The sequence below is a fragment of the Diceros bicornis genome, chromosome 6 (assembly GCF_020826845.1).
Source record: "Diceros bicornis minor isolate mBicDic1 chromosome 6, mDicBic1.mat.cur, whole genome shotgun sequence".
NCBI lineage: Eukaryota > Metazoa > Chordata > Mammalia > Perissodactyla > Rhinocerotidae > Diceros > Diceros bicornis.
Genome location: NC_080745.1, coordinates 60,244,823 through 60,313,941, shown reverse-complemented (window position 1 = coordinate 60,313,941; position 69,119 = coordinate 60,244,823). Strand labels below are relative to the sequence as shown.

At 36.3% G+C, this 69,119-nt stretch overlaps 1 protein-coding gene and 1 pseudogene across 1 annotated transcript; both read right to left on the bottom strand.

Annotated features, from left to right (window-relative positions):
- Positions 1–19,490: 19,490 nt before the first annotated feature.
- LOC131407277 (cytochrome P450 2C19-like) lies at positions 19,491–50,176 on the bottom strand. Its single transcript, XM_058543583.1, has 9 exons — positions 49,582–50,176; positions 48,219–48,381; positions 47,901–48,050; positions 42,296–42,455; positions 40,926–41,103; positions 30,252–30,393; positions 27,499–27,686; positions 21,695–21,836; positions 19,491–19,991 (listed from the first exon to the last, which is right to left on the bottom strand). Exons 1-9 carry the CDS (start codon positions 49,747–49,749, stop codon positions 19,810–19,812), a joined length of 1,473 nt encoding a protein of 490 aa, XP_058399566.1. The 5' UTR covers positions 49,750–50,176; the 3' UTR covers positions 19,491–19,809.
- A 17,818-nt stretch (positions 50,177–67,994) lies between these two features.
- The window catches only part of LOC131407610 (cytochrome P450 2C21-like), a 16,900-nt pseudogene continuing 15,775 nt past the window's right edge, over positions 67,995–69,119 (bottom strand).

The following is a 69,119-nucleotide window of genomic DNA, read 5'->3' as shown; positions in this document are numbered from 1 at the left end:
TATATACTTGGGTCTTGTTTTGGTTTGTTTGTTTGTTTGTTTGTTTGTTTTTAATCCATCTAGGCACTCTGTGCCTTTTGATTCTCTAATTCAATCCATTTACCTTTAGAGTAATTATAGATATGTAGGGGCTTACTAGCGCCATCTTATTAATTGCTTTCCTGTTGTTTTGTACTTCCCTTGTTCTTTTTTGACTCTCTTGCTGCCTTCATTTCTGAAGTGGTGATTTTCCATAGTGGTATGCTCTGATTCCCTTGTCTTTATCTTTTATAAATCTACTATAGGTTTTGCTTAGTGGTTACCAGGAAACGTACATAAAACTTCTTATTGATGTAACTGTTTTTTATGCTGATAACAACTTTACTTTAATTGCATAGTAAAAGTCTACCCTTTTACTCCCCTCTCACTACTTACCATTTTTATATTGTGTATTCATTAATAAATTATAGTAGCTATAGTTATTTTTGATACTCTTGCCCTTTAATCTTTATATTATAGTTAAGTGGTCAACACACTACCATTTTACAGTATTAGAGTTTTCTGAATTTGATTATATATTTGGCTTTATCAGTGCTTTATCAGAAAAAGATTTTTCGTATGCTTTTATGTTACTAGTTAGCATCCTTTCATTTCAGCTTAAAGAACTCTTTTCAGTATTTCTTGTAAGGCAGATCTAGTGATGATGAGTAGTCTCAGCTGTGATTTGTCTGGAAAAGTCTTTATTTCTCCTTCATTTCTGAAAGATAACTTTGCCGAATAGAGCATTCTTGGTGGCAATTTTTTCTCTCAGCACTGTGAAAATATCATCACACTGTCTCCTGGCCTGTAAAATTTCTGCTGAGAAATTTGCTGATAGCCTAATGGAGGTTCTTTGTAGATTATAATGTTCTCTTCTCTTGCTGATTTTAGGATTTCCTCTTTGACTTGATTTGTGCCAGTTATATTATATTTTGTCTGGGTAAGATTTTTTTGGACTGAAAAAATGGGGTGATTTGCTAGACTCATGATCATGGATGTCCAAATCTCTCCCCAGTTTTGGGAGGTTTTCAGCCATTATTTGTTTAAGTAAGCTTTCTGTCCTCTTCTCTCTCTCTTTTTCTTTTGGAACTCTAAAGATACAGATTTTTGTTTGTTTGTTTGTTTGTTCCATGATGTCCCATAGATCATGCAGGGTTTCTTCACTCTTTTTCATTCTTTTTTTTCCCTCCTCTGACTGGATTATTTCAATGTTCCTATCCTCTATTGCAATTTTTTTCTGTTTGTCTATGCTGCTGTTGATACTCTCTATTGAATTTTTCATTTCATTCATTGAATTTTTCAGCTCCAAAATTTCTGTTTGCTTTTTAAAAATGATTTTTCTCTCTTCAGTCAATTTCTCATTTTGATTCTGTACGGCTTTCCTGATGTTGTTGAGTTGTCTTTCTGTGTTTTATTTTAGCTCACTGAGTTTCCTTAAAACAGCTATTTTGAATTTTTATTGGGTAAATCGTAGCTCTCCATGTCTTTGGGTTTGGTTACTGGAAGATTACTGTTATTTTGGTGATAGCATGTTTCCCTGATTTTTCATGCTCCTTGGAGTTTTGTATTGCTGCTTTTACATTTGAAATACCATTTACCTCCTCTAATTTTTACTAACTGCCGTCAGGGTGGGAATACCTCTTGTTAGTCTTGCTAAGATTCTGAGGCTTTCTCCGACCTTGTATGGGTATACCTTCTCTGTGCTTGTTGCTCTTTCTTGTGGCAGAATTCTCAAGCTTATATGTCTTCGCTCAATCCTAAAATGTACCAGGCTGACTGCTGTTAGCAGCTCTTTTGTTTTCCTGAAGGTGGCAATAGAACTCAAGTTTGTGGTTTCTCCTTTGCCCACAGACACTGGCCTCATTTCTGCACATGCTATTGAGCCTTCTACAAAATCTGACTCTCATTGACACCCTGGGGAGAATGAACAGGGAGCCAGCCACAGAGTGCAGAAGGTATGGGTTTGGTAGGCAGCATACTAGAGGTGCCCACGGGCCAGTTGGGAGGATCTGTCAGAGACATTTCCCCAGGCTCATGTACAAGCTTCCTGATGGAGTTCAGAATGCAATCAGCAGGGACTGCATCCCTTTAATGCCTTCTGGGAATCTTATATGCCCTATCCACCCCCTCCTCCTAGTGATGGAGCTCCCAAATAATACTCCACGATGAAACTTGTTGAGGGTGTTGTATTTTGCTACAGCTGATGCTGAATTGCTACTGGCAAGTTCCTTGTCTCCCTGTAGAGAAAGCCTTTGTTTGACTGCCTGAAAAATTCTGTCTGAAAGCAAGAGCTAAGAACACTTGAACTATCAATGCACCCTCCACCACCTCCCACTGATATCTAGGGACAGAGAGACAGTGTCTCATTGGTGGATACTGTAATGAAATTTTTAAGCATTTCCACAAGATTGCCAAAGTAAAGACCCCTGGAAGGAAGAAATGTTTCCATAGTGGCCCCTGCAGCCCCTGTGTTCAGTTTGTCTACCTCAGAACACAGCGATCACTGGGCTAACTCCCACCAGGAACTAAACCTGTTACAGGCAACTGGAGAAGACCATGGAACATGTACTGTGGTGGAGGAAAATAAGCAATACATAATAAACACCATAAGAGTTAGTAACAAAATGGTTAGCAACATCTACCTTCCAGTCAGATTGCCCTGGTTCATCTCCTGGGTTTGCCGCTTAAATCTGTGTGACCTAGAACAAGAAACAAGATACATAGCAGAGGATCACCTCAGTAGTTTGGTGATAAAATGAGTATAATAATGGTGTGGTAGGATGAATCAATACCTCACTCCCTCCAACAAAGATGTCTACAGCCTAATCCTTGGAAGCTCTGAATATGTTACTTTACATAATAAAATAGACACTACAGATGTGATTACAATAAGAATTATGACATGGGTAGATTATCCTGCATTATCCAGGTGGGCCCAATATAATTACGATGGTCCTTATAGGAGAGAGATAAGAGGATAAGAGTCAATAGTCAGAGACGTGATAACCGAAACAAAAGGATGGAGTGATGCAAAGAAGAAGCCATCAACCAAGGAATGCTGGCAGCATCTAGAAGCTGAAAAAGGTAGAGAAATGAATTCTCTCCTAGAAGCTCCAGAAGGAACTAGCCCTACTGACAACTTGGTTCTAGTCCAGTGAAACTGATATTGGACTTTTGATCTCCAGTACTGCAAGATAATAAATTTGTGTTGTTTTAAACCAATAATTTTGTGGTAATTTGTTATAGCAGTAATGCGCATTAATACAAATACTATCCACCTCATAGATTTACGAGAAAGTTTAAGTAACATAAAACATTCAAAATGCCAAAATCAATATAAACAGAATCAGCAGTTGAACATTGGGGAAGGCAGTGATGGAGGAGAGATTATAAATTTCAGGTAGGCTTCATTGAGAAGATGACATTATATCAATGTACAAGACTGTGTGTTTGCCCAGACCTTTACCAAGACCTAATTAACGTATTTTCATTTGCCAATCAAGACGGTTTAAAATGTATGCAATGTAGTTTTAATTTGCATTTTTTGTTTTTAATGGTTCCATATGTTTAACAGCCATTTCCATTTCCTCTTCTGTAAGCTGTCCATTGAACCATATGCCAAAGTTTCTATTATCTTGGAGGTTTTCCTGGCATATTGTTTAGAAGAAAAACAGCCAGTTGTAGAATAACATGTGTTACATGAGCCCAATTTCATAAAGAACCACATTTAATCCCTTATGTATGTGTGTGTTGATAATATATATTATTTATGAATATATACTTATGCACACGTATATGAATAGATACATATTAACATTTATACACATATATTTTATCTTAAATATGCATGTCAAAATGTAATTGGCTTCCTCTGGGAGGTGACCTTGGACAAACTCAATGGGCAATATTACTGCTCATTTCATACACCTCAAGACAAAAGGAAAGGAAAAGATGACTATAGTTTGAAATGTATAAGATATTTAGTTGTCTGTGCTTTGAAGGTGACTTGAGGCTAATGATTTCAGGACCATAGAATCAAGTTACCATTGCACTTATGTTAACTAGAAAGCAATGTACGGTAAACTAGAAAAGGCATAAAATCTGGTAATGCCTTGCAGAAATTTTGCTCTTGTTCGGGGAAACAAATAACACTCAGAATGTATGATTAGCACTAAGAAAAATGTATATTATATGTAAACCCAAGTTGGTAATATGAAATAATAGGGAAATGTGGAGATGTTGGTCAAAGGATACAAAGTTGCAGTTATGCAGAATGAATAAATTCTAGATATCTAATGTACAGTATGATGACAATAGTTAATAATAATGTGTTATATACTGGAAATTTGCTAAGGGAGTAGATTTCAGGTGTTCTCACAATACACACGCAAAAATGATACAATGTGAGGAGATGGACATGGTAACCACCATGACTGTAGTAATCATTTCACTATGTGTATTTGTATAAAAACATAGACCTTCAATATGTACAAATTTAATTTTTAAAAATTTAAAGAATGGGGCCGTCCCCATGGCTTAGTGGTTAAGTGCGCATGCTCAGCTACTGGCGGCCTGGGTTCAGATCCCGGGCGCGCACCGACGCACTGCTTCTCCAGCCATGCTGAGGCCACATCTCACATACAGCAACTAGAAGGATATGCAACTATGACATACAACTATCTACTGGAGCTTTGGGGGAAAAAAAATAAAGGAGGAGGATTGGCAATATATGTTAGCTCAGAGCCAGTCTTCCTCAGCAAAAAGGGGAGGATTAGCATGGATGTTAACTCAGGGCTGATCTTCCTCACAAAAAAATAAGTAAATAAATAAAACTGCTTAAAAAAATTTAAAGAATGAAAAATAAATCAAATAATATTTCAATTTTTTTGTTGCTGTTTTCTTGGTAACACCAAAGCCTTGCCATGATTTCTAACACTTAATGTTCATTCCTTGCAATCTCTGATCTCATTTGCCTACAGATTGGAATTACAACTGTACACAATTTCTCTCATTTTCACATCCAAGCCATGAGTAACCCTATGTGATGTTCAACTAAGAAAGGCTTTCTGCCCTCATCCTTTTTGTCCCTTTTCTGTGCTTATCTATGTGATGACCAGCATGACCTCTTTGGTTTCTATGTCTGTTAATTTTTTAACCTGCATTATATACAAAAGAGGAAGGTCCCAGAGCTAACCAAGAAAATAATAACACTTTTTCTTTAGAACATGCATAGGAGGAATGACTGTGAATTGGCATATAGTAATAAAATTATGAGGAGTGATATCAGTAAGATGATGGAATAAGAGGTCCCCTGTTTGTATCCACCCTCGGCAACAATAATTTAGCAGCCATCCACAAATAAAAGTGCATTTCTGTGAAGTTTGGGATCCAGGTAGGAGATTGTGAAACAATGGTGGAAACCAAGATTGAGGAGAACCATTTTGAGAAGCCAATTCCACATTCAGGAGGCCAACTCCCTGACTATGGTCACAGCTCCAGACCCATAAACAGCTCCATACCTCAAGGACATGGCTCCAGCCCTATTTGGCCTAGATCCTGTCACCAGCACCCTATGCCAAAGGACTTGGCAACAGTCATGCCTACCCATGCCTTATGTGATAGGCACACATCCCTGGCCCTGGCTGTCAACACTGAAGTGGCCCATGAAGAAACTTTAGCCCACCTTTGCTCCAAAGAGGAAAACCCTGGAGTTAAGCCCATCAAACTCTGTATGACTGTAGATTATGAAAAGGCCTCATAAATGGGCTCTGGCCCCTCCCAGACTAGTCCTTCCACCAAAGGGGTCCAGCAGAAAAAACTTACCTGTGCCCACAGAGATCTTGAAAGGGCCTTACACTCAGCTCCAGTACCACCAGGTAAGGTAAGAGAGCAGTCCAACCTGCCCAGGGACCCAGCAGGAGATACTCCCATTTGCTCCCCCCCACCCTGAGTTCCTAAAAGGGCTCTATAGTAGCCTTCAGTGGCTCCAGCCATGGTAAAGGAGCAGTCCAACTTAGCCAGGGAGCTGGAGGGAGACATGCTCCTCTATAACTCCAGAACCACATCTGCACACCTCGTTCTTGTCTGTAGACGCTAGAGCAGCCCTGAGACTCAGTTCCAGCCTCTCTCCGCCACATTCCAAGGCTAGTCCTCCCCACCCAAGAACAACCCAGTGACCCTCCCAGGGACTTAGCAGAACCCTTCCCAGTGACTTGGCAGGACCAACACCCAACCATCCACTTAGCAAAAAGCCTGCTGTCATAGGACTTGATTGCGGACCCTGAAACAGACCGTTGTTCCATTACCACAATACTGAACAATGTCCTGGACGTGGTCCCATCCACCTGGGGACCAGACAGATTCCATGCCTGCCTGAGCCCCTGGTAATAGCCCACCAACCACAGAACTCACTACAGACCCAGAAACACCCCAGACAACTGTGATTCCAGAGGTAATCCCATAAGCCCGAGGAATGAATAGCAGAAGGTAATTACCTGCTGACACCAGACTGTAAAGACTGGCATTGAAAAATGCAATACAGAGCTTCAACAGCAGACTCAATCGTGCAGAAGAAAGAATCAATGAACATGAAGACAAGTTATTTGAAGTTAGAGAATTAGAGAAGCAGAAAGAAAACTGAATGAAAAAGAGTGTAAAAATCCTAGAGGAATCACAGGACAACATTAAAGGAACTAATATAAGTACAACGGGAGTCTCAGAAAGAGAAGAGAGAGACAAAGAGGCAGAAAGTTTATTTAAAGAAATAATGCCTGTAAACTTCCCAAATCATGGGAGAAATATGGACATCCAGGGATGGAAGTTCAAAGCACCCCAGGCAAGATCATCCCAAGGAAGATTACCCTGAGATGCATTATAATCAAAATGCTAAAAGTCAGAGATGGAGAAAGTATTTTGAAAGAAGCAGGGGAAAAATGACTTACCACATACAAAGTGCTATCAGTGGATTTCTCTGCAGAAACATATGGGCCAGGAGGGAGTAGGATGATATATTCAATGTGCTTAGAGAAAGAAAAACTGCCAACCAAGAATACTATACTCAGCAAAACTATCCTGCACAATGAAGGAGAGATAAAGATATTTCCACACAAACAAAAGCTAAGGGATTTAATCAGAACTAGACCTGCCTTACAAGAAATGCTAAAGGGAATTCTTCAAGTGGAAGTGAAACCATGCTATGAAACAACATGAAAACATATAAAAGTATGAATCTCACTGGTAAAGATAAATATATAGTTAAATTCAAAATACCCTAATACAGTTGGTGATGTGTAAATCATTTTTATCTCTAATATAAAATTTTAAAGACATTAATATTAAAAATAACTATAGCTACAATAATTTACAAATGAACGCACAATATAAAAAGATGTACTGTGTGACATCAGTAGCATAAAGTGTGGGGAGAGAAGAAGTAAACATGTAACGCTTTTGTATTCCACTGAAGGTAAGTTCCTATCAGCTTAAAATAGACTATTATAACGAAGAGATGTTTTATGTAAGCCTCATGGTAACCACAAAGAATAAAAAAACTATGGTACATACACAAAAGAGAAAGAGAAAGGAATGATAGCATTGAAAACATATCAAGTATTTCCCATGACCACAATGCTATGAAATTAGAAATCAGTAACCAGAGAGAAGCAGGAAAATTCTCAAACTGTGGAAATTAAACAACACTTTCATGAACAACTAGTAGGTCAAGGAAGAAATCAAAAGGGAAATCATAAAATTTCTCAAGAAATTGAAAACAAAAATACAACATAGCAAAACTTGTGGGATGTAGCAGATGCACTCCTAACAGAGAAGTTTACACTAAGAAAAAAGAGGGGAGAGAAGTCAAGATGGTGGCATAGGTGGACTCTGAACTCACCTTCACCCACAGACATAGCAGACTTACAACTAATCTTGGAACAATTATCCCTGAGAGAGAACTGAAAACTGGATAAGAGGAATCCTTGTAACAAATGAAAATCCTGACAGAGGTGGAAGAGGCATAAATTCCCTTCTGGAGAGAAAAAATGCCACCTTCACAACCCATAGCGCTTCACAGCCACCCAGGAGCAATCCAAAGGTACACAGCTTTCCCTGAAGGAGTGGGGGAGCTGAGCCAGGGAGCATTGTCGCTATAAGAATTTTTTGCAGCTAGCACAACCGAGATGAGTGTCATAATAGCTGGCTTTGCTGGCTACTAAGAACAATGGGGAATAACGTAGAAAAGCTGGGGCATAAAGAAATTAAATTCCAGCTTTTAAAGGGCACACACAAATTTGCCCATTTCAGAAAGCTACTTAAAATCACCAGAAAGAAAGTTGCATAGTCCTTTGGTGAAAAGAGACTCACTTGACAGGCTCTGGGTGCATCTTGGTGAGAGGTGAGACCTCTCCAGGGACTGAGACATTGGCAGCAGCCATTGTTGTGACCTGGTGTGGACGTGCAGACACAGATGCTGGCAGATGCCATTGGAGTTCTCCCCGTGGCCTGCTAGCCCAGGGTCTGCCCCACCCACTAGAGCACTGATTTAATCCAGCTCAGCCAGGGCAGGCAGCCCACCCTAGAGACTGGCCACACCCAACAAAAAGGCCTCTGGCAACTTGTGTGCCTGCATAGGTTATGTGCCTTGACTCTCCACAGTGTGGCGAGTGGGTCCAGCTCTGTGTGGCAGGGCATACATGAGGAGCAGGTGGATTGTGTGGGGCATTCGTGTAGTGCATGTGGCCTCTGCCATGGGGTGACTGGGTCCACCTCAGAGGGTCAGGGCGTGTGCACTGGGCAGGACTGTGTTGACTGTGTGTGTGGCCTTGTGGGTGGTGGGGCTTGTCAACTGCAGAAGACTTGTGCTTCTCAAACAGCCACAGAGGGGTTAGGCCCCACGTTCCAAAGCCTGAAACAACTGTGTGCTCCTGTGTTTGGGACCAGCCCCACCCAGCTGCAATCCTCAGAGGGAGGAGAAGAGACTTATAGGCCAGCAACTGTAAGCCCCTGAACCTAACAACCAGCCATGCTAGGGGCCTACTCACCTAGTAGAAAAGCTGCAACAGGAAGGTGCTATTAGACCTTGAAGCCAACTGTGCTGGTGCTCCCCACACCTGATAAAGAGACTGAAGGGTCCACAACAATGACACACAGCTTACCATTACAAGCAGCCAGCCAGAGGGACAGCTCAGACTCCCTGGGCACCTATGGAAAGAGCAACTCTGCCACAACAGAAGGGCATATGTAGCCCACAAGGGGGTCACTCCTGGAATGTTTGGAGCTGGTGGCAAGAGGGAAGCACACTGCTGGGCCTCATAAGGCATCACTTACATAAGGCCACCTCTCCAAGATCAGGGGACATAGCTAACCTACCTAATACATACATACAAGCACAGAGAAAGAGGTAAAATGAGGAGGCAAAGGAATATGTTCCTAGTAAGGGAACAGGACAAAACCTCAGAAAAGGAACTAAATGAAACAGAAATGAGCAATCTACCTGACAGAGAGTTCAAACAAAGAGTTATAAAGATGCTTACTGATCTTGGGAAAAGAATGGGTGAACTCAGTGAGAATGTCAAAAAAGAAATGGAAGATATAAAAAAGAACCAATCAGAAATGAAGAATACAATACTAGAAATGAAGAATACAATGTTAGAAATGAAAAATTCACTAGAGGGACTCGAAAGCAGAGTAGAGGAAACAGAAGAATGGATCAATGAGCTGGACAAAGGACTAGAGGAAATCATCAAGCTAAACAGATAAAAGAAAAAAGAATTAAAAAGAGTGAGGGCAATCAAAGGGACCTCTGGGAGAACATCAAGCACACCAACATCCATGTTATAGGTGTCCCAGAAGGAGAAGAGAGAGACAAAGGGGCAGAGAATCTATATGAAGAAATAATTGCTGAAAACTTCTCTAACTTAAGGAAGAAAACAGACATCCAGGTACAGGAAGCACAGAGAGCACCAGAAAATATAAACCCAAAGAGGCACACGCTAAAACACATCATAATTAACATGTTCAGAATTAAAGATAAAGTGAGAATCCTAAAAGTGGCAAGAGTAAAACAACAAGTTACATACAAAGGCAACCTAATAAGGCTACCAGCTGACTTCTCAGCAGAAACTTTACAGGCTAAAAGAGAGTGGCACAATATATTTAAAGTGCTAAAAGGAAAACGTACAGCCAAGAATACTCTACCTGGCAAGGTTATCATTCAGAATGGAAAGAGAGATAAAGAGCTTGCCCAGATAAGCAAAAATTAAAGGAGTTTCTCACCAAGAAGCCATTCCTACAAGAAATGCTAAAGGGACTTATTTAAGGGGGAAAGAGAAGACCTCAAATAGGAAAAAATTAACTATTTCCATAAGAGGGTAAAGGATAAAAACGCACAAAAAAGAGGTTAGATATGATATTAAAAACATAAAATGTGGGAGGAGGGGAGTAAAAGAGTAGAGCTTTTAGAAAGAGGTCAAAATAAAGAGACCATCAACTTAATATAGATTGCTATAGACATAGGTTATTATATATGAACCACATGGCAATCACAAACCAGAAACCTATAATAAATGCACAAAAAAATTAAGAGAAAGGAGCCCAAACATAATACTAAAGAAAGCCATCAAACCACAAAGGAAGAGAGCAAGAGAAGAAGAAAGGAACAGAAAATAACTACTAAAACACCCAGAAAAAAAAGTAAAAACATGGCAGTAAGTAAATAGTTATCAATAGCTACTTTAAATGTCAATGGACTAAATATTCTAATCAAAAACATAGGGTGGCTGATTGGATAAAACAACAAGACTCATATATATTCTGCATACAAGAGACACACTTCATACCTAAAGACACTCAAAAACTGAGAGTGAAGGGATGGAAAAAGATGCTCCATGCAAATGGCAATGAAAAGAAAGCTAGGGTAGCAATAGTCATATCAGACAAAATAGACTTTAAAACAAAAACTGTAACAAGAGATAAAGAGGGGCACTACATAATGATCAAAGGGACAATCCAACAAGAGGATATAACACTCTTAAATATATATGCACCCAATGTAGGAGCATCTAAATATATAAAGCAATTGTTAACAGACATAAAAGAGAAATAGACAGTAACACAATAATAGTAGGGGACTTTAACACTCCACTTACACCAGTGGATATATCATCCAAACAGAAGATCAATAAGGAAACAGTGGTCTTAAATGACACAATAGATCAGATGGACTTAGTAGATATATACAGAACATTCCATCCAAAAACCAAAGAACACTCATTTTTTTCAAATGCGCATGGAACATTCTCCAGAATTGATCACATATTAGGCCACAAAATAAGTCTCCATAAATTTAAGAAGATTGAAATAACACCAAGCATCTCTTCTGATCACAATGGCATGAAAATAGAAATCAACTATAGGAAGAAAGTCAGAAAAACCACAAATATGTGGAGATTAAACAAAATTCTACTGAACAACAATTGGGCAAATGAAGAAATCAAAGGAGAAATCAAAAAATACCTGGAGACAAAGGAAAATGAAAAAACGACATGTCAGAATTTATGGGATACAGCAAAAGCAGTTCTAAGAGGGAAGTTTATGGCAATACAGGCCTATCTCAACAAACAAGAAAAATTTCAAATAAACAATCTAACAGTGCACCTAAAGGAATGGGAAAAAGAAGAACAAACAAAACCCAAAATCAGTAAAAGGAGAGAAATAATAAAAATCAGAGCAGAAATAAATGAAACAGAGACTAAAAAAAATCAATGAAACCAAGAGGTGTTTCCTTGAAAAGATAAACAAAATTGACAAACCTTTAGCTAGACTCACCAAGAAAACTAAAGAGAAGGCTCAAATAAGTAAAATCAGAAATGAAAGAGGATAAATTACAATGGACACCTCAGAAATAAAAAAGTTTATAGGAGAATATTATGAAAAGCTATATACGAACAAATTGGATAATCTAGAAGAAATGGATAACTTCTTAGAAGCATATGACCTTCTAAAACTGAATCAAGAAGAAATAGAGAGTTTGAACAGGCGAATCACCAGTAAGGAGATTGAAACAGTAATCAAGAACATCCCAAAAAATAAAAGTCGAGGACCAAATGGCTTACCTGGTCAATTCTACCAAACATTCAAAGAAGACCTAATACCTATACCTCTTCCAAAAATCTGAAGAGGAAGGGAAGCTTCCCAACTCTTTCTACGAAGCCAACATTAGCCTGATACCAAAACCAAAGACAACACAAGAAAAGAAACTTACAGACCTATATCACTGATCAACATAGATGCAAAAATCCTAAACAAAACACTAGCAAATCGAATACAACAATATATTAAAAAGATCATACACCACGATCAAGTGGGATTTATTCCAGGGATGCAGAGTTGGTTCAACATTCGCAAATCAATCAACGTGATATACCACATCAACAAAATGAAGAATAAAAATCACATGATCCTCTCAATAGATGCAGAGAAAGCATTTGACAAGATACAGCATCCATTCATAATAAAAATTCTGAATAAATTGGGTATAGAAGGAAACTACCTCAACATAATAAAGGCCATATATGAAAAACCCACAGCTAATGTAATCCTCAATGGTGAAAAACTGAAAGCTATCCCTTTAAGAACAGGAACCAGATAAGGGTGCCCACTTTCACCACTCCTATTTAACACAGTATTGGAAGTCCTAGCCAGAACAAACAGGCAAGAAAAAGAAAAAAAAGGGATCCAATTTTAAAGGAAGAAGTGAAATTGTCACTATTTGCAGATTACATGATTTTATTTATAGAAAGCCCTAAAGAATCTTCCAAAAAACTTTTAGAACTGATAAATTAATATGGTAAAGTTGCAGGATACAAAATCAACACACAAAAATCAGTTGCATTTCTATACACTAACAACGAAGTAGCAGAAAGAGAAATTAAGAATACAATCCCATTTGCAATTGCAATAAAAGGGACAAAATACCTAGGAATAAACTTAACCAAAGAGGCAAAAAACCTGTACACTAAAAACTATAAAATGTTGAAAGAAATTAAAGAAGACACAAAGAAATGGAAAGTTATTCCGTGCTCTGGGATTGGAAGAACAAACATAGTTAAAATGTCCATACTTCCTAAAGCAATCTATAGATTCAATGCAATCTCTATCAAAGTCCCAATAACGTTTTTCACAGAAATAGAATAAAGAATCCTAAAATTTATATGGAACAACAAAAGACCCTGAATAGCCAAAGGAATCCTGAAAAAAAAGAACAAAGCTGGAGGTATCACACTCCCTCATTTCAAAATATACTACAAAGCTGTAGTAACCAAAACAGCATGGTACAGGCACAAAAACAGACACATCAATCAATGGAACAGAATCAAGAGCCCAGAAATAAACCCACACATCTATGGACACCTAATTTTCAACAAGGGAGCCAAGAACATACAATGGAGAAAGGAAATTCTCTTCAATAAATGGTGTCGGAAAACTGGACAGCCACTTGCAAAGAAGTGAAAGTAGACCATTACCTTACACCATACACAAAAATTACCTCCAAATGGATTAAAGACTTGAATGTAAGACCTGAAACCATGAAACTTCTAGAAGAATACATAGGCAGTATGCTCTTTGTCATTGGTCTTAGCAACATATTTTCAAGCACCTTGTCCGACCAGGCAAGGGAAAGAAGAGAAAAAATAAACAAATGGGACTACATCAAACTAAAAAGCTTCTGCACAGCAAAGGACACCATCAACAAAATGAAAAGACAACCTAACAATTAGGAGAAGATATTTGCAAACCATGTATAGGATAAGGGGTTAATCGCCAAAATATATAAAGAACCCATACATTTCAACAACAACAAAACTAACAAACCAATTAAAAAATGAGCAAAAGATATGAACAGACATTTCTCCAAACAAGACATACAGATGGTCAACAGGCACATGAAAAGATGTTCAACATCACTATCAGGGAAATGCAAATCAAAACTACAATGAGATATCACCTCAAACCCATCAGAATGGCTATAAGTAACAAGACAGACAACAAAACAAGTTGGAGAGGATGTGGAGAGAAGGGAACTCTCATACAGTGCTGGTGGGAATGCAAACGGTGCAGCCACAATGAAAAACAACATGGAGATTCCTCAAAAAATTAACAATAGAACTACCATACAATCCAGCTATTCTACTGCTGGGTATTTATCCATAGAACATGAAAACACAAATGCAGGAAGATACCTGCACGCCTGTGTTAACTGTAGCTTTATTCACAATAGCCAAGACTTGGAAGCAACATAAGTGCCCATCAAGGGATGAATGGATAAAGAAGATGTGGTATATATACACAATGGAACACTACTCAGCCATAAGAAACAATGAAATCCAACTATTTGTGACAACATGGATGAACCTTGATGGTATTATGTTAAGTGAAATAAGTCAGAGGAAGAAAGCCAAACACTGTCTGAACTCACTCATAAGAAGAAGATAAAAACAACAAAAAACAAACACATAGAGACAGAGATTGGATTGGTTGTTACCAGATGGGAAGGGGTGAGGGAGGAGTGTGAAAGGGATGATTAGGCACATGTGTGTGGTGATGGATTGTAATTAGTCTTTGGGCGGTGAACATGATGTAATGTATGCAGAAATAGAAGTATAAGGATGTACACCTGAAATTTATATAATGTTATAAACCAATGTTATTGCAATAAAAAAAGGAAGCAATAAACGTTGACTTTACAATGCCAAAAAAAATGAAAAGAAACATCTGAAATAAATACTAAATAATATATGAGGTAATTTTATACCTCAAGGAACTAGAAAAAATAAGAATAAACTGAGCCCAAAGTTGGTAGAAGGATGGTAATAAAACAGTTTGAGCATAAATAAATGGAGACCAGAAAAACAATAGAAAAAAATCAATTAAACTAAAAATTGGTTTTTGGAAAAAATAAGAAAAATTGATAAACTTTTAGATCGACTAACCACGAAAAAAGGAGATAGGACTCAAGCGTACCAGACGTAAAGAGAGGCATTACACTGATACTACAGAAATACAATGGATCATAAGAGACTAGTCAGAATAACTACGTGCCAACAGAGTGGATAACCTAGAAGAAATGGATAAATTCCTAGTAACACATAACATAGCAAGACTGAATCATGAAGGAATAGAAAATCTGAACAGATCAATAACAACTGAGGAGATTGAAGTAATAAACAAAACTTACCAACAACAACATAAAAGCCCCAGACCAGATAGTTTCACTTGTGAATTCTAGCAAAACATAAAGAGAGACTTAACACCAATACTTCTCAAAATCTTCCAAATGATTGAAAAGGAAGAAACACTCCCAAACTTATTTTTCAATGACAACATTACCCTGGTACCAAAGACAGATAAGGACACCACAAGAAAAGAAAACTACAGGCCATTATCTCTGGTGAATATAGATGCAAAAATTCTCAACAAAATATTAGCAAACTGAATTTGACAGCACATTAAAAGGATCATATGCCAACCATGATCAAGTGGGATTTATCCCTGGGCTGCAAGGATAGGCACAAATCAAGAAATGTGATAACACCACATTAACAGAAATAAGGATAAAAATTATATGAGCCTCTTAAAAGATGCAGAAAAAGCATTTGACAAAATTCAACACCCTTTCATGATAAATACTCTCAACAAATCCGATATAGAAGGATTATATCTCAACATAATGAAGACTGTATGTGACAAACACACAGCTAACATCATACTCAATAGTGAAAGATCAGGAACAAGACAAGAGTGCCAACTCTCACCACTTGTATTCAAAATAATAGTGGAGTCCTAGCCAGAGCAATTTGGCAAGAAAAAGAAATAGAAGGCATCCAAATCAGAAATGAGGAAGTAAAATTTTCTCTGTAGATGACATGATCTTATTTACAGAAAACCCTAAAGACTCCAGAAGGAAACTGTTAGACCTAATTGATGAATTCAGTGAAGTTGCAGGATACAAAATCAACATACAGAAATCAATTTCACTTCTAACTACTAACAATGAAACATCTGAAAGAGAAATAAAGAAAACAATCCCATTTACAATAGCATCAAAAACAACGAAATACTTAGGAGTAAATTTAACCAAGGAGGTGAAAGATCTGTATACAGAAAATAATAAGACAGTGATTAAAGAAATTGAAGATGACATGAATAAATGGAAAGATATCTCATGTTCATAGATTGGAAGAATTAATATTGTTAAAATGTCCATACTATCCAAAGCAATCTACAGATTCAATGCAATCCTTACCAACATTCCAATGGCATTTTCACAGAAAAAAAATCATAAATTTGCTGGGAACCACAAAAGACCCTGGATATCAAAGATATCTTGAGAAAGAAGAAGAAAATTGGAGGCCTCACACTTCCTGATTTCAAACTATATTACAAATCTATACTAATCAAAACATTACGGTACTGGCATAAAAACAGATCCAAAGACACAGGGAACAGAATTGAAAGCCCGGAAATAAACCCACACATATACAATTATTAGTTGATAAGAGAGTCACGAATACTCAATAGGAAAAGGATAAATCTAAATTTTCAATAAATGATGCTGGAAAAACTAGGTATTCACATACAAAAGAATGAAATTTTATACCACTCACAAAAATTAATTAAAAATGGATTAAAGACTTAAATGTAAGACCTGAAACCATAAAACTCCTAGAAGAAAACACAGGGGAAAAACTCCTTGACATTGGTCTTGGCAATGACTTTTGGATATGACACCAAAACGCAAGAAACAAAAGCAAAAATAAACAGGTGAGACTTGTTGGTACACAACCTGCCTAGAAGATTCCTGGATGTATCTGAAAGTGGCCTCTGTACATGGAGGGCAAGGAGAGACCAAAGCAAATAGCAGACCACTCCAGATTGATAGGTGGCAGGTTTAATAAGCAAGGGAATTTACTTATGAGGCTTGTTTTGGGTGGTCACAAGACAAGTAAGTTTCTGCACCCGCCCTCCAAATCTTAAAAGTTTATATAGAGAGGCCTTAACTGAGTTCAGTCATGTACCCAGTCCGGATGGTCTCAACACCACACTACTATCACACTACTCTGTGTCCTTGGGCAGCTGCTAGCGCAGGGAGGGCAAACAAAGGACCCATTCCAAGGACAGGGGAGAGGAGAGGAGCCTCCAATCACCTGGGTCCCACTACTACTCCTGGTAGTCATGTCTGCTTGATGACCTTTCTAACAGTACTAAGTCAAACTAAAAAGATTCTGCACAGCAAAGGAAACTATTCACAAAATGAAAAGGCAACCTATGAAATAGGAGAAAATGTTTGCAAACCATAAATCTGTTAAGAGGTAAATATCCAAAATACATAAAGAAGTCCTACAACTCAATAGCAATGGAACAAATATAGTCCCTCCTCATCCATGGTTTCACTTTTGCGGTTTCAGTTACCTGCGAACAATTGTGCTCCAAAAATATTAAATAGAAAATTCCAGAAATAAATAATGGGTAAATTTTAATTCTGCAGTGTTCTGAATAGCATGATGAAGTCTTGTGCCATCTTGCTCCATCTCGCCTGGCATATAAATCATCACTTTGTCCAGTGTAACCACTCTGTATACACAACCTGTCCATTATTCAATTAACAGCTGTCTTGGTTATCAGATTGATTGTTGTGGTATCGCAGTGCTTGTGATCAAATAAGACTTATTTTAGTAAATAATGGCCCCAAAGCACAAGATCAGTGATGCTGGCAATTCAAATATGCCAAAGAGAAGTTGTAAAGTGTTTCTTTTAAGTGAAAAGGTAAAAGTTCTTAATTTAAGGAAAGAAAAAAAAATCATACACTGAGGTTGCTAAGACCTATGGTAAGAATGAATCTTCTATCCATCAAATTTTGAAGCAGGTAAAAGAAATTCATCACAGTTTTGCTGTCACACCTCAAGATGCAAAAGTTACTGCCACAGTGTGATAGTGATTAGTTCAGATGAAAAAGGCATTAAATTTGTACAATAAGGTATTTTGAGATGGAGACCATATTCACATAACTTTTATTACAGTATATTGTTATAATTGTTCTATTTTATTATTAGTTACTGTTGTTAACCTCTTACTGTGCCTAATTTATAAATTAAACTTTATCATAGGTGTGAATACAAAAAAAACGTAGTATATATAGGGTGTGGTACTATATACGGTTTCAAGCACCCACTGAGGGTCTTGGAAAATATCTCTTGTGGATAAGAGGGAACTACTGTAGTCTGATTAAAAATGGGCAAAGGACCTGAATAGACATTTTGCTAATGAAGACATACAAACGGACAACAGGTATATGAAGAGGTGCTCAGTATCACTAATTAACAGGGAAATGCAAGTCAAATTCACAATGAAATATCGCCTCATATCTGTAAGCGTGGCTGTTATCAAAAATTGAAGAGATATCAGGGCCGGCCCCGTGGCTTAGCAGTTAAATGTGTGCGCTCCACTGCTGGTGGCCCGGGGTTCGGATCCCAGGCGCGCACCGACACACTGCTTCTCCGGCCATGCTGAGGCTGCGTCCCACATACAGCAACTAGAAGGATGTGCAGCTATGACATACAACTATCTACTGGGGCTTTGGGGGGAAAATAAATAAAATATATAAAGAGATATAAAATGTTGGCAAGGTTGTGGAGAAAAAGAACCCTTGTGGACTGTTGGTGGGAATGTAAGTTGGTACAGCCACCTCAGAAAACAGAATGGAGGGTCCTCAAAAAAATAAAAATAGAACAACTATAAGATCTAGCAATTTCACCTCTGGGAATATATCCAAAGGAAGTTAAATCACTATCTGGAAGAGATATCTGCACTCTAATGTCATTGCTGTATTATTCACAATAGTCAAGATATGGAAGCAACTAAGAACATCATTCATTGATGTCCATCGACGGATGAATGGATAAAGGAAATGTGGTGTATACATATACATTGGAATACTATTCAGCCATAAAAGAGAAGGAAATCCTGTCATTTGCAACCACATGGATGAACCCTGAGAGCATTATGCTAAGTTACATAAGTCAGACAGAGAAAGATAAATCCTATATGTTCACACTTAAATGTGGAATCTAAAAAAAGCCAAATTCACAGAAACAGAGAATTGACTGGTGGTTGCCAGGGATTAGAGGTGGTGGAAATGGGGAGATGTTGTTCAAAGGGTGCAAACTTCAAGTTATAAGATGCATAACTTCCAGGGTTCTAATCTATAGCGGAGTAACTATAGTTAACAATAACGTATTGTATACTTGAAAGTTGCTGATGGTAGATCTTAAACATTCTCACCACAAAAAAAGTATGTGAGGTGACAGATATGTTAACCAACCTTATTGTGATAAACTATTTGCAATATACACATATATCAAATCATCACATTGTACACCTTAAACTTACACAATGTTGTATGTCAAATAAATCTCCATGAAGCTGGCTAAAATTGTTTTGCTGTTTAATATTGATAACATAGTAATAACTCATAAGTATTAATGTATGTGGTGGCCAAGACAAGTATTACACAGTATGAAGAATAGGAGGCATATGTTTATGTTGTGAAAATGAGGAAATTCTCCACAATGGAGGTTGGATGTTCACTGAATGTTGAGGGAATGGAGTAATGGAGAGAGGACAGGATAGAGAAGGCATTCCTGGGAAAGGAATGAAATGGGAAGGAGGTGAACAACATCCCAAAGAAGGGGGAATTGCAGATGACAGCACACCAGCAGCCAGATGGTCTGCGCTTCTTCAGACAGGAATGAAGCAGAGCTGATAAGAAGGTGGCAGAGAAGCAAACCCTCTGACAACTGGAGCGGTGTCGACGTCCTTTGGGTCAACCACAGATTTCAGGGTAAATTTCTGTAAAATGGTGGCCAGGAATAAAAACAGCTCCATGCGGGCCAGGCCTTCTCCCACACAAATCCGTTTTCCTGAAAATAACAAACACAGAATGTAGATACTCCTTGCACAGTATGTGTCTGACTGGCACAAAAAGAATAGAGAATACACAGTAACTATTTGAGGAATGATTGATTGGATAGATGGATGGATGGATGGATGCATGGATGCATGGATGGCAGGACGGATGCAATGATGGTTAGATAGAGGGAGGGACAAAAGATGGACTGACATGTTATCCACCTTAACACCTCTTTTAACAGGCACCCTTCACGCAACAAATTTTTACTGAGTATCAGCTCTATGCCAAGCATTTCATTAAGTATTCCCACTTTATAACTGTTATTTTGGCATTTCTGGTTTCCACCAATCTTTTCCTAGAAACTCACACATGCTGCTTGTGTTCCCTGTTCCCAGTCTGATGTTCCATGATTCCTTGCATTCTTCTCACTTTTTACTCTCAGTTCTAGCAACGCCTACACTTCATTAATATTCAACATACAATACAGTTTCAAGATGTATCTGATGTTGTTCCTTTTGGCTAAGATGCACTTTACTTATAATTCTCTTAGAAACTAGGTCAAATTTCATTTCCTTCTTACAATCTTTGTGATCTGTTCAGGCAGTAGATTCTCACTCTCTCTGGGTTTCTCAGCATTATATTCCTGCTTCCAAAGAAGCATAGATCACCATGAATCATAATTCGCTATTTTTCTAGCCTGATAAAATATGAGTTCTTGAAAGGAGGTCTCAGTCATTGTCATTTTAGTATTTACAATGCTAGATCCAAAAGCAGGCATAAAAAGCCAAAGAATGAATGAAGGTAAGACTACAGCCAGAAACTCAGCACACAGTTCATGTGCAGAGGCCCCAGTACCCAAATGAGAGAGGTTGATTGTAGGAAGATCAAGGTGCTCTGGAATCATTACAGGGTAATCTGTCACACTCTCAAGGTTTCCCTGACCCACAGTTACTGGCAGGAGGCTCTGACATCCTTAAACTAGAACAAATACCCTGTTCTTCTGGTCCACTACCTCTGTCAAAATGTCCTGCCTCTCTTCTCTCCTTTTTACATGCCTTTTATGAGGCAGCTCAAATTTCCTTTCTTCTATTAGAATGTCACTTAATCCATTTTATGCCTCACTTTGTGTGTGGTATGAGAGAGCAGGAAGGAGGCAGCTTCTTCCTCTCCCCACCCTCCCCTGGCAAACAGCTTGTCCTTCCCTCTCTCACAGCACTAGTCATACTGGATTATAATTATCTGTTTATTCATCTGCTTCACAAACTGAGGTGAGAGCCCTTTGGGTGCCCATTCTGTGCTTGCGGATACTTGTATCCCCAGAGCTCAACCTAGGGGTGAGAGGCACCACATAGAAAATACTCAAAGTTGTGGAGTTAGATACCTTCCTTAGGGTGGGTGACAACAGTCTAGATAAGGTTAACCTTCTAGAATGTGTTCTGTGTGGTACAGTGATGTATCATGAGGCAGGACTCAATCAAACCATTCTCTAGCTTTCTTACTTTAGAAGAACTAGGTCAGCTCTTCAAATCTCACTAATGTGGGCCAATAATGAGAAGTATCATGAGGTGGGGAAGTGCATGGGCATTGGGAGTGGTGCTCCTGATCGTGTACAAAGAGAAATTCTATGAAGCCATGTGTAGACACTGCAGGTTTAACATATCCTGTGAAGGTAACCTATACCCTGAACTACCGAAGGAAATAAATTTTTATTACCTGCTGAGAAAGGCATGAAGTAGTCACTCTTCTTAAAGTTGCCACTCTCGTCCAGGAAGTGGCCAGGGTCAAACACCCCTGGGTTGGGGAATTCTTTATCATCCTGTAGCACAGAAGTCAGGGATGTTAATATGGTCGTGCCCTGGAATAAACAGATGAAGATAAACTGAGTTATAAAGAAGTCACGGAGGGGCCGGCCCCGTGGCTTAGTGGTTAAGTGCACGCGCTCCGCTGCTGGCGGCCCGGGTTCGGATCCCGGGCGCGCACCGATGCATCGCTTCTCCGGCCATGCTGAGGCCACGTCCCACATACAGCAACTAGAAGGATGTGCAGCTATGACATACAACTATCGACTGGGGCTTTGGGGAAAAAAAAAAAAAGGAGGAGGATTGGCAGTAGATGTTAGCTCAGAGCCGGTCTTCCTCAGCAAAAAGAGGAGGATTAGCATGGATGTTAGCTCAGGGCTGATCTTCCTCACAAAAAAAAAAAAAAAAGACGTCATGGAGCTTGAAGAAATGCTGGAAATTACTTAGTCCAATCTTATGATCTATAGATGAGGAGATTCAGGTCCAAAGAAGAGCAATGGCATTTCCAGGCAGACATATTATGTAATAAACAGGCATGATTTTAAGGCCAGTGGCAGTGACTTTGCTAAAGTAGACTCCAATTCCATTTGAAGTACTGGGTACTTGGGTACTTGAATGCCAAGCCTTCTGAACCCCACCTCTCTTCCTTACCGTCACATTTGGATATTGGTGTATGTCCCCACCTATTACTCTATTTCATCATTTCAGTTTTCACACATCTTACATGTGAATTATGGTCTAAAGTGGCTGTTTCTTTAGGCTCTCGAAATGTCCAGAGTATCTCTTCATAGGGAGTTTTAAAATAGAGGTCTGATCTAATTAGAAATTCTCTCTTCTGGGATGATAACAACAAGCATAGTAACAACTAGTGAGTGTTTATCATTGATACGATATTTGTTTCTCTTTGTTTAAAATTGTGGAAGAGCTCTTCTTTACAGATGAATCCCAGAAAAAACAAAAAAGAAAGAAAAAAGAAAAGGTAGAAGGGACGATAAATTAGAAAAATTATCATTTTTCAACAATAAAAGTCTTCAATGAATGATAAAACTCTTGGGTGAATGATTTGGGAAGCTGGATATTCACAAGGTCTTAAAATGCTATGCTGTCTAATTTCAATAATTACACATGAAAAACAGAACCTCTGCAATGGAGAGATCTGGCAGATACCATCCTGTTAAGCGAGGAACGTACTGTCAACAATAATGGGGTAAGTGACATTATGCGCCCCTGCCTCCTCAGTGTAATCCAATGGGACATAGACACACAACTATGTAGTTTTCTCACCAAGATTCTAACTGGAATATAATCTCTAGAAGACAATCACACAGAAGTAGACTGAGGAACATTTTATATGACAACTGGCCTGGACTCTTCAAAAATGTCACTGTATTGAAAGGGAAGCAACAAACAAAGGAAAGAGAACCATTCTTGATCACAGGGAACTATAGAGATAAGAAAATCAAATTATGTGCTTCTTTCTTGATTGAAAACTAGATTGCAAAAGAAAATAAAACTATAAAGGATACTTTTTAAAAACTATGAAAATTTAAATATAGGATGTATATTAGATAATACTATTATATCAATGATAATTCCTTGAATGTGAATGCTATTATTGTTATGTGGGAGAAAGTCCTAGTTTTTAGAAGATACATACTGAAGTATTGAGGTGTTAAACTCAATACTTGATATTGAGATATCAAGTGATATCTCATCTCTGGTCACTCATCAAGTGATAGTTATATATCTAGATATAGAAGTAGATCCATACACACTTACATATATATAATACATCTATATGTATACATATGTTTTTAAATGTCATTTAGATTTAAAGATTTTTAAATATAAACTTCAGGGAAATTCCATCCTCTGAATTTAGCATATGTAAAGTTTATAATTTTGATTTTAAAAGTTTTCCCTTGTATATGTTTACACAATTAATATGCAAAAATGTTTCTTGAAGATACAAAAGTAGATATATTTTCAACAAATACTGCTGGAACCATTGGACATTTTTTTAAAAAAAGAAATGATTCATGACCATTATCTCACACTATAAATTAACTTGAAATGCATTCATCTAAATGTATAAGCTAAAAGTATAAAATTTCTAGAAAATGATATGAGTAAATTTTGGAGAACTTGTTCTGGTAAATATTTTTTAGATGGGACACAAAAGCAAACCACAGCCCATGCAAATCCAGCCTGCCACTTGTTTTTGTACAGTCCATTAGCTAAGAACTTTTTTTTTGCTCTTTCCTACAAATTTATTTGTTTTTTATTGCGGTAACATTGGTTTATAACATTGTATAAATTTCAGATGTACATCATTATACTTCTATTTCTGCATAGATTACATTATGTTCACCACCCAAATACTAATTACAATCCATCACCACACACATGTGTCTAATCATCCCTTTTGCCCTCCTCCCTCCCCACGTCCTCTCTGGTAACAACCAATCTAATCTCTGTCTCTATGTGTTTGTTGTTGTTTTTATCTTCTACTTATGAGTGAGATCATACAGTATTTGAACTCCTCCCTATGACTTTAGCTAAGAATTTTAAAATTGAAAAAAATCAAATGAGGAATAATATTTTGTGACAGGTAAAAATTACAAGAAATTTAAGTATCATTGTCCATAAATATTGGAACACACAATATTATTTCATTTATGTATGGTCTATGACTGATTTTGTCTTACAGTGGCAGAGTTACATAGTGGTGACAGAGACCCTACTGCCCCAATATTTACTATCTGGCCCATTACAGAAATGTTTGCCAACTCCTGTCTTAGTCCATTATCTCCACATAGCTTAGACCATTATCTCCACATAGCTCAGTGGCTGCTTCCTGTGGTAGAAGAAATCATTTATCTGATTACTAAAAGGATAGATAGAATCAGCCACTCAGTGTTGCATATTCCTATACTGAGCTGTCCCATGCAAAGGGAATGGGTCACTCCCTTGGCCTCTGGGCTGTCTATACTCAAAAACCACCAGGCACAACGTGATCTGTCATGCAGAGAAATTTATGGGTGTGCCCAACAGATGCAATGCTTCCCTCAAGCATGTCCCTAAATCTGATGTAGTAGATGGGTAGATGGGAAATCCCTATGTGATTCCTCAGTACATGTCCCATTTAGTTAGTAACAGAAAGAGAAACAAGTTTTATTAATACTTCCTTCATGCCCCAATATTCAAAAATAAAAACCTTTGCCTGGTTGTGTTTTTTTGTTGAAAAAACAGTGGACTTGCAGTCTTAACCTTTGCATCAGATCTGTGATCATCAAGGCAAGCCCCATTACTTCTTGGTAAAGTGCTCAATTCCCTCTTCCCCAGAAGACAGCAATAGGAATTGCAACCTTACCAAACTTAAAATTCTTTTTCCCTCATAGAAATAGAATTTTTAGTTATATTGTTTTTTATTGTATTAGTAATAAGTGCTGGCTTCAAGTGGAATGGAGTAGCTTGCAGCATAGCAACTATAAAATTCAAAAAAATATAAAAACCATATGTTAGAAGGCATTGGAAAGCTGCTAAGACAAAAACTTTCCTCAAAATTCCAGAGATGAGAGAATCTCAGAGAGGTCAGCTGACACCTACAGTCAATTTTAGACTGTCTTCATTTACAATTCTGAATCAGAGCAGGAAGTGTTACATCATTCTGACTGTCTAGTGAAGGACAGAAGAACTCTTTCTAGAAGAAGACAAACATCTCTGAAACACTCCATTTTTTCATATATAATATCTTGTATTTAACCAACATTTATTAGGCATTCCAAAGACACAATTAAACGGCCACGAAAAGAAGAGTGGGAGGAGATGGCTATAAAAATAGAGCCATACTGGGTAACATCTCCCACCTCATTTTATGAGGCCAGCATTACCTTGATATCAGAACTCTGAGAGAAAATTTTGAGAAAGAAAAATTGCAGACTAATTTCTCTTATGAATATAAATATAAAAGCCCAGAACAAAATATAGCAAATCAAAATCAGTTGTATGCTTATACTTATAATATGTATATTTAGTGGAGAAAGGGAAGCCAAAACATACGACTGTATCAATAGATAAAGACAATCTATCTGACAGAATTGTTCACACTTTCACTTCAAAATATCATACAAACGGAGCCAGCCCAGTGGCATAGTGGTTAAGTGCGCGTGTTCCACCTCGGCGGCCCAGGGTTCGCAGGTTCAGATCCCAGGAGCGGACCTAACGCAAAGCTCATCATGCCATGCTGTGGCGGCATCCCATATACAAAATAGAGGAAGATGGGCACAGATGTTAGCTCAGGGCCAATCTTCCTCAGCAAAAAGAGGAAGATTGGCAACAGATGTTAGCTCATGGCAAATCTCCTCACCAAACAAAAAAAGAATCATACAAAGACAGAGAAGGCAGACTTTCCTAATCTATAAAGAATACGTACCAAAACATATATAAAACATCATTTTCAATATTGCAATGTTAAACCTCCACCACCTCCTAGAGATAAAAATTGAAACTAGGAGGACCGCTAGCACCACTTATTTGAACACTATCCTGGAAATCCTAGCCAATGCAATAATGCAATAAAGATAAATTAAAATCACGACCACCAGAAAATAAGAAATAAAACAAATGAAGAAATAAAACTCATACATAGAGAGAACAGATTGGTCCTTGCCAAAGGGGAGGGGTGTGGGTGAAGTGGGTGAAGGGGGTCAAGAGGTACAACCTTCCAGTTATAAAATAAATAACTCATGGGGATATATAATGTACAGCATGATGACTATAGTCAATAATATTGTATTGCATATTTGAAGGTTGCTAAGAGAGTAAATCTTAAAAGTTCTCATCACAAGAAAAAATATTTCCTTGACTTTGTATGGTGACAGATGGTAACTAGACTTATTGTGGTCATCATTTTACCATGTATACAAATATTGAATCATTATGTTGTATACTTGAAACTAATATAATGTTGTATGTCAATTATAGCTCAATAAAAAAATAAACAAAGCGAAAATTAACCCATTCAGCAGAATTGTGTACACTGAAACTCCAAATGAATCTACACACTAATTATTAGCAATGTTTAGTAAATTGGCAAGGTTGCTACATTAAAGGTCATCAAAATAATAAAATTAATTATATTTCCATATACCATACACAAAGAAATGGAAAAGGCATTTTTTAAATTATACAATTTAGAATAGCATCAAAAATATTAATTCCTAGGAAAAAACTAACCAAAGATGTGCAAGCCATTGTACTGAAAAGAAAACATTATAGAAAAAATAAAGAAAGCTCAAATAAATTGGAAACATATGCCATATTCATGAATTCAAAGATACACCATGTCGATTCTTTTCAAGATGCCAGTTCTTTTCAAAATGATCTATAGATTTAATGCTACCCTGATAAAATCCCAGAAGAGGGTTTTGGGAAATTAACAAACCGATACTAAAATTTATTGGGAAATGTAAACAGCTAAGAGTAGCCGAAACAATCTTGAAGAAGCAGAAGAAATTTGGAAGACTTATACTGCCATCAATCAAGGCCTGTTATAAAGATTTATAGCCCAAATTGAATATAATACAGCATCCATCAAGCTGCCAAACGTACGATTTTTACATTTCTCTCATCTTGTGTTGGGAGAAGAGTGGAACCATATTGTGACCATGGGAATTTCAAGAGCGCTGAGGTCAATATAAGAAAAACAAATCTTACCTTAGGGATGAGGTAGTTTCTGAACTTAGTATCACGTGTCACTGCATGAGGCAGGTTGGTGGGGATGAGGTCAATGTATCTCTGGATCTCATGCACCACGGCATCCATGTAGGGCATGTGGCTCCTGTCCTGCATGCAGGGGCTCCGGTATCCGCCAATCACATGGTCAATCTCTTCCTGAGCTTTAGCTGATAAGATACGAGTAAGACTGATGGAAAAGAAGTAAAATGGCATATTGCCACAGCATTTCAGGGTTACATTAAGAAATATGAAGGTGTCCCAACATCATTATAAACATAAGTTATATGCCCAGAACTTAGAGAATTGCTATAATATAGTTACATGTAACTCTCCTATAAGCTAAGCATTAGATATATCTGTACATACCTATGTATTACCATACCGGATAAATAACACAAAAGAAATGATGAAATTGTTCAAAATATGCACAGTTATCACATAATTAACTCAAGAAATTGTTGTCACTGCAGAAAGTAAAACAGGAATAAAAATTTATATCAAAATAATACATGATATTTTAAAAATTAAATTCTACAAATATACCTACATATATGTAGTCTTTGTGTGTGTGTTTGTATGTATGTGTGTGCAACTTGCAATGGTACCCCCTTAAACCTCCCACTCCCCAGATGCAGCCTCTTTAAATCATTCTTGCATTTTCTTCTGAAATGTTTAGTCATATTTCTAAATAATGACTCTATTTCTATTTCTATTTATTCATTTATCCAATTTTAGGCAATATTTAATGAAGTCCTGGTATGAGCAATGAGCATTTACATCGCCATCTCCACTCCATACAAAATACACATGCACAGACCCACAAACACACACACACATGCATTTCCCTTCACTCCACTTTCACCATATATTTTGATCATAATTTTGGTTATATCAATACACATTGTTTACATCTTCATAACCATATAAATATTGTTCACTGCTAAGATAACTATGATTATTTTTCACTTTGCATATTTTAGAACTTATTTTTGAGCAATTGATATCAATTCCTAAATTTCTAGTTGTCTATTTAGAATTATTTTGAAATGTTCCGGCAGATGTTTTAAACTCCTAGTAATAATTTTCCAAATGCTCAAACCTCAGATTTTCAATCATTTTTCTTAACTTTCCTCACATCTGCCTTATCTACTTAGTACAGTCTAAACTGATTGTTTCCCAGGACTGGGCCCAAGTACCCTCTCTGAAACTTTCATCCTCTTATAGGAAGTCTTCTGATTCCTGGAGCCCATGACCAAGTCTGACTTTTTTTCAAATATTTAGATGGAACATATCCTCCAGTATCTTTCTGAGAAAATGGAAAGAGGAAGTAAAATTTTTGGTAAACATGCATATCTGAAGATATCCTTTTTCTATTAATACACAAGATGATAATTACTCTTGAGAATTCTGATAACCTTCTGATTCCTAATCTTTTATATACGTGACCTGATTTATCTCTGAAAGTTTTATGATTTTAACTTTACCCTGATGTTCTAAACTTTCATGACCCCATCTCTTGGGGTGCATGCTTTTATTTCATCTACTCTGCTGGATGCTTGGAGGAAATGTTCCAACCTGATGGTGAAATATGTAGGTCTTTCCTTTGGAAAATCTCTCATTTCTGTGAGAGGAAAAGAGTTACCTGCTCAAGGAAATTGTAGCGAGAACCTGTACAACTGCAGAAACCTGTGCAAATTGTAGAGGAAAGGCTCCTGTCTTCTGCCTCATTCTCTCCTAACTTATTAGACACTTAGTACTTCCAAATAATGAAAACTGTGGGGATTTTAGGGACACAAATTCACTTTTCCACGTTGATAAATCTTCTGACATTTAGGTTACAACTTCATGCTCTCTGCTGAGGTAATTATCACCCTCCCTCCTGCTCTCTGTTTTTCAGAAATTTGTTGAAGACTTCTTGGCTGCTTCCTGTACTCTTCTTCAACTTCAAAGGACTAAATAATTTCCATTTGTAATCAGTCTATAATCATTTCCATGAGATCCAGACACAAAAAAAGATAATGTATGTTTCTAATCTGCTATGCACAACTTGAATTCTTTCAAGGTAAATTTGTAAAATAAAATTGTCCGCAAAAGATAAAATTATTTACCCCCTGAAATTCTTATTTTGGCAAACCTAGTTTCCTGGAAACAGACTTCTGGAATAATAAAATTCCGTTAGGCATGTCTTCTGCCTAAATAGCAACACCTTTCTTATGAATCTAACTTTTTAGAATACTTCTCAGACTGTAGAAATTTTTTCAGGGTGCCTCACTAAATTTCTAGAATTTTCACTTAAGCTTCTATAAAACAAGCTTGCATCTTCCCTACCTCAGTAGTAGAACACTGTGTTTTCAGAATGAGGAAAGATTTCTGCAAGAATTTACCCATCATTCAAAGTGGTCTCTTCTTAAGAAAATAAATATGCAATCTTAGACCAATTCATCACAGCTGTTGCCTGACAGAAATCACTTCCCAATGGAATCCAGACACTGCACCAGAACTTTCTTTCTTTCCTACTACCCACACTGTCTTTCACATCTCTCAGTCATCAACCCCTGTTGTGCAAAGTTGTCTCATTGTTATCCCTTCACTAAGTTTGGACAAATTACAACTAGTGGCACAAACATTTCAATAATGAAGCTTCTCTAAGAGAAATAAGAAGCAGGACACTAACAGTCTTGCCAGATTTCTATTCTGAAATTCCCTCTTTTCACCATGTGAGGTCATCATACCTGCAACCTCTGGATACTTTATCAGGAGTAAGAGTCCATATCTCAAGGTGGTGCTCGTTGTCACCATCCCAGCAGCAAATAAATCAAATGCAGCGCTTATCAAATTTTCAATAGTAAATTCAGACTGTTGATTGTGCTTTTCCTAGGAATGATTTAGTGCAATTATTTGACGAATTAGTTGGCCAGCATATTTAAGTATAGTGAACACAAAATGACTTAGATTGTTATAAAGTTAAACCATCACAGAAACTGAATTGTTCAGTATTACAAAAAGCCACTGTATGGTATGGCAGACTGCAGATTAGTTGGTGCAATCTTCGTTTCCTAACCCCTTACTCCTTGCTTGCCTAAAAATTCCATTCACCCTCCTTTTTGCAGTTAGGTGGGTCATGCAACATATTTTTTGTGAATGAGATATAACCAAAAGCCTGTTGGTGCCACTTTGCTTAAATTCTTCTTACTCAAAACACAGATATGAAGGTGGAGGTCAGGCAGACATCATCTTGGGACAGCAGTATTTAAGCATGGAGATGAAGGTCTGTATACTAAGTATGGTGAAGGAAAATGGGAGGTGCTTGAGTCTGTGATGTTTCAGGGCTACTGTACTAATCCTAGACTGGCCCACCAGAAGACTCTTTGTATGTAAGATAAACAAACAAACTATTTATTTAACACGTTGTTAATTGTATTTTCTCTTATTTGTAAAGAAACATAATCTTAATTGAGAGAAATGGGTAAATTAGGGTCATATCATGGAAGATGTAATAAGTCTAAATAAAGAGTATGCAATTCTTTTTTCTGTTAAAGAATTTGTTTGGACTCACTCTTACCCACACATTCATTATGAAGTTGAAATTGTGCAACAGCTACTATGGTAGGCCATCCTACGATAGACAGTAGAGAAGGACAATGGGTTCACAAAGACAAGATGGGGCTGGCCACTATTGTATTCTAGATGTAAGGCAATAGGAAACGTGGTCTAAGAAACAAGCACAGGAATGAATAGGAATTACAAACACAAGGGACACCACAAACATGAAGACAGAGAGTTTGGGCATTAATTTCTCAGAAGAGATTAAATTGGGGGTAAGTGTAATGCAGATGTTAAGGATAAGGGACTGATTAACTGGAGCTTTCACAAAGTAATGATTGGGAGAGGAAAGCACTTGATCAGGAAAACTAAGGTTGATTTAGGACTGAGGGGATTATGTGACACAGAATTGACAACAAGGGGTTAATTTTAAATATTGACTAGAGGGACAAAAAAAGTAAGTCTCTCTCTATATTCTAACCGGTTTCTAGGCCAGCATTAATTTAATGGTGCTCTTATAATCTCCAGGTGACCTACGGCATGTGTAATATTATGTAATCAACAACATTAAGGTAGACTTATCCCTCTGAACCAGTGTACTTCTTAGACACAGACGGTCATCTACCTTATTAACATTGGCTTTCCGCAGTTTTCTAAGCTTGTCAAAGCAAAATTACTTTAAATTCAGTAAGAAGAGCAGTACATTCACAAACTAATATTAATATTTTATCTGTTGATGGGAATTTGGATATTTAGTGGCTACATGCACATATCCAATCAAAATTAAGCTAGACTATGTAAAGTAATGTTGAAAGAATCAAAGAAGACCTAAATAAATAGAAAAAAATTCCATGTCATGAATCAAAACACTTAATATTGTTAAAGTGGCATTACTAGAGTAACACCACAAAGATGGCAGAGGAAGTTCCAGGAATGACCACCTCCACAGAAACAACTATTGACCTAGTATAGACTATCTGAAGCAACTATTTTTGTACTCTGGAGTCTAGTTGCATATGTACAGCATCCAGGGAGTGCTTGATGAGAAAAGAGTTGATAAATTTCAGTGTCTCACATAGCAAATACCATTCTCCACACACCAGCTTCCTACAGGCAGCGATGAGGACAGCGGCGCACATACCTGTGGTAGATTGCTAGTCCTAAGGTGGACAACAGGGACCTTGTCCCACAAAAATGAGGGTTGTGTGTTGATTTCTTTCTTTTGATCACTGAAGGTCCAGCACAGAGGCTGGACATTGTACAAATCCCCACAGGTTGAACAAACTTCCTCAATAGCATTGGCTAATGGGATTTAAATTGGCAGAATGATTTTTTTCCTATTCTTATTGGAGACAGGCATTTAAGGAAATCTCTGCTAGGTCACTGATTGACTGTTGGGATCACAGAATAGAGACTTCACTGACCACAGAAGATAAGGAAACTTGTTTGGAAATATCACTAAAGAAATGGATTACTGAAGACTTCATCAAGTAGAAACAGCAATCTCTGGGAACAGACAGAATCTTATTTCCAAAGTTACCACATTGCAACATTTAAAATGCTCAGTTCTCAACTAACATTACAAAGCATTCAAAGAAATAGGAAAGTATGGCCCATTGACTGGAAAAAAATAAACAGAAATCATCCCTGAGGAAGCCTGTACATCAGACTTACTAGACAGAAACTTTAAATTAAATGTCTTAAATATGCTCAAAGAGCTGAAGGAAACTATGGAGAAGGAACTAAAGGAAACTAGGAGAACAATAATGAAAAAGTATAATATATCAGAAAAGAGAAAATATAGAAAATATTATAAATTCTGGAGCTAAAAAATATGACAGCTGAAAAAAATTTTAAAATTTACTAGAATGGTTCAACAGCAGAAGAAACAAAAAACAAATATAAAGACAGTGAAACTGGAATTACCCAGTTGGAATAGCACAAGGGAAAAAGAGTGAAGAAAAATGAACAGAGACTAAGGGACACCATGAGACATACCAACATACACATTACGGGAGTCACAGAAGGAAGAGAGAGAAATGGGCAGAAAAAATCCTTGAAGAAATAGTGCCTGTAACTTCCCAAACTTGATGACCCACATGAATCTACATATCCAAGAAGCTCAATGAAATCCAAGCAGAATAAACTCAGAGAGACTCATACCATGAGAGAGTTTAATTAAAAAAAAAAAAAGAGTGTATCTTGAAAGCAGAAAGAGAAATTTACTCATCATGCACAAAGGATCATAAAAAATGTAAGTAAGAACTTATTTCTCATCAGAAACAGTGGAGGCCGGAAGATGGTGGGATAATACATTTAAAATAGCAACAGAAAAATGACTTGTGTCAAAAGATCATCAAAAAAATTAATAAGATTGCAGTTTCTGTCCCAGCACATAAGGAGCTTAGATATTGCCACTCCATCCTAACACAAATAAAAAGCTGAACAAACTAAAAACTGAATAACTCTTCTTAGATCTATCAGAGAAGTGAAGTCACAGGGAAAATCACTTCTTTCAAAATTGGAGAGACCAACAAGTAGATACAGAGAATCATGACTTAGCAGAGCAGAAACCTCTGTGGGAACAAGTACCAGGGTAGGAAAACCTAAACTGCAATAAAGAATTGCTGGAGGCTTAGTGTGGACAAGTCTGAGAATTAAAAACTCCAGGGAGACTCAATCATATAGGGGACCCCCGCCTTTGTGAGTTTTACTTTCAGGAGCTCTAACAGGTCCTCATGGTTAATATCAGAGAAAAGTGCCATCTTGCTTCTGGCAAGGAGAAGAGAAAAGGAACTATTTTGAAATATTCCAGAGCATTCAGTTTTTTTTCACAAGGTCGGCCCTCAGCAGAAACTATGTTGCCAGAGCCTAACATACTTGGGGCACAGAGATACTGAACTCCAGCTGGCTCTAGGGTTCCACAAGAGAGAAGAGAAATTTACTACCCCAGTCCCCCTAGCCATTCTGTTCCACCTAAGGAGAGAAAGGGAAAACTGAGAAGTGCTGATGAAGTTCACAGCCCAGGGGACAGGCTCGAGAAAAAAGAATGAAATGTAAGTATAGGGCATTTAAGTCTTAAATTCATTTTGAGTTTATTTTTGTATATGGTGTAAGGTACTTTTATTCTCTTGCATGTAGCCATCCAGTTTTCCCAACACCATTTATTGGAGAGATGTCTTTTCCTCATTGCATATTCTTGCATCCTTTGCAGAAGACTCATTTATCATATATGTGTGGGTTTATTTCTGAGCTCTCTATTCTATGTCATTCATCTCTGTGCCTGTTTTTTTGCCAGTACCAAATTGTTTTGATTACTATAGCTTTGTGGTGTAGTTTGAAATCAGGGAGTGTGATATCTCCAGGTTTGTCATTGTTTCTCAAGGTTCCTTTTGCTATTCAAGGTCTCCTGTGGTTCTATATAAATTTTAGGATTATTTGTTCTAGTTTTGTGAAAAACGCCACTGGTATTTTGATAGAGATTGCATTGAAACTGTAAATTGCTTTGGGTAGTATGGACATTTTAACAAAATTAATTCTTCCAATCTGTGGACATGGTATCTTTCTGTTTATTTGTGTCATCTTTAATTTCTTTCATCAATGTCTTGTAGTTTTCTGAGGATAGTTTTTCAATTCCTTGCTTAAGTTTATTCCTAGGTATTTTATTCTTTTTGTTGCAACTGTAAATGGGATTGTTTCCTTAATTTTTCTTTCTGATAGTTGTTATTAGTGTATAAAAATGCAACATATTTCTGTATATTAATTTCCTATCCTGCAAATTTACTGAATTCATTTATTAGTTCTAATAATTTTCTTGGTGGACTTTTTAGGGTTTTATATATATATATAAAATATATATAAAATATATAATATTATATTATAATATATATAATATATATCTATTACCATGTCATCTGCAAATAATGACAGTATTACTTTTTCCCTTCCAAACTAAATGCCTTTTATTTCTTTTTCTTGCCAAATTGCTCTGGCTAGGACTTCCAATATAATGTTGAATAAAAGTGACATGAGTGGGCATCCTTGTTTTATTCCTAAACTTAGAGGAAAGACTTTCAATTTTTCATACAGTCCCACCTCAACCAACAAGAAAAATCTCAAATAAGTAACCTTAAACTGTGCCTAACAGAACTGGAAAAAGAAAAATGAACAAACACCAAAGTCAGCAGAAGGAGGGAAATAATAAAAATCAGAGTGGAAATAAATGAAATAGACTGAAAAAAACAGTGTAAAGGATTAATGAAACTAAGAGCTGGTTCTTTGAGAAGAAAAACAAAATTGACAAACTCTTAGCCAGACTCACCAAGAAAAAAAGAGAGAAAGTTCAAATAAATAAAATTAGAAAAGAAAGAGGAGAAATTACAACAGATTTGTCAGAAATACAAAGGACTATAAAAGAATACTATGAAAAACTATATGCCAACAAATTGGATAACCTAGAAGAAGTGGATAAATTCTTAGAGTCATACAGCCTTCCAAAACTGAATCAAGGAGAAATAGAGAATATGAATAGACCCATCACAAGTAAAGAGATTGAAACAATAATCAAAAACTTCCCAAAAAACAAGAGTCCAGCATCAGATGGCTTGTCTGGAGAATTTTACCAAATGTTCAAAGAAGATTTAATACCTATCCTTCTCAAACTATTCCAAAAAATTGAAGAAGACAGAATGCTCCCTAACTCATTCTATGAGACCAACATTATCCTGATACCAAAACCAGACAAGGACAACACAAAGAAGGAAAATTACAGGCCAATATCACTAATGAACATAGATGCAAAAATCCTCAAAGAAATATTGGCAAACCAAATACAGCAATTCATTAAAAGGACCATACACAATGATCAAATGTGATTTGTACAAGATGTAGAGATGGTTCAACATCTGCAAATGAATGAATGTGATACACAAAATTTAACAAAATGAGGAATAAGAACCACATGATCATCTCAATAGATGCAGAGAAAGCATTTGACAAGATCCAACATCCATTTATGATAAAAACTCTCAATAAAATAGGTATAGAAGGAAGGTACCTCGTCATAATAAAGGCCATATATGACAAACTCACAGCCAACGTCATACTTAATGGTGAAAAACTGAAAGCCATCCCACTGAGAATAGGAATGAGACAAGGATGCCCGCTCTCACCAATCCTATTCAACACAGTAGTGGAGGTTTTGGCCAGAGCAATTAGGCTAGAAAAGCAAATAAAAGGAATCCAAACTGGAAAGGAAGAAGTGAAACTCTCACTGCAGATGACATGATCCTATATACAGAAAACCCTAAAGAATCCATCAGAAACCTATTAGAAATAATGAACAACTACAGCAAAGTTGCAGGGTACAATATCAACTGACAAAAATCATGTGCATTTCTATACACTAACAATGAACTAGCAGAAAGAGAAATCAAGAGTACAATCCCATTTACAATCACAACAAAAAGTATAAAGTATCTAGGAATAAACTTAACCAAAGAGGTGAAAGACCTATACACTGAAAACTATATGACATTATTGAAAGAAATTGAAGAAGACATAAAGAAATGGAAAGACATTCCATGCTTATGGGTCAGAAGAATAAACATAGTTAAAATGTCCGTGCTACCTAAAGTAATCTACAGATTCGAAGCAATCCCAATTAGAAACCCAATGACATTTTTCATGAAAATTAAACAAAGAATCCTAAAATGTATATGGAAAAACAAAAGGCCCAGAATAGCCAAAGCAATCTTGAGAAAAAAGAACAAAGCTGGAGGCATCACAATCCCTGACTTCAAAATACACTACAAAGCTATATAATCAAAACAGCATGGTACTGGCACAAAAACAGACACAGAGATCAACGGAACAGAATTGAAAGCCCAGAAATAAAACCACAAATCTATGGATGGTTAATCTTTGACAAAGGAGCCAAGAACATGCAATGGAGAAAGGAAAATCTCTTCAATAAATGGTGTTGGGAAAACTGGACAGCCACATGCAAAAGAATGAAAGTAGACTATTATCTTGCAGCATGCACAAAAATTAACTCTAAATGGATTAAAGACTTGAATGTAAGACCTGAAACTATATAACTCCCAGAGGAAAATATAGGCAGTACGCTATTTGACATTGACCTTAGCAACATATTTTCAAATACCATGTCTGACCAGGCAAGGGAAACAAAAGAAAAAGTTAACAAATGGAACTACATCAGATTAAAAGGCTTTTGCAAAGAAAGCAAACCATGAACAAAATGAAAAGACAAGCCACCAACTGGGAGAAAATATTTGCAAATCACTTATCTGACAAGGGGTTGATCTCCAAAATATATAAAGAACTCATACAACTCAACAACAAAAAAACAAACAACCCAATCAAAAATGGGCAGAGGATTCAAACAGGCATTCTTCCAAAAAAGATGTACAGATGGCCAACAGACACATGAAACGATGTTCTCCATCACAAATTATTAGGGAAATGCAAATCAAAACAACAATGCGATATCACCTTACACCAGTCAGAATGGCTTCAATTACCAAGACAAAAAACAACAAATGTTGGAGAGGATGTAGAGAAAAGGGAACCCTCATGCACTGCTGATGGGAATGCAAACTGGTGTAGCTACTATGGAAAACAGTACAGAGATATCTCAAAACATTAAAAATAGAAATACCATATGATCCAGCTATCCTACTACTGAGCATTTATCCAAAGAACCTGAAATCAACTATCCAAAGAGATGTATGCACCCTTATTTTCACTGCAGCATTATTCACAATAGCCAAGACGTGGAAGCAACCCAAGTGCCCGTCAACTGATGATTGAATAAAAAAGATGTTGTACATATATACAATGGAATACTACTCAACCATATTAAAAGACAAAACCATCCCATTTTCCACAACATGGAAGGACCTCGAGGGTATGATGTTAAGTGAAATAAGCCAGGAAGAGAAAGACAAATAAAACATGATTTCACTTATATGTGGAATATAACAAATACATGGATAAAGAGAACAGATTAGTGGTTACCAGAGGGGGAGGGGGATAGAGGGTGGGTGAAAGGGGTAAAGGGACACTTATGCACAGTGATGGACAATAAGTAGACTACTTGGGGTGACCACGATGAAGTCTACTCAGAAATTGATAAACAGTAACGTACACTTGAAATTACACAATGTTATAAACCATTATGATCTCAATAAAGTTACTGGAAAAAAATAAAATAAAAAGGGTAAACCCTTAAAAAACAGATTGCTATAATAAAAACTACAGATAATAAGTTTTGATGTGGATATGGGGAAATTGGAACCCTTATACACTGCATATGGGAATATGAAATGGTGCAGCTGCTTTTTGCCTGTGTTTTGTTCTAAGAGTTTTGTAGTTTTAGCTCTTCCATTTAGATTTTTTATGCAGCCACAGTTCCTCAAAAGGTTAAACATAGAGTTACAATATGACCCAGTATTTCCACTCTTAGATATACAGCCAAGAGAAATAAAAACATATGTACACACAAAAACTTGTACACAAATGTTCAAAGAAGCATTATTCATAACAGACAAAAAATGGAAAAACTGAAATGCCCATCAATTGAAGAGTGAATAAATAAAATGTGATATACCCATACAATGGAATATTATTCATCTATAAAAAGGAATGAAGTCCTGATACATGCTAAAATGCTGATAAATCTTGAAAACATACTAAGTGAAAGCCGTGCTTTCAGTTATGCCAAGTGAAAGAAGCCAGTCACAAAAGATCACATATTGTAAATTCGATTTATATAAAATACGCAGAATAGGCAAATCTACGGAGACAGAAAGTAGGTTAGTGGTTGCCTAGGGCTGGGATGTTTGGGGAAAAATGGGGAGTGACTGCTAAGGAGTATAGGGTTTCTTTTTAGAGTGATGAAAATGTTTTGAAATTGATTGTGTTGATGGTTTCAGAACTCTGTGAAAATCCTAAACACCATTAAATTGTGCACTTCAAGTGGGCAAGTGGTATGATATGTGAATGATATCGCAACAAAGCTGTTACAAAAAATAAATTAATCTAGACCTTAAATACATTGTGAGGCCATAGAAACAATATTCTTTTTAAATATGGTATTCAGGAAATAACCACTTGAATTAGAAATACCAGAGATCTTAGAGCTCTCCCTGATCTGAGATTAATGAGGAGGCTTCACAGCATCAAGGAAACCCCAATAATTGTTTACAAAATATGGTGCACTCTTGTAGGTGCATTCTTTGGAAAAGAGTCCACACATTGAATCAGATTCTCAAATTAACAGGACCCCAAAAGGAATAAGAGTCATTGCTCTAACAGAAGAGAAGGAAGAAAGTAAAAGTAATTTGCTTTTTCCCTCTTCCAGTTTCCTCAAATCATTTCATCTTCTCATTTTATTACATCTAGAATACATGATTTAAAGGTCTACTTCAAATTTTATGGGTAATTCTTTGAACATCATCTCCTTCAGAATTTTGACTCACTTCACATCTTGCCCTAATAACTGATTTTTCATATCTACCCAGTGTTATGAAGTAGTTGAACAAAATAATGATGGCCTCAGGGGAAAGAATTTTCTAAAGTTAGATCTTTTCAAATTATTCTGGAGTCTACCTCACCTCACAGCAATGAGAACCTTGTACCAACACAAGTGTCTTCATGGTATCTATTACCCTTTTTACTCAGTTTTTCAACTTGACCCTACCACTATTTAAATTCACCATTCAAATCTTTCCCACCTTGGTTGAACTTCTCATATGGGACATTTGGTCTCATCACTGAAATTTCCTATATAAGCCCCTGTAATTTGGCTCCTTCCCTCTCTACTAAAACCACTCTATAGAACTCCTCTGACACAAAGTGGAATCAAATTCAAGGACCTTCTCAGGGACATTATTCTTTATTTCCCAATATTATCTGTTCCATTTCTTCTAAAATGTTGCTTGTGCTTTGACTTCTATAGCATAGCCTAATTGATTCTCTTTTTAGATCTCTAATAATATGATAAGATGGACAACCTTGATTTTATTCTAGATTCCTCTGCACTTCTACAGCCCAGACATCCATCAAGTCTAAGTTTAAAGAAATGAAAAATTTCCATGCTAGTCCTTGAGCTCCATTCTCCTCATACAGATCCCACTACAGGACACACAGGATAATTTTTCCTAATAATTATCTGAATTCCATTATGTTTTGGCTCTTATTTTTTCCTGATCAAATCCAAATGTTCCACACCAGCATTCATGCTTATAGATTATTTTACAAACACCAACTTCCAGCTCTTTATCTGTCCAAGTTCATTTTTGGTTACACTCAACTAAGGCTTCTCTTTTCCATCTACCTAATCTTTTTGCCAGCACACACCTCTTAACTACTGCATACATCATCCAACCCATCAGAAATTCCCTACCCTGTCCCTCACTGAAAATATTTCAATATCTGCTCAAACCTCAGAACATGCAGGAAGCCCACCTTGGACAAGCCTTTCCTTCTCATTCTTCCATATGCTGCTGACTACAAATGATTATTTCCAACTTCATTATATGGCTCAATATTTTCTAACTTTTTTGTAATCGTATCCATTTTACTTCAGTTGTGCATTCTGTCCTTCCTCAAGTATATTATTAGCACCTAAGAACAAGGCCCATGTATTCTAGTCATTTAGTAATTCAATTTTTAAATTTTCCATAATGCTTAGTGCAGATCCATACATATAATAAGTACTTAAAGTGTTTCTCAAGCATTTCTTGCCTGACCATTTAAAAGTGCCTACTAACTATAGAATTAATCAATGAACCAAGAAATGCACAGGAAATAAAATAATTGAGGTGTTGTTAACGTTTTACCTGTTCCATTTTGATCAGGAAACAATCAATGAAGTCCCGAGGATTGTTAATATCTAGAGATTTTTGGTGTTCTTTTGTTTTCTCCAAAATATAACTTTTCATATCAGCACCATTTTTAAGTACTTTATTGTGACTCCCTGGGAAATAATCAATGAAAGCAGGGAAATTATTGCAGATCCAAAAGAGAAAAAATTTTATTAAACAAAAAACACGTAATGAAGACATATATATATATCATTCACCAAGTCCTAGCTCGAAATTATTACCATAAAAATGAATAAAATATGGTGTTTACCTTGAGAGGGCAATTTTCACTGCACATATATTGTAATTCTCTATGCTTACAAAGATTTCAAGAAGAGAACTTTGACCAGAAGATAGAGATGATAACCATTTCCTATAGTCATGCATCATTTTTAAAAATAAAAAACATATTTATAATAAATCTTTCATTTTTTATGCCAATTCTTTCCTACAACCTGGAAATATAGGGTAGCATGAATTGCTATATTCACATTTTGTAGATGAGAATAGAGGTTAAGGGAGTTTGAGTAACCTGATAAAGAATGTAAGCTAGTCTCTGCTGATTCTCATTTGCATCAAGCAGCCTCACAAACAGAATCAGTACTATAGAATGAAGAGGGTCTTGAAAATACCATGAAATCCAAATGAGATTTATGGATAAAATAACTGTGTACAAGAGCAGTTAAGTGACTTCTCTGAGATCACACAATTATCTTTTAGATAGAATACAGGACATGCTAGCTCAGCATAAAGTGAAATTGTATTTGTTTAGGGTTCATACACCATAAGACTCAATCATTTTGTCATTTCTAACCCAGTTATCTTGTCAGCTAGGATCCAAAATGAAGCATCAGGCATCCTTTCCCTGTTCAGAGTTTCTTGGCAGCATCTGTGCTCCCCAACATTCTCTCTCCTTGATATCCTAAATTAAGATATTTCTTCCAACTAATGTGGTGAGGAGGTCTCTAAGTGTTGACTGGAGGGCAACTTTGGAGACAATGGAAGCCTTTCAACAAGGGCTTGGATGTCCATTGAGTGCTGTGGCCATACTTTTCGGATAGTCACCAAAATAATTTATGGAAACTGGGCTTTGAAATTTAGTGGAAAGACCACTGGACAGGAGCAAATGGACTTGAATTCAAGCTCTGTATTTGGGCATTGATTTTCTTGTGGGTAAAGTAAAGAGCTTGGCCGTCTTTCTCAGAAGTTTCCTCCATGACACTAAGCTCTGGGCAAGACTGTGGTATTCAAACACTCACTTCACAGTTTGGTTTATATAGAATTTCGGACTTGTCAGAGAAAAGAGTATCAAGGGTTACCCAGAAAGAAAGGATCTTGGCCTCACCTGCACCCATGGGGAGCTCAGAATATTGGCATTTTCATTCAATAATTCCAACAAATTAAGAAAATTCTGATCTTTGTAATCAAAACGATTCTGTAAAATAATGGAGCAGATCACATTGCAGGGAGCGCAGCCCAGGATAAAAGTGCGATTGCAAGGCGAGGCTAAAGAATTGGAAACATTTAAAAAATAACATTAAAATATACATATAAAAATGTTTGTCTTTGAGATAACAGAGTAAAGTAATTTTAGAAACTTTAAAGCAATACCTACCTACATATTCCCATAACAGGAAAAATCCATCATGTATAAAATCAACATATCACTTTTACGTTAAATTTGAGTTAACCATTATATCCCAGCTAGTTTAGAGATAATGGTTTTCCCAATACTCTATTCACATCCACCACCTATTTTTACACCATTCTAATCCAAGGTACCTCTTATTTTGAAGGGATATAGGACACATTTAAAGAGGCCATTTTTTAAAATACCCAATAATTCATCAGTTCAGAATCACTTCTATTGTCAAAGCCTGTAAACAATCAAGGACTGATACAGGAAGAAAAAATTGTTAGACTTCAAACTTTTTATATTTAATGAATAGTTGAAATAATTGTTTGTAAAACAGCAGAAGGGAAAACTAAAGAGACAGAGATTATGGGTGAATTTCTGTATTTGAAGGAACAAATGTAATAAAAAGAGAATTCATCAATGATTTCTTGGAAAAAAACTAAGAGGTATGAACAATAATACTCTCAGCAAACATGAAAAATCTCAAATAAAGAATCCTACACTATACCTAAGAAAACTAGAAAAAGAAGAGCAAACAAAGCCCGAAGTCAGTAGAAGGAAGGAAATAATAAAAATCAGAGCAGAAATAAATGAGAGAGACTAAAAACAAAAACAAACAATAAAAAAGGATCAATGAAACTAAGAGCTAGTTCTTTGAGAAGAAAAACAAAATTGACAAACCCTCAGGCAGACTCACTAAGAAAAAAACACAGAAGACAAATAAAATCAGACACGAAAGCGGACAAATTACAATAGACATCACAGAAATACAAAGGATTATAAGAGAATACTATGAAAAGCTATATGCCAACAAACTGGATAACGTACATGAAGTGGATAAATTCTTAAAATCATACAACCTACCAAAACTGAATCAAGAAGAAACAGGGAATCTGAATAGACTGATCAAAAGCAAAGATTTTAAATAGTAATCAAAAATCTCCCGAAAAACTAAAGTCCAGGGCCAGATGACTTCCCCAGTGAACTCTATCAAACATTCAAAAAAGACTAAATACCTATCTTTCTCAAATGATTCCAAAAAATTTAAGAGTAGGGGAAGCTTCCTAACTCATTCCATACGGTGAACATTACCCTTATACCAAAACCAGACAAGGACAACACAAAAAAAGAAAATTACAAGCCAATATCACTGATGACCATAGATGCAAAATTCCTCAACAAAATATTAACAAATTAAATACAGCAATACAAGAAAAGGATCATACACCACAATCAAGTGGGATTCATTCCAGGGATGCAGGGATGGCTCAACATCCGACATCAATCAATGTGATATATACCACATTAACAAAATGAAGCATAAAAATCACATGATCATCTCAACAGATGCAGAGAAAGCATTTGACAAGACACAACATTCATTTATCATTAAAAAACTCCCAATAAAATGGGTATAGAAGGAACTCACCTCAACATAATAATGGCCATATATGACAAACTCACAGCCAACATCATACTCAACAGTGAAAAACTGAAAGCAATTCCTCTGAGAACAGCAATATGACAAGGATGCCCACTCTATCCACTCATATTCAACATAATACTGGAAGTTTTAGTCAGAGAAATTAGGAAAGAAAAAAAACATAAGAGGGATCCAAATTGTAAAACAAGAAGTAAAACTGTCATTATTTGCAGATGACATGATTCTATATATAGAAAACTCTAAAAAAAATCCACCAAAATACTACTAGAAGTAATCAACAACTACAGTAGAGTTGCAGGGTACAAAATCAACATAAAAAAATCAGTTGCACTTCTATATACTAATAACGAACTAGCAGAAAGAGAAATCAAGAATACAGTGCCATTTACAATCACAAAAAGAATGAATAAAATACCTAGGAATAAATTTAACCAAGGACATGAAAGACCGATACACTGAAAACTATAAGATATTATTGAAAGTAATCGAAGACATAAAGAAATGGCAAGATATTCTGTGCTAATGGATTGGAAGAATAAACATAGTTAAAATGTCCTTATTACCTAAAGCAATCTACAGATTCAATGCAATCCGAATCAGAATCGCAATGACATTCTTCTTGGAAATAGAACAAAGAATCTTAAAATTTATATAGAACAACAAAAGACCCCAAATAGCCAAAGCAATCCTGGCGAAAAAGAACAAAGTTGGAAGTATCACACTCCCTGAATTAAAACTACACTACAAAGCTGGAGTAATCAAGGCAGCATGGTACTGGCAGAAAAAAAAAGACACACAGATCAATGAAACAGAATTGAAAACCCAGAAATGAACACACACATTTATGCACAGCTAATTTTCAACAAAGTAGCCAAGAACTTACAATGGAGAAAGGAAAGTCTCTTCAATAAATGGCGGTGGGAAAACTGGACAGCCAAGTGCAAAGGAATGAAAGTAGACCATTATCTTACACTATACGAAAAAATTTACTCAAAATGTATTAAAGGCTTGAATGCAAAAGCTGAAACCGCAAAACACCTAGAAGAAAATAGAGGCAGTACACTCTTTGACATTGGTCTTAGCAGTAGCTTTTTGAATAACATATCTATTCAGGCAAGGGAGACAAAATTAAAAATAAACAAATGGAACTATATCAGACTAAAAAGTTTCTGCACAGCAAAGGAATCCATCAACAAAAGTGAAAAGACAACCCACCAACTGGGAGAAAATATGTTCAAATCATCTATCTGACAAGAGGTTAATTTCCAAAATATATAAAGAACTCATACAACTCAACAACAAAAAAATGAATAACCCAACAAAAAATGGGCAAAGAATATGAACAGACATTTTTCCAAAGAAGATACACAGATGGCCAACAGGCACATGAAAAGAGCTTCAACACCACTAATTATTAGGGAAATGCAAATCAAAACTAAGGTGAGTTATCACCTCACACCCGTCAGAATGGCTATAATTAACAAGACAAGAAATAACAAGTGTTGGAGAAGATGTGGAGAAAAGGGAACCCTCATACACTGCTATTGAGAATGCAAACTGGTGTAGCCACTATGGAAAACAGTATGGAGATTTCTCAAAACATTAAAAATAGAAATACCACATGATCTAGCTATCACACTACTATTTATCCAAAGAACATGGAATCAAAAATTCAAAGAGATTTATGCATCCATATGTTCATCGCAGCATTATTCACAAGAGCCAAGATTGGGAAGCAACTTAAGTGCCCACCAATGGATGAATGGATAAAGAAAATGTGGTGTATATATATATATAAATGGATTACTACCCAGCCATAAATAAGAGACAAAATCTGGCCATTTGCAACAACATGGATGGACCTTGAGGGTGTTATGCTAAACGAAACATGTAGACAGAGAAAGACTCATATGAATAAGAAGTAACATGACTTCACTCATGTGTGGAAGATAAACAAACACATAGATAATGGGAACAGATTAGTGGTTACCAGAGAGGAAGAGAGGGGAGGGAGGGTGAAAGGGGTAAAAGGGTACATATGTGTGGTGACGGATAACAGCTAGACTATTGGTGGTGAATATGTTGCAGTCTATACGGAAACTGAAATATAATAACGTACACCTGAAATTTTCACAATGTTATAAGTCTATAAGATCTCAATAAAATAATTTTAAAAACTCATACTGTACATTTGTTTGTCTAAAATAAAATTAAAATGAGAAATTTTTATTTCAAACTGAATCCCAGGTAATGCAAACAAAAAAGTTTAAATTGATAAATGTAGTCCTTTATTTCTTCATTTCATATATAGAAAACAAAAATAATTTTCTACATTAGAAAGTAGAGTCCACCATCTCCAATTAGTCCCCAAATTTAATTTATTTGGGCAAAACCTCCCTCTTGTGGCCATCTGGGATATTATTCTGCATAGCCATCAACAGAATAGTATATCTCAATAAATTTTGAAATTAGACGATCATTTTGTCAATTCTATCATTTTATAGGTAAAGAAATTAAAGTAGAGGAAAATCTCTACCACTCTTTTTGGTGGTAGAGACTTGTAAAATGAAGTTGTGATCAAACAATCAATAAAATTTTATGTAAAATCTTCCAAATTCACTTCTACAGATTTAAATAAAGGTGACCTGAATCACAAATGATGTGCAGAAACAATAGGGCATTGAATAATAGGAAACCTGTTGAGTTATCCACTTCTATGCCAGGCTCCTTTACACATTCCAGGGTTCTAAACTTTGAAAAAACATTTCATTTTAGCTAAGGAGGTAGAGAGTAATTTGCAACAGCTAGAAGATGTGTGTATGTGCGAGAGGGAGAGATTCACAGGTAAAATTTGATTTGTAGTCTTTCCCTTCACTTCATTAGGGAGATAAATTTTAAAATAGGTCAATTTAGAATCCAAGCAGAAAATCAGAGTCATTGTGAAAAGTCATTGTGCAAAGCACTTCATAGGTTACTAGAGCTGGCAGTGGGAGGTAAATAACTACCATTTAATTCTAATCCAAAACCTAATAAAGACTGGGAAAAATAAGCATAACTGAAAATAGATCCAATTATAGTTAGGGAGAGGGATTAATAATAATTGAAGTCTAGTTAAATAAATCACTATACAATTTTGTATTTGTGTACTTTGCAGAATGATGCTCTGGCATATATATTCACGAAATATGTAACTCAGTACAGGAAGTAGCAGGTCATACGAAATAATTCATGCTGATATTTTTAAAATCATGATTTGTTTACATGAAAATTATAATTGGTGAGAATTGCACAAAGATATGTCAAAGTAATTAAAGCCACATTTTAAATTATAAACCATATATAGCATCATTACTGGTGGGAACTGTAGGCAGGGACGTTGGAAAAAGTCCTCAGACTTGTCAGTGAGGGTGACAGTACAAATATAGTCCAATTAAGTGAGAGCACATGTCAGCTGGTTCAGCAATATAAGGGCATGAAATATTATTCACATTTGACAAGTGTTCCCTGGTGAGATGTTCTGGAACAGATAACCCATGATTATGCTATGGGAAAAACAATGCTCTTTAACTTTTAAAATTAGACTCAAAACCTTCTGCTTTTATAGTGTAATGATTTCAAAATAGACAAATAAAGCTGTATAAATGACCTTGTATACCACACTGTATGCACAATCATAAATATACAGAAACAACAAGCAGACATATACAAAAGCTCCCTTGCCTCTCTGCTTCACACTCTCCCTCTTCCATGTGAGGGCTGGTATTCACAACCCATATGCAAGATTTGGCCACCTCTGAAATATTTTCAAGAATGTTATTAGAGAAGACAGCAGTCTGTTAAGGTCAGAGTTACAGAGTACAGAATCACTCACCATTGGTTTTTCCTAACTCCTCCACAAGGCAGCAGGCTTCCTCTTGAACACGATCTTCAATGCTCCTCTTTCCCATCCCGAAATTCCTGAGGGTCATGAGGGAAAAGCGCCGGATCTCCTTCCATCTCTTCCCATTGCTGAACACTATTCCTATCAGAGGGGAAACAGGAACTGGAAGGAAGGTTCTTGGCAAGGGAGAGGAAGATGACACTTGGCAGCCTCGTGGATGGGCCAAGCTTTGCTGAGGAGATCCTTGAATTCATTTTTTCCATGCTCCCACTCCCATTACCAATGCTGAACATGCACACCCACACCTACCATGTCCTTTATTAGCTCTTTCAGGCACTGGGAAACTGCCTCTTCCAGAGAACTCCTCTCCCAGATCAATCAGGGCTTCCTTCACTGCTTCATATCCATGCAGCACCACAGTGCGCTTCATGCCGAAATACAGAGTGAACACAGGGCCGTAGACTTTTGACAGCTGGGAAATGGAAAGATAATGCAAATATTAGTAAAATGAGGCACCATTTGGTTTATATTTTGTGCATAATTCAGACTATTATCATCATATATTTTATATTTTTGTTTTGCCATCACAGCTTTAAGTTCTTCTGAATTTTATTCATAAATATGATGATTGGTATAGCTGCCACATCTGGAAGGCCTACGTTGTGCCGTGACCTGGACAATTGGTACACAGATTACATATAATCCTCACATCAACACATTCAGTGTGTTTATTTGTCCTATTTTCCAACAAAAAAACTGAAGTCAGAGAATTATAAATTCTTTTTCAGTGTACTACGGCTAATAAACAGAAGACTCAAATTTGAACTGATGTGTTGTCAACATCTGATACTTGAGCAATTTATCAGTCCCCCTTGTCTCCCACCTTTGGAACAATACGAGGTTGATTCCTTCATGATCACCTGTGGAACTCTTCCCATGGGAATTCTGATTTAGTAGCCCTGTAACGAATACTAGAAATCTGTTTTTCAAAATGAGCCCAGATGACTCTAAAACCTACTGCAGCGTGAAACCACTAGTATTACTAACATAGGAGACCAAGCATCACAGAGGCAATGCATGAACATGTAGCATCTCATGGAAGAACAATTTCTTCCATCCTGCAGCATTCATAGGGTACAGACAGCAGCTTTGTGCAGAACCTGAAAGGAATCTGTTACCACGCAATGGATCCTGAATGATTATTTCTGTCACTCACTTATGCTGATTATGAGACCATAGCTGTTTCTTGACATTAGACATAATTTGCTTCTTCAGAGAAGTTTAATTTTCATGACTCTTCTGAACAAATGTATAGCTTATAAAGAATGTAATTTCTTGAATGAAATCTCTAATCTTTTTGCCTTAAGGCAAAAAATGACAACAGATGACTATGAAACAAGGGCAGCAGCACTCCAGACTTTTGTCACTTTATTATTTTGATCCTATCTTAGGATAACTGAAATGTTTCTCTTCTCCCAAAATGCATTACTTAATTCCACTATCTGACATTGACAAACTAAAAAAAGCCATGGAAACATTGAAATGCATAGTGAATATTTTCTGTACAATGATCTATTTTAATCATTTTCCACCAGGAATAAATATTATTTAAAAGTAAAGATTAATTTCCTTACCATTTGCAAGCCACTGGAGGAGCATAAAACATACTTACTTTACTCAAGGATTTGCTGATGTCCTTGACACCTAACTGCAGGATATTTCCAATAATAGGGAGAGGAGTGGGGCCAGACGGGAGCTTCCCTTTCCCGGAGCTCTGTTTCCAGAGTGAAAGGAGAAGCAAACAGGAGAGACAGAGCACCAGGACCACAATTGGTTCCATTATCTCTTCTTACTTAGATGGTTGTGAACCTGAAATCCAAGGATTTTATAACACTCCCTGCTGATTCAATATGTGCCTCTTTGATGTATAAAATGACCAATCAATGAGATAAATCAACTCCAATCCCTTCGTAGTGAACTTTTGGCCCACTGATAAAGATAAAAATAAAGTGTTCTTTAGCCTTACTTTTCTTCTTTCCAATATTTTGTCCTCGAGATTCTGATTTAATTGGTCTGAGACAGGGCTGGAAGCAGTAATTAAAAAACAAACAAAAATCCTCAGGTGGTTTCAAGAGCAGCCAGGATAAAGAATCCCTGAAGTAAATGATTTCGTCCAAAATATTGCTCAACATTCTGGATTTTCAGACTGATGACCAGTTGGGAAATTTACGACTTTAGGGGAAAGCAGTGAATTCTATTTCTTATATATAAAACAATATTTATCTTGTAATGTTTTATCAACCACTAAGATAGTTTCACCTTGGAAATGGAAGCCTTTTAAATATTTTAATGTACTGTACTAACATTATAGCTGCCTAAACATAAAATAGCTAGAATAACTCACATCTTGAATAACCATACATATATCAAGTAAATGGCTGAGTAAACATGCACATCTTTTACCATTAAACCCCCTAAAAATCACAGAATAGCCTTTATTATCTTTTATTTCTAAAATAGATAAATGGAGACTCTGGGATCACACAGCTCACAGGCGGCAGGACTGAGATTAGAACTGAGACCTTGTGATGCCCATTGTGGTGCACTATGGCTTATACCACTGCTGCCTCAAGAACCGTTTTAGAAAAGGAAAACAAAACCTCTAAAATATTAATTACTCTGAATTTATACCCCATGGACCCTATTCACAAAATAACAGGCTTCACATTAAATAAGTGGCCCTTATTTGACTCCAAGGGTAAAAGTTCCATAGATTCTCCACCCTATTCCCCTCTCTATCACTGCAGAGGAGAAACTTGCTCAGTGGAACTGAGGGAAGAGTCAATCTCAGAGAATTCAGGGGGGAGATCTTGAAAAACTATGGCTTCCCCTGCCTCCCAGTCACTTCCTGACACAGCCTCTTCTGTGCTTTTTTGGTCTGTCATTGTCAGAAATGTTGAAATGAAGTACAATATGCAGATGGATGTTGTGGACAGAATAACAGGCATGGATTCATTGGAGGATGGGAGGCAGAAACTTCATTAAACACACCCACAGCACAGAATCGCCACCATGTACAGACCTGACAGGAGACGACATGTAATGGTCATGAGGATCTAAATATCACTGGAATGACATAAATTAGTAGATAACTAATGGAAATGTTGGTACAAAGGCATGTTCTGCAAAGATATCATTGTATTTGTTCCAAATTGATTAGTACAGTTATTTTTAAGCTCCTTTAGGAGGGGAAAAATTAATGTGTTAAGACCACAGTTACAAAATGTTTCAGTTGTCATGTTTACAGGGAGACTGACAATTAGAGAATTTTCACATCCATCATAACCCTTTAGGTTCTCTAAATTATCTTTACCTGAGGTCAAATTATTCCCATCTTAATGATGAGGAAGCTGTCCTTGGGGTTTCAGCACCTTGGCCAAGAACACGCAGACTGCAGGTGGTAGAGCTCAGCCCCCCCCCGCCCCCGCTCCAAGCCCTGCATGCTGCCTCCAAGCAAAACATTGAGTTCAAGCAAGTTCCCCACATTTACTGAGAGCATGCTATGATTCGGTATTCCGTGATTCACTCTAAAAAGTGATGTTAAAAATAAACATTAATTTAGTTAATAATTACAGGAACTGTTGGTTAAAATGAAGTTCAGAAAAGTTTAGTTTTGTAACCTTTAGAGCTTGAGTGAGTCCAGATCTCAGTGAACCTTTTATCTAGGACAAAGAGAAACAGTAATTTACTGTTTGACTCATATAGATCCAAACTCCAAGAGATATTCACTAGCTTATTTTTGATAAAATAAACCCAGTTGCTCTCTTTAGAGTAATCGATTTATTCCCAGAGAAACAAGTATCTCTGCCCTGCTCATCCTTCCCTCTGCTGAGATAATTCCCTGGCCCTTTCTTTAATAGACTGATAGAGTCATAGAGAATTTAGAGATAGAAGATATCTCTGAGGTCAGCTAGTCTAATCTTTATTTTTAGGAATGAGCAATTTATAACTCAGTGAAGTGAAGTGTCGCCAAAGCATCCGCTCAAGAGCTTGTCTTAGAATCCAGGTTTCCCCACTCCCAGTTCAGTGACTTCTCACATTGAAGAGATTTCCCATTACTGACCAAATGGATGGACAGGAGAGCATCAGTGTGAAGCGCTCTACCGTCACAGAGTAATGCAAACTTTGGCTTTGCTTGAGTAGTGGATCACAGATGTTATTTTTTTTTAATCAATCTATTTTATTTTTTAGATCAGTTTTAGCTTCATGGAAAAATTAAGCAGAAAGTACAGAGAGTTCCCATCTACTCTTTCCCACATTCACACTCAAGATCTCCCACCATCAACACCTACACCAAGGTGGAACATTTGTTACAATTGATGAACCATCATCGGCACATCATTATTAACAAAAGATGATAGTTTACATTAGGTTTCATTTTTTGTGTTCTATGTTCTATGGGTTTTGAAAAATGTATACTGATGTGTATCCATACTTATAATACTATATAAAATAATTTCATTGCCTTAAAAATCACATCACCTGTGCTCCACCTAATCATTCCTCCCTCCCTCAAATGCTTGGCAACCACTGATCCTTTTATTATCTCTATAGTTTTGCCTTTTCCTGAATGTCACATAATTGGAATCCTACAATATATAGTCTTTTCAGATTGGCTTCTTTCACGTAGTAACATGCATTAAATTTTTATGCATGCCTTTTCATGACTAAATAGCTCATTTCTTTTCAGTAGTGTATAAGATTCCATCATATAATTATGCCATGGTTTATTTATCCTTTCACCTACTGAGGGATATCTTGATTGCTTCCAAGCTTTGCCCATTATGGATGAAACCACAATAAAAATGCGTGTGCAGGTTCTTGTGTGACATAAGTTTCCAACTCATTTGGTTAATACCAAGGAGTGTGATTGCTGGACTGTATGGTAAAACTATGTTTAGTTTTTTTTTAAGAAACTGCCAAACTGTTTTTCAAACTGGCTGCACCATTTTCCATTCCCACCACCAATGAATGAGAGTTCTTGTTGTTCCACATCTTGTCAACCTTTAGTGTTGTCAATATTTTAAATTTTAGCCATTCTAGAGTTGTGTATCAATATCTCATTGTTGATTAAATTTGCAATTCCTAATAATATATGACATTGAACATCTTTTCACATGCATATCTTCCGTCTGTATGTCTTCTTTGGTAAGGTGTCTGTCAGAAATTTTGCCCACTTTTCAATTAGGTTGTTCATTTTCTTATTGTTGAGTTTTAAGAACGCTTTGTATATTTTGGGTAGCAGTTCTTATATAATATGTCTTTTTTAAATATTTTCTCCCAGTCTGTGGCTTGTCTCCTCATTCTCTTGGCAGTGTCTTTCATAGAGCAGAAATTTTTAATTTTAATGAAGTCCAATTCATCAATCTTTTTTTTTGTGAATTGTGCCTCTTGTGTTGAATTTAAAAAGTTATCACCACGGGCCTGCCCCATGGCTTAGCAGTTAAGTGTGCGCGCTCCACTACTGGTGGTCCAGGTTCGGATCCCAGGCACGCACCAATGCACCGCTTGTCCAGCCATGCTGAGGCCATGTCCCACATACAGCAACTAGAAGGATGTGCAACTATAACATACAACTATCCACGGGGGCTTTGGGGAAAAAAAAGGAGGAAGATTGGCAATAGATGTTAGCTCAGAGCTGGTCTTCCTCAGCAAAAAGAGGAGGATTAGCATGGATGTTAGCTCAGGGCTGATCTTCCTCACACACAAAAAAAGAAGTTATCACCAGACATCAGAAATATGGTAGAATAGAAGACTTTCCTCTCATATTCCCAGACAGAAACAAGAATTTGGCAGCAATTCATGGACGAAACTGCCTTTGTAGGAGCTTTATGATCCAAGGAAGGAGGTTGCAAATCCCCACTGGAACCCAAGACTGAAAAGGGCCATTTTGAGAAGGTAGACCTGCAACCAGGTGGCAGGCTTGCCAACCATTGTCCTAACGACAGATCTGAAAACAACTCCATCCCTCTGTGGACTCAGCTACAGCCCCATTAGCAATGGTCCTGCCTCCAGCACATCCAACAAGCAACCCCAGAGGAACCGCACCCACCTATGCTTTAGGTAACAGGCCATCCAACCCGGGTCCCAGCTGTGGACCCTGAAGTTGGCTATGATGCATCTCCAGCCCTTTTCAGTCATGGTCCTGGAGCCATTCTCCCCAACTACAGATCTGGCAAGAGACACACCCATCTGTGCTCCCAGATGTTGGCCCGCCTACCTCAATCCAATGGCAGGTCCTGAAGCGGCCCTGTAACTCATTGCCAGTCCCTCTCAGCTACAGTCTGGGAAATAGTTCTGCCAAGGGATCCACCAGTGACTCAGTAAGAGCCCTCTCATGGACCAACAGGAGCCATATCTGTCCTTGCATGCAGCAACAGACATGTCAGCAACAGTGGATCCTGAAGCAGATTTTTGTCCCAACACCAGATCTACTGAGCAAGCTCTTGTAGGCAGTCCCATATGCTTAGGGACCCAACAGGATGCACATCCCCCTAAGTACCTGGTAACAAACCACAGACCCCAGTGCAGACCCAGCAGTAACCACAATAAATAGCTCCAACCCCACTCACCTGAGATCACAGCAGCAATCCCATCAGCACAGGGACCAAATAGAAGAAGATCTTTACCTGTTGAAACCAATATATAAAGACTAGAATACATGTTTGTCACTCAAATGCTTTACACAAACACAAGACTACACAGATCATGAAGAATCAGGCAAATATAACACCATCAAAGGAAACTAATAAAGCTCCAATAACCAATCAAAACAATTAGAGATCTATGAATTGTCTTAAAATAATTCAAAACAATCCTTTTAAATAATCTCAAAGAAATGAAAGAGAATACACACAGATAACTAAACAAAATCAGGAAAACTATACACAAACAAAATGGGAATTTAATAAAGAAACAGAAATCATCAAAAAGAACCGAACAGAAATCTTGGAATTGAAGAGTATAATGACTGAACTGAAAATTGCAACAGAGAGTTTCAAGGCAGATTCAATCATGTAGAAAAAAGAATCAGCAAACTAGAAGGTGAGACCCTTGAAATTAGCCTGTTAGAGGAACAAAAAGAAAAAAAAACAATGCAAGCAACATAGGAGCTCCTAAATAAATAAAGCAAATATTAACAGATCTACAGGGAGAAATATACAGCAATACGATCTTAGCAGGGACTTCAATAGCCCACTTTTCTCAATGGATACATCATCTGGACAGAAAATCAGTCAAGAAATTTTGGACTTAAATGACACATTAGACCAGAAGGGCTTAACAGACATTTACAGAACATTCCACCAAAAGCAGCAGAATACATATTCTTCTCAAGCACATATGGAACATTCTACAGGCCAGATCATATATTAGGCCACAAAACATATCTCATATAAAGAGGATTGAAATTACATCAACCCAAATGTTATGAAACTAGAAATCAATTACAAGAAGAAAATGGAAAATTCAAAAGTATATGGAGATTAAATAACATGCTACTGAACAACCAATGGGTCACAGAAGAAGTTAATAAAGAGATTAAAAAATAACTTGAATGCATATCAATTTCATTCTCATTACTGTCTATGTTAGACTATTCTCAATATTGTAGGCCCCAAAGTATATTCATAATCATGGATAAAATTAGAAACATAACATCATTAAAAGGGCCAGGAACAAAAGTCTAATTCTAAAGTATACAAGCTTAAATCAGACACATTAAATAACGAGAATGAGTATAATAAGGGGTAGAAGCCACATACAAGAACACAACTGCTATTTTGCATAAGACGGCTATGTTACTTTGGAGAAAATGAAGTTTGATGAAATCTATTTTCTCATCTTTATAATAATATTCATACTTGTGTTACTTTATTAATAATGTCTTTTTAATATAGTTCTTTGCTTTCTGTCTGGGGTATAGGTAATTATATATTTCTACTGCACAAAAAACACAACTTTATACACCCTGTAGTATCCAACAACCCTGTCAATACATATGAATCATATCCATTAACACAGAAAATACCCCTCTGTAAAATTTTAATTAATAGCTATCTGCCCTCACCACATGGAGCCTCTGTTTCATTTTCTATTAACATACATCAGTTTGGGCAATGGCTAAACTACATAAAAATGAAATAAATCACAATTTACATTAGAAAAAAATATCTTGAGACAAATGAAAATGGAAATACAATATACCATTTCTTGTTTTATTTTGCTAATTGTTTATAACCACAACAAATTAGTACAGAGAATGCCCTGTAAAAAACAACACAGTAAAGATTCAAAGATCAAGGTGTTCCCTTAGGTAAGGCTGAAGATTTCAGTCTCTGGTATTTTGAATTTAGGCTACAGTTATAGTTATTGGATGTATCACTGGGTATGTGGCATAAAACTTATGAGATGCAGAAAAAGCAATTCTAAAAGGGAAATTCGTAGTAATCAATGCCTAATTTAAGAAATAAGAATATCTGAAATAAACAGTGTAAATTTAAATGTCAAGGAATTAGAAAAAGAAGAAGAAACTAAGCCCAAAGTTAGTAGAAGGAAGGAAATAACAAAGATCAGAGTAGAAATGAATAAAATACAGAATAAATGACAACAGAAAAAATTAATGAATCTAAGAGCTGGTTTTTTGAAAAGATAAACAAAATAGACAAACCCTTTGCTCGACTCCCAGGAAAAAAAAAAAAAGAGGACTCAAATAAACAAAACCAGAAATGAGAGAGGAGATGTTATGACTGGTACCACAGAAGAACAAAGGATCATAAGAGAATACTCTGAACAATATACACCAACAAATTGGACAATCTAGAGGAAATGAATAAATTCCTAGAAACATACAACATACCAGAATGAATCATGAAGAAATACAAAATCTGAACAGACCAATTACTAGTAAGGAGATGGAATCAGTAATCAAAAACCTCCCAACAGACAGCATGGTGACTATAGTTAATTATACAATATTGCATATTTGAAATTTGCTAAAAGAGTAGATCTTAAAATTTCTCATCACAAGAAAAAAATTGTAGCTATGTATGGGTGACAATTGTTAACTAGACTTATTGTGGTGATCATTTTGCAATATACATAAACATGGAATCATTATGCTGTAAACCTGAAACTAGTATAACGTTATATGTCAACTATACCTCAATTAAGAAAATAAAAATTTAAAAAGTAAATAAAATAAAGGTGCTTGCATAAAATGTTGGTACTGCGTTTTTATAACAATCTTAAAAAAGTAGGAACAACATAACATGAGCATTGAGAAGACTCATTGCATTAATGCAGGTCAGAGTCTAAAGGGGTTTCATAAAATTAAGCATAAGCAGCCTCCTCCCATCTCCATGGGAAAACATTAAGGATCAAAATCTGCTATAGTGCTGTCCAATAAAATGTCTAAATGTGAGCACCAGGACTTTGTTGCTCCAGTGATCTCTTGAGACAAAAAGACAGCATTTAGGCATGGAAAGCTTTGCCACAGAAAGTAGTTTTTCTAGCAATGGTGGCTTTGCCCTTCCCTAGGCTCTCAAGACAGTGAGCATTCACTAACACACAATGAGTTTCACTTGCGACTGAGGACTCCAGTAAATTGAAGCAAACATCACTCAATGAATTAATTAGTAAAACTTTTTCTATGCAACATCCTAAATATATCTTTATGTCAAAATCCTATTCTCATTATCAAGATTATACATTTTCAGAAGATAAAATGTCAAATAATTCATGCAATGAATCTTGAGTTTTTAATATTTTTCCCTTCTTGTATCTCCTGCTCGGGGATCATTGCTTTCTGTGTATTGTTTCAGCTAAATGGAACTTAAATTCATTTTTTACGACATATTTTCTCATATTTTACCCAAAGATTTAAGATAACATCAACAGATGTATAGATCTGTAAAACAATAACAGACATAATCAACATTGAAAGATTTTTATAGGTGCGTTTCTTAATGACTTAAACCAGATATGTAAATTGTTTATTGATTTTTCTTTAATGTGATGATTCTTTGTTAACAAAGAAGTCTCAGTTACACATGCCAGCCCATACTACTATTTCCATTTTTTTTAATTGAGGTATAGAAAAACATAAAGGACTCAAGTGTATAACTCAATGTGATGTATAATCACTTCCAGATCATTCCCAACATACCAAAAGGATCCATTGTGTCCCTTCACTGTCATAGTGACCAGAGAAAACTGCTGTTTCTGATTTCTATCACTATAGATTAATTTTGCCTCTTCTTTAATTTCTTATAAATGGAATCACACAGATGTAATCTTTCTGTTGGGTTTTTTTGTTCATCGTTATGACTGTGAGTTCCATCCACATTTGCATGTGGCAGCAATTGCTCTTTTTGTTGGTGCATAATCAATTACATGAATATACTACAATTTATCTATCCATTTTACTGTAGATGGGAAGTTGGGTTGTTTTCAATCTTTACAATGAGGAATAAAGCTTTTTAAAACATTCTTGCGCATTTCTATCAGCAGACATACACATTGAATTCTCTTGAGTATATAACTAGGAGTGGACTTACTGAGTCATAAAATAAGAACATATTTTTTATAGCCATTGTCAAAAAGTTATCCAAAGTGGTTGTAATTCTTACTATTTTTAAAAATAGGTAGTGGGGCCGGCCCTGTGGCATAACAGTTAAGTGCACATGCTCCACAGCTGGCGGCCCGGGTTCAGATCCTGGGCACGCACTGACCCACCACTTCTCAGGCCATGCTGTGGTGGAGTCCCGCATAAAGTGGAGGAGGATCGGCCGGATGTTAGCTCAAGGCCAGTCTTCCTCAGCAAAAAGAGGAGGATTGGCATGGATGTTAGCTCAGCGCTGATCTTCCTCATGAAAAAATAAAAATGAGAAAATAAAATTAAGTAATTTTGCAGGATGTTTGCCTCTCAGGCAGAGGAATAAAACTCCAAAAACCTCCCAACAAACAAAAGTCCTGGACCACCTGCCTTCACTGGTAAATTCTACTGAACATTAGTGAAGAACTACCAATCTTTCTAAAACTCTTCCAAAAAATAGAAGAAAACATAATATGTCTAAACTCATTTTGTGAGGCCAGCATTACCCTGATACCAAAACCAAACAAGGACATTATAAGAAAAGAAAAGTACAGACCAGTATCCTCAATGAACCTAAATGCAAAAATCCTCAATAAAATATTATCAAACTGAATTCAGCAATACATTAAAAGAATCATATGCCATGATCAAGTCCAATTTGCTCCAAGGATGTAAGAATGTTTCAACATCTGCAAATCAATTGATGTGATACACCACATTAACAAAATGAAGGAAAAAATCATATGATAATCTCAATAGATGTAGAAAAAGCATTTAACAAAATTCAACATTCATTCATGATAAAAACTCTCAACAAAGTGGATTTAGAGGAAACGTGTCTTAGCATAATAAGGCCATATATGACGAGCCAACAGCTAACATCATACTCAATGGTGAAAAGCTGAAAGCTTTTCCTCTAAGGTCAGAATAAAACAAGGATGCCCACTCTAGGCACTTTTACTCAACATAGTACTGCAAGTCCCAGTCAGAGCAATTTGGTGAGAAAAAGAAATAAAAGGTATTCCAATAGAAAAGAAGATGTAAAACTGTCTCTCTTGCTGATGACACGACATTATATATAGAACATCCTAAAAGCTCTACCAAAAAACTGTTAGAACAAGTAAACAATTCAGTAAAGTTGCAGGATACAAAATCAGTACACAAAATTTAGTTGCTCTTCTATAAATTATGAATGAATTACCAGTAAGAGAAATTAGGCAAACAATCCCACTTACAATTGCATCAAAAAGAATAAAATACCTAGGAATAAATTTAATCAAGGAGATGAAATATTGGTACATGAAAACTATAAGACAGTGGTGAAGAAATTGAAGAAGACACAAACCAATGGAACGATATTCTGTGCTCATGGACAGGAAGAATTAATATTGTTAAAATGTTCATACTACCCAAAGCAATCTACATTCAATGCAATCCCTATCAAAATTTCAGTGGTGTTTTTCACAGAAATAGAACAAGCAATACTCAAATCTGTATGGAACCACAAAAGACTTCAGACGGCCAAAGTAATCTTGAGACAGAAGAACAAAGCTAGAGGCATTACACTCCTGCTTTCAAGCTATATTACAAAGCCATTTAATCAAAACAGTATGGTATTGGCATAAAATCAGACACAAAAATCAGTGAAAAAGAATAGAGAACCCAGCAATAAACCCACATATATATAGTCAATAATTTATGACAAGGGAGCCAAGAATATACAGTGGTGAAATGAGAGTCTCTTTAATAAATGATGCTGGCAAAACTTGACAGCCACATGGAAAAGAATGAAATTGGACCGCTAACTTACACTACACCCAAAAATCAACTCAAAATGGATTAACGACTTAAATATAAGAGCTAACAGTTAGCGGATAAGCTCCTGACATTAGTCTTGGCAACGAGTTTTTGGATTTGACATCAAAGTGAAAGGCAACCAAAGCAAAAATAAACAAATGGGACTACATCAAACTAAAAAGCTTCTGTACACCAAAAGAAACCATCAACAAGTGAAAAGGCAACCTACCAAATGGGAGAAAATATTTGTAATCTTCTATATGATAAGGGGTTGATATCTGAAATATATAAAGAACTCATACAACTCAGTGGAAAAAAAGAAAACAATATTATTTAAAAATGGGCAGAGGATCTGAAAAGACGTTTTTCCAAAGACACCCAAGTGGCCATCAGGTACATGAAAAGGTGCTCAACATCACTAATCATCTGGGAAATGCAAATCAAAACCACAATTAGGTATCACTTCACACCTGTTATGATGGCTGTAATCAAAAATCAAAAGATAAGTGCTGGCAAGAGAGTGGAGAAAAGGGAACACTTGTACACTGTTACTGGGAATGCAAATTGTTACCGCTATTATGGAATATAGTATGGAGGTTCCTTAAAAAATTAAAAATAGAACTACTGTGTGATCCAGCAATCCCACTTCTGAGTATATATCCAAAGTACACGAAATCAGTGTCTCAAAGAAATATCTGCACTCCCATGTTCCTTGAAGCATTATTCACAGTAACCAAGATGTGAAAACAATCTAAGTCTGTCGATGAACAAATGGATAAAGAAGATGTTGTATATATTTATATAGAGAATATTATATGAAATATAATGGAATTATATTTTATAATTTATATTCCATATATTTATTTATAATTGTAATTTATATTACATCATTTAATTTAATTTATAATTTATGTAATTTATATTCCATAAAATGGAATAGTATAGAATATAATGGAATATTATTCAGCCATTAAAAAGAAGGAAATTCTGCCATTTGTGATAATGTAGATGAAACTGGAGGACATTCTACTAGTGAAATAAGCCATACCAGGAAAGAGAAATACTATATGGTATCACTTCCATGTGAAATCTAAAAAAAAAAAAAAAAAGTTAAAATCAGAGAAACAGAACAAAATGGTGGTTGCCAGGGGCTGGGGGTGAGGGAAATAGTGAGATGTTGGTCAAATGGTACAAACTTTCAGTTATAAGATGAATAAGTTCTAGAGATCTAGATATACAGCATAGTGACTATCGTTAACAATACTGTATTTTACTCGAAATTTCCCAAGGGAGTAGATCTTAAGTGTTCTCATCATACTAAAAAAAAGATAATTATGAGGTAACAGATGTGTTAATTAACTTGATCGTGTTAGTCATTCACAATGTATATGTATATCAAACCATCACATTGTACCTTAAATATATACAATTTTTATTTGTCAAGTGTACATCAATGAAGCTGGAAAAATAAAATAAAATTTCTATTTAATATTTTAAAATATTTTCTGTTTTCTTTTCTTTTCATCTCTTTCCATTTATTTCTATAAATGTTTTCATCATACTTCCTATACTACCACTTTAAGATAATTCTAATTCTTAGATTTAACAGGTTTTTCTTTCTACTGTCTACTTTTTATTTTCATACTTTTGTATCTATCTTGTTTGTAGGTCAGGTTATTGATTTACCTTTACCTCTGTGGAAATATAAAATACATCCAGTAAAGTGCATTAATCTTTAGTATACGCTTGGGTGAATTTTTACGTACATATACACCTTCATAGGCACCATCCACATCAAGAACTAGAACATTTCCCAACACCCCAGGAGGCTCTCTCACAGCCTTTTCCAGTCCATTCACCCCAGAGAAGAAACTGTTACTCTGACTTCTGTCAAAGAAGGTTAGTTTTGCCTATTTTAGAAACATACAAAAATAGAATCTTACAGAATGTACATTTTGATGCCTGCTCTTTCACTTAACCTTATATCTATGAGATTCATGCATTTTTCCACAAGTAGCACTGGCTTCTTTTTTATTGATAGATGTATTCCATTGTGCAAATATGACATGATATGTTAATATAATAATGGACATTGGGTTGGTTCCACTTTGGAGGAACTATGAAGAAAGCAATTGTGAACATTCTTGTTCATGTCTTTTCTTAGGTATATGCACACATTTCTCTAGGGTATACAGCTAAGAGTAAAGTCCCTGGACTCTAGGGGTAGGCACATGTCTAGGATTGGAACATATGGTCAAACATTTTAAATTTTTGCATCAAGCTATCCCCCCACTAACAATATTTGAAAGTTCCAATTGTACCACGTCCTCATGAATATTGGAGATTTTCAGGCTTTTATTTTTTGTTTCCATTCTGGTAGGTATGTATTAGTAATTCATTGTAGCTTTAATTTTTATTTCCCATATAACTAATATAGTCAAGTATATTTTCTCATGTTTATTGACGGCATGGATATCCTCTACTGTGAAATGATTATTCAAACAGTTTTTCCATTTAAAGGTATTTAGATGTCTTTATTTTTTTAGTTCTTTATATAATCTGAATATTGGTCCTTTCATGGATATATTAATTGCAAATATTTCTCCCAGTCTGTAGTTCGCCTTTGATTATCTTAAATACTATCTTTTGATCAATAGGAGTTTAAATATTAATGTAAATAAAGACCTATTTATTGATCTCTTATAAGTAGTGCCTTTTACATCCTATTTTTAAAAATTCTTTGCAGAGTTCAAGATCATGAAGACTTGCTCTTATGTTTTACAGTAGAGGCTTCACAGTTTTATTTTTCACACTTCTGTCTATGATCCATCTCAAATTACTTTTGTAAACAACTTGTAGGGAACCAAGTTACATTTTCTTCTGACTGAGCATCCATTTACCTGGCATCACTTATTGAGATTATCCTTTTCCTACTAACTTAAGTGGCACTCTTACATGATCATATATGTGTGATTCTGTTTCTTTTTTTTTATCTATTTTTCAGTTACTTAAGAAAACTTTAATATAAATTTTTAACATCTCAATTCCTTGTCGAAAGCATTCGTATACACACAGACACAGACACATAAAGCTCTGTGCTTTGTGGCTCTGCAATAGTCACAAGTTAAGAAGACATGGCCCTTACCTTCTAGCGATTTTTTTTTTTGTAGCCATCCTTATTTTTTTGTTTTTTTAATTTTTTGTTTATTGCAGTAACATTGGTTTATAACATTGTATGATGGGTTGTAATTAGTATTTGGGTGGTGAACATGATGTAATCTATGCAGATAGAAGTATAATGATGTACACCTGAAATTTATACAATGTGATTCTGTTTCTAAACTCTGTTCTATTCCATTCCAAGTTGCTATCCTTGTGCCAACACCACATTGTCTTAATTATTGCAGCTTTAAAGTAAGTCTTGATATCTGGTGTGTAAGTCTTCCACCCTCCTCCTTCTTCTTCTTTAGTATTGTCTCGACTATAATAGTTTCTTTGCATTTCCACACAATTTTGGAATCAATTGGTCAGTTCCCACAGACATTCTGATAAGATTTTGACTGAGAATTCACTGAATCTATAGTGTATGTTGAGAGAATTGACACCTTAACAATATTGATTTTTTTCTATTTGTGAACGTGGTATAACTCTCCATGTATTTGGATATATTTTATTTCTCCCAGGAATGTTAGGTAGTTTGCAATTTTGAGGTGTTGCACATTACACATTAGATTTATTCCTAGGTATTTGAGGGGGGTTTCAGGTTAGTTGAAATGGTTCTTTTAACAATATTATCTAATTATTTGTTGTTAGTGTAAAGAAATACATTTCAGTTTTGTATTAACCTTGTATTCAGTTCCAATGGCTGTGCTTCTTTGACACCAGCAGTGTACTTCTATTTGGCTACACATTTACACCCTCAGGATCTAAATAGAACTTTCTTAGCAGTTTACTTTATTTTTGTTTAGTGACTACTCTGAAGTAGTTCTGTAAAGTTTCTATCCTTTGCCATGTGCATCCACTAAAGCGTCTGCTCAGTTAGCTTAATGCTCACCTAATAATTGGACAGATATTTCCTTAGTAGTCTAGAACCAATAAATCTCCTAGTCTTTGCAAGAGGCTCAGTGTGTATGTTGGAGCATGCCTTCAACACTCATCCAGGCAGTTTATAATTCTGCCTTAGCCTTCGCTTCCTGCTTACATAGAGCCTCAAGGTTAGCCAGAGGTGAGAGCTTGGGTCTTCTCAGGTCTTTCCTGAGCATATGTGGACTTCTACTGTCTCAATAATGTGTCAGAATTTATCAAAGCGGCTTACAAATGTCTCATTCTCTAGCTTTTCCATTTAGGCTTTTTGGTTAGTCTATTGATTTCCTCAACTGTTATCCACAGCTTCAGGCATCCACACTCTTCAAAAATGGCCTCTAATTGTTTTCAACAAATACCCCTGGGATAAAGGCTGTTTGTACTGTGCAAGCTCATAGTCAGACCAAATAAAGACAATCCTGCATGTAGGGTCTTCCAGGGAAATGCAAGACAGGTCAGATAATGACAGTTCTCTGGGAATAGGGTTTTGAAAGGCCTCCAACTCCATTCTGCCACCTCCAGTGGCTTTTAGGCAGAAGCTTTTCACCATGATTATGAGCTGTAGATTTCTAAGCTACCTCACGATAGGGGAGGTAAAGGAAGGGAATAAGGCAAGTTAAAACACCACAAAGCTCACTGTTCTTACCGCGATTTATCTATTTTTCTTGAATAAACACTCTGTAGATTAATTAGCCTTTGGCTAATTTCCAGAGTTATGAAAAAGTTGATCTGATAATTTTTGTCCATGTGCTCACTGTTTTACAACAGAGAGAATTTTTAGGAGTCATTACTCTACACCACTTTGCTGACACCCTTCAGTCTAATATTGAAAAGAAGTAATGAGAGTGGATATCTTTACTTTCTACAAGTTTATGGGGAAAGAATTCAATATTTCACCATTATTTTAAACATTGTCTAGGATTTTGGAGATGTCATTTTTCAGAATAAGAAAGTCCCATTTTTTTTTCTCAAATGGGTTTTTGCCAAGAGTGTTTATGATACACAAGTGTTGAACTATACCAATTTTGTATATTTATTGAGAAGTTCACATGTTTTGTCAGCTGGGTTTTTTTGTATTGTGTGCTCACACTGTCCATCAGATAATGCAATGATAATTTGAGGCTCTGGATGACATCACTTTTCTCCAGCCAAAAGTATGCTTCCAGCAAGCAGAAAATGTTTAGCGGGTGGATCAGTTGTAATGTAACCAGCAATTGAACTTATTTAAAGCAAGATTCTAGTCTCACAAGGATTCTTCAACTTCAGGCTTATTCTTTTTTTTTTTTTCCTGGAACTTTCTGATTGGTTTATTTTGTTGTTGTTGTTTATTGCAGTAACATTGGTTTATAACATTGTAAAAATTTCAGGTGTACATCATTATACTTCTATTTCTGCATAGATTACATCATGTTCACCACCCAAATACTAATTACAACCCATCACCACACACATGTGCTGAATTATCCCTTTGGCCCTCCTTCCTCCCCCCTTCCCTTCTGGTAACCACCAATCCAATCTCTGTCTCTATGTGTTTGTTTGTTGTTGTTATTATCTACTACTTAATGAGGGAAATCATATGGTAGTTGACCTTCTCCCTCTGACTTATTTCACTTTGCATAATACCCTCAATGTCCATCCATGTTATCACAAATGGTTGGATTTCATCGTTTCTTATGGCTGAGTAGTATTCCATTGTGTATATATACCACATCTTCTTTATCCATTCATCCCTTGATGGGCACTTAGGTTGCTTCCAAGTCTTGGCTATTGTGAATAACGCTGCAATGAACACAGGGGTGCATGTGTCTCTACGCATTGGTGTTTTCAAGTTCTTTGGATAAATACCCAGCAGTGGAATAGCTGGATCATATGGTAGTTCTATCCTTAACTTTTTGAGGAATCTCCATACTGTTTTCCATAGTGGCTGCACCAGGTTGCACTCCCGCCAGCAGTGTATGAGAGTTCCCTTCTCTCCACATCCTCTCCAACACATGTTGTTTCCTGTCTTGTTAATTATAGCCATTCTGATGGTCATGAGATGATATCTCATTGTAGTTTTTATTTGCATTTCCCTGATAGTTAATGATGTTGAACATCTTTTCATGTGCCTTAGCAACATATTTTCAAGCATCATGTCTGACCGGGCAAGAGAAACAATAGAAAAAATAAACAAATGGACCTACATCAAACTAAAAAGCTTCTGCACAGCAAAGGAAACCATCAACAAAACGAAAAGACAACCTGACAATTGGGAGAAGATATTTGTAAACCATACATCTGATAAGGGGGTAATCTCCAAAATATATAAAGAACACATGCATCTCAACAACAAAAAGACTAACAACCCAATTAAAAAATGGGCAAAGGACCAGGCTTATTCTTAATCCTTAATTGCAGACCTTCACTGTGACCTTTAGACTTCAACTGAAGTCAATGGGTTTACTTGGTCTTTCCAACTTGGCAAGCTCTGATCTCCATTTGTTTTCCTTCTAGCCCTGAGAGTCTGCCAAAAATTCATTTCAAGATCTAAAGCAACTAAATGACATCTTACAGTAAGCCTTTCAGCCTCTCAGCTTCTGATTTCAAATCAGTAATCACCTCAAGGATAAAATCACATCAACTATCAGACTTATCAATATGGATTTCCCATACCCTGTCTTATCTTATCCCCACAAATCCCCACAACTTTTATCATTTTCCCATGCTGACAAGCAAATATATATGTACATATACGTGTGTATGTGTTTGTGTGATGAGTAAGACAGAGAGAGAGACATACATAGATATAAATGTTATTTCTGTAAATTTCTGATCATTGCAATAAAATATTCTTTGCCGATGACAGGATTTCCTTCTTGAAAAATTCATAAAAGGTAACTAAAAATTACTAAAGCTATCAAAGAATCCAATCCTCTGCATATACAAAGGTTTGATCAAATAGTGTTTCTATTACACTTATGATAGAAAAGTAAACAGATACATAATTTTTAGTGATTTATGCTTAAGTATCTATGAAAAACAAAAGTGCACAAATATGTGCCGCCACTTTACATCTAGGAAACTATGCTGAAGAAATAGTACAGAAATAATGGAAGATACATGTACTTTGTAGCATTTTTATATTAACAAAAGTTTAAAAATAATCTAAATATCCTTGAATAGGGAAATAATTTAAAAAATTATTAAAACCATGCAACAGGGTATTATGAGATACATTTATTCATACTGCTTGTAAAACTATCTATGATATGTTATTATATAAAATAAATGTAACCATCAAATCATAGCATATTATATATACGTATATATGTGTATATTTATATTACATGTAAATATATACATATGTGTATATATTTTATATACACACATACACATAAAACACACACATATGTTTCTATATGTGTGTGTTCAACTATAACCATACATACACATTTTCTTCCCCTCTCCTTTACCTTAATATGTCTGTGTGCAGGTATGTGTTTGTGTATGTGAGTGTATGTATGTGTGTGTGTGTGTGTGTGTGTGTGTGTGTGTGGGTATGTTTAGCCACTATGAGAAAAGAGGAAGGACATGCTTAGACAGACTAGCAAATTCAAGCTTAATCTCATGTTATTCCCTCTGACTGGAAAGATCCTCCCCTGTTTTCTCCCCACATGTATATACATATACATATATACACCTATACAAACATACATATGCAAACAAATACATCACACACACAATTATATTTTAATAACCATAGGGAAAATACAGAAAGTATACATGTCAAATTGTCAAGAGATGATTTCCTGGAGAGCTAGATAGGAGTAAGAAATGAGTGAATTTCATATTTTTTTTTAATTATTTTAACTCATGGGATAATTTCCAATTTTTAATAAAACAAAATATGACATTTGTAAGATGCCTTCCATTTTGCATACACTGAAGATGAGATGTAGCTTAAGATTTAGAAATTATATTACAAAATAATTTTATTGGAGACAAAACAGAGAGCTTTATTTCATGCAGGGAAATTTGAATTGAGTCGTAAAGGGTCGGGAAAATTAGAAGAGACAGGGCTCGGGCCGGTCCCTTGGCTTAGCGGTTAAGTGCGCGCACTCCGCTGCTGGCAGCCAGGGTTCGGATCCCGGGTGCGCACCGACGCACCGCTTCTCCAGCCGTGCTGAGGCCGCATCCCACATACAGCAACTAGAAGGATGTGCAGCTATGACATACAACTATCTACTGGGGCTTTGGGGGAAAAATAAATAAATAAAATTATAAAAAAAAAAAAGAAGCGACAGGGCTCAGGAATGTCATTTCTGCTGTTAAGGGAGAGGTGGATAACGGCTAACACACAGGACAGAAAGCATCTGGATTGTTCAGATGAGGCTAGAGAATCTCGCTCTGAGATCTGGCAGCCTGCCCTTTCTTAAGACTGGAATGAAGCAGAGCTCGTAGAAAGGTGGTATAGAACCTATCCCATTGACAGCTGGGGTGGTGTCAACGTCTTTGGATCAACCAGAGGTTTTAAGGTAAAATGCTGTAAGATGTTGGTCAGGACTAAAAACACCTCCATGCAGGCCAGGCCTTCTCCAACACAAGCTCTTTTTCCTAAAAATGACACATAAAGCAAATATTCATTTAATTCTGTTTATGAGTTAGCACACAGGGAGGCTTAAATAAATGTGGAATGA

Excerpts from the sequence above, each read along its gene's own strand:
- LOC131407277 (XM_058543583.1), bottom strand. The coding sequence starts at position 49,749 with ATGGAACCAATTGTGGTCCTGGTGCTCTGTCTCTCCTGTTTGCTTCTC. Across the intron at positions 42,456-47,900 it reads GGAGTTAGGAAAAACCAATG|CCTCGCCTTGCAATCGCACT; the intron begins GTGAGTGATTCT and ends CCAATTCTTTAG. Across the intron at positions 19,992-21,694 it reads CTTCATGCCTTTCTCAGCAG|GAAAACGGATTTGTGTGGGA; the intron begins GTAATAAAAATT and ends TGTTATTTTCAG.